Source organism: Camelus dromedarius, chromosome 4 (genome assembly GCF_036321535.1).
Source record: "Camelus dromedarius isolate mCamDro1 chromosome 4, mCamDro1.pat, whole genome shotgun sequence".
Lineage (NCBI taxonomy): Eukaryota > Metazoa > Chordata > Mammalia > Artiodactyla > Camelidae > Camelus > Camelus dromedarius.
In genome coordinates, this window is record NC_087439.1 from 85,876,316 (window position 1) to 85,937,263 (window position 60,948).

At 40.8% G+C, this 60,948-nt stretch overlaps 2 non-coding genes across 2 annotated transcripts; both read right to left on the minus strand.

The window, feature by feature from the left end:
• Window positions 1–36,942: 36,942 nt before the first annotated feature.
• TRNAA-AGC (transfer RNA alanine (anticodon AGC)) lies at window positions 36,943–37,014 on the minus strand. Its single transcript has one exon. It is a non-coding gene; the product is annotated as a tRNA-Ala (tRNA).
• A 3,441-nt stretch (window positions 37,015–40,455) lies between these two features.
• TRNAF-GAA (transfer RNA phenylalanine (anticodon GAA)) lies at window positions 40,456–40,528 on the minus strand. Its single transcript has one exon. It is a non-coding gene; the product is annotated as a tRNA-Phe (tRNA).
• Window positions 40,529–60,948: the final 20,420 nt, after the last annotated feature.

Here is a 60,948-nt window from a genome sequence, read left to right on the forward strand (position 1 = left end):
GAGGGTGACAGACAAATGTCACCCTGGTGAGACAGCATGATTGTTAGTTAGATAAGTGGGGACAGGGGACAGATGAGGTGGAGGAGAAGGAGGATGGCCTGAAAGATGGTGATAAGCCCACCTTCCACAAAAGGGGCTCTAAATGAGTGCCAGCGAGAAATCAGTTGGGAGCAGACAGCCGTGACTGCGCAGTAGCACCAAGGACCTAACCAGACATGACCCAGTGCTCATTGTAGTACAATGAGCATTGCAGTTTAGGCGCCCCCTTCCATGGGTTTTTCTGTGTACATCATGGGTAAGAACATGTGCAAAGGGGACAAGCATGACTAAGCACTCCGGGGGCAAGAGCCATCAATCAATCAAGAGACCGCCCCTAAGCGAGTGTATAAGACAAGAGGGACCAAGAAAGACCAGGGATGCCATCCTCTCTTGGGTCGGCCCACCTTCTGCTCTTGGAGGTATACTTTCAATTTGCTAATAAAATCTCTAAAATCTCTAACTACACAACGCTTTTGTCTCCCTTCTGAATTCTTCCTCTTTGAGCGAGACAAGAACCGAGGCCTTCCCCTTTTGGGGTAACACGTTCAGACCCCACGTCTGTCACCGACTTGCAGACTGATGGTTAGGCTGTCTCATGTCTCTAAGCATCCATGTTCTCGGCTGTATGAAGGGGGTGAGAACAGTAGCTCCTGTAGGAGATATCATGACAATTGTCCAAAGTGATACTGGCACAGAGCTATTACTTACTCAGGAGGTAAGACTCAGTCAGGGTTTTGACTAGAGAATCAGACTTTAAGATGAAGGAAGAGAAACTTCAGATCAGGGAGGGACATGAGAAAAAAACCCAGAGGTAGAAACGATGATGCGGTTTAGAGGTACACACTACTGAAATTGTCGAACCTTATTCCAACTTGCACTGAGAGGAGACAGTCTTACAGAATGAATATTTCATGCATTTAATCACAGGAAGAATGTGGATTCCTTCTCCTGTTTCCCTGGAGATGCTGATTCAGTAGGTCTATGGAGAAATCCAGGAATGTGTACGTTAAAGCATATTACGTGTGTATTTTGATCAGTTTGGGAGTGCACTGTGCCGATAGACGGATGTCATGCCTGGTATTCAGAAGAGTGACACCCTAGCTAGTCTGAGATTCTGTGAAAGCACATTTTAACATAAATTGTGAGATGATAATTTAAAGTTTTGTAATAACTCAAGGCTGTGTATGCTAGAGACTGAGTTTGGGGTAGTTAAGAAGGAGGTGGAAAGCACAGATAGGATCCCAGAATTGTTGGCAGTGACGTGCATAACACCCCTTCACTTTGCAGATGAGAAAGCTGAGACCCAAAGGAATTAATGACTTGCCAGCAGACTCACTCTATAGTGGCTATAATATCAGAGGCCTTGAGTGAGAACACCTAGTCTTCCATTGCACGTATGCAGTTTAAGGAATATAATATTGTTCAGGACCGGAGGGAGGGAGATTGTACAAGAGTAAGAAAGGCCACGAGCCTGCAGGTTTGCCAAAAAGGGACTCGTTTGCAAGTGCAGAGGTCATGTCCTGAAATCTATTAAGGCAAACAGAGATTGATCTTCCTTGTACTTGCTTGTTATAAAAGCAGCTGTGTCTCTGTGGATAAACAAGTGGTTCTGCCACGCACCTTGAGGTACACTGAAATCCGCAGCCTTCGCCCACTGTAGGAAGCTACCTATGAACCCAGTCCCACCCCTGGCAAAGTTGAAACTGAATGGAATCTTGTCTACCAGGCATAATTAAAACTAAATGTAACTGTCTGAACAGCACAACAAAGGACTTCAGCAATTCCATACATCTAAGGAAAACCAAAGTTCCATAATCCTGAACACCCAAGCCTGTAAGTCAGGTTGATTTTAGGCATTTGTTTTTGGTTTGTGATTTTTGCTTGGAACATTTATTCATCTCAGGTCAGAATTTTGTTACAAATGCAAATGTCTAACATAGGTCCTAAAACAACTCTGTCTCTACCCACTTTTGATTTATAACTAACTGAAATTGGAATGTCTTATTAACTGCTTAATTTCTAAAATCTGCACACACTTACTGAAGTCTTCCAAATGTTGTCTTTTTTAAGGTTATGGTGACCTTACTAGATTTGCGTCATAGTCTTACTCAGCTTTGTAATCCTTATGGTGCTTTGGAGAAGCAAAGCCTGACTTAAGTGTCTTTTGGTTTTTTTGGAATTATTTTATTTTTAATTTTTTTTTTCAGGCCGTTTTTGGAGGAGGGAGGCAATTAGGGTTATTTATGTATTTACAGGAGGTATTGGGGGTTGAACCCAGGACCTCCTGCACTCTGCCACTGAGCTGTCCCCTCCCCTCTCCCCGATCTAAGTTTCATTACCTTGCAGTCTTCTCTAAAACTCAACAAAATCATTCCAGATGTGGAAGCCAGAAACCCAGGGGTTATTCTTGACTTGTAATCACCTCTCACACCTTATAACCAGTTTACCACCGATATTCACCTCTTCAATCTTTCTAAAATCTATTTTCCTCTCGCCATCTCTAGAGCAGTGGTCTAGTCCAGGCTGCCGTAATCTCTGTTAAAGTCTACTCGTTGATCTGCCCTCCTTCAGCCCAGTTCCTCTCCAACCCATTTCTGCCCCGCACCCAGTTTTCTTCTCAAAATTAAAATATGATTATGGCACCGCAGCCTCCGTGCTTAAAACCAGCCAGTGGCTCCCCGGCCCGCACCCAGTCCAGGCCAACCTTCCAGACTCATCGCAGCACCTCTGCCCCCGCTCTCTGCTCTCCAGCCCCCTGGCTTCTTCCATTCAGCTCCTCTCATTATAGGGCTTTTGCTCTTGCTGCTCCCTCTGGAATGTTCCCTGCCTGCCTGTCCTCATCTTTATATGGATCACATTTCTCAGAGGGCAGTTCAAACGTCACATCTGGAGGAAGTTTACCCTGTGCTCAAGTAAGCTCACTAATTTTATTAACAAACTTGTATATGTGTGTGTGTTTAAATGATTACATTAGCCTATGATAAATATATAATCAAGATTTTGAAACAGCTTAATTTATCTACATCTAGTAAGATACTAACATTCGGGGGCATTTATTTATCTCTACACCCCTGGTACCTCCTGGCAGGCAAAGAAAAACTGATCGCAAACGTCAAATCAAGGTTCTTACACCTTGTCTGTTATTAGGTCTCAGGGAATACATTCTTCTTTGGGGAGCAGAAGGAAGGGATCATTTTGGAAGGAGGGGACTTTAGGAAAGGCCAGGTTTTAAAGGCAAAGGGTTTTGCAATACCAGAAGGAGTGGGAGTTTCTGAGAAGAACAGCTATGACTTGGTGATACTTTCCAGGACCTGAAACAGATGCTCCGCCACCGGAAGTCTCCCCCGTGGTGCCAGTCTGGGCTGCCCGGGGCCACGCTGGGAGGTCAGGACTCGTCATATACCTGCAATCCTCAGCTTCCCGTCTTAACTGAGTCTCCCCAGCCCTTCCCAACCCTTCTCCTTCAGCCCGATGTTCATTCCACACTTTCTCTCCTTTTAGAAGGAGAAAGGAAGAAAAGAAAGAAAAAAAATCAAAGAGAAAACAATATCAAAGAAAAAGAGACATCTCTGCCGGTTTTTATCAGTGGGGAGAAGACTTTTAATTCTCCCTGTTGCCAGCTTCCAGGTTACCTTTCCTTTATTATTTTTATTAATTTTAATTCTATTTTATCTTATTATTTATTTATTATTTGGTTTGATTATTTAGCTTTAGTAATTTTAATAATTTATTAATTACTTAATATTTAAGCCTCCCTTTTCCAAGGACTACATTCCTCCTGAAGCTACTCCCTGCCCTCAGTAGTTCTCCACTCCTGCTCTGCACCAGAATGGCCTGAGGAGCTTTCTAGAAGTACTTACGTCTAACTCAGCAGGCCTGTGGTGGACGAGGAGAGGGCAGAGCCCTGTATTTTTTAAAGTAGCCTAGAATCTAACCTCATCCAGGGCTGAGAATGAGCTCTTGAGTATTTTATAGCCAAAAAAAGAAAAGGCTGGCAGAATAGAAGGGAGTAGAAAGAAAGGGTAGAAGGGGCAGTGGAGGGAAATAATGAACAGGATGGAGAAGAGCTAAGAGGGTTTCATTTAGACCCATAGAGACAGTCAGCCCCATTGAGGGCCTCCGTGTGGACGAGGCCAGGGGCGGAGCCTTGCTTAGGACATGCAGGTATAGCCAGGCCTGGAGTCCAGCTCTCCTGCACCCTGCCGCTGCTTTTTCACCTAGAGGGCTCTGATGGGTAAAAGCGTGAATCAGATTCCAGCTCCAGTGGGGGTCCGGGGAGGGAGGGATCAAGAGGCAGGTAGTCTTAACTTGGGAGCGTGGGCTCTGGAAGCCCGGACAGTTCTTATCCCTCCTGGTCTGCTCTTGGAGCTGGGGTCACAGCCAGACCACTGGGCCAGGGGGATCTGCTGAGCCTGCAGGGCTGTGAGTCTCAGTTCCTGGGCAGGGAAGCAGACGGGGCCGTGGCAGCTGTGTCCCTAGTGTGAGAGGCCACATAGGGCCAGGCTCAAGGCTGCAGCCGATGGTGATTTCCCTGCAAGTCTCAGCTCATGCAGCCCCCAATGCCTGGACCAGCGTGGAGCAAACCAGCCAAGTCTCCCAGGAGGTCCCTACTGTGGACTGATGAACTTGAAGAACATGAACAGGGATGTGAACCGAACTGAAAAGTCTCAAAAAATTATCTGCTAACAAGTTAACGGAACATTAGAATATGTAATGGCAAGTATGCCGTGCCTTAATTCTGCCGTCTGAAGATAAAATTTGACTGATGAGTTAAAGTTTAAAGACCTTTTTCTTTAAACAGCATTTAAAATCTATAAACATAATAAAAATCTAAATGGTTTTGATTCAAAGAAAACAAATGTCTTAGCTTTCCATTGGCAGACATATGTGTTGAGATGGTTTCCATTAAAGGTACTGGAGTGCTATGAGCCCATTCTCATGATGGTCTTCTGTCCCCTTGTGGCCAAAGGTGGTCACTTGAGAGTCAGTTGCCTGGAGCAGAGCATCATAGCACAAAATAGAGCAGATGGGGATGAAAGTCAGTGCTCCCATCTCATAAGGATGATACCCAATCTAGATAAAACCAAGACCAAGAGAATTCAGTTATTTGATGAACTTACAATTAGCCTATACTTGTCTGCAGAGGCATAAAGCCTTTGAGATGACCTTTAAGGTCCAGGAAAGGAAATTTGAGGGGATGGCACCCCCTGCTGGTAAATTTCATCATCACCAGAATTTACTATCTGAGAGCCACAGGAATGGTTATAGGAGACATTCGTGTAAATGAAGGTATGGTTAATATGAGATATTCATGCAAAATTGCGATTCCTCCCAGCAGGCCCTCTGACAATCCCCAAGCTTCACCTCCCTCTTCTTTAATAACTGGCCTGATAAATTGTTCATCACCTCCTTCCTTTTCTCTAATGTAAGCACCAAGATTACTGAGAGTCAGAGTAAAAAGTACTTAGAGTAAAAATAAAACCAAATGATACCTTTGGATGCCAGTCTCCCACTGTATCTATTCTTCCATTCTTTGAGATAAAGACAAATGTCATCATTTCTTATCCTTCATTTATAGATTATCTTCTTTTTCCAAATTCACTTTTCAGAGAACTCTTCTATTTTCAGAAAAGAACTTCCACCACTACCATGGAACTCTCTAGTCTAGCTCTAGAACAGCAAGGATTTCCTTATTCAATGGGGGAAAAAATCTAAATACAAATACACTTTAATTGGGTTCTTGAAATGCTCCAGTACCCCATTATGTCTTGGCTGTCCAAGTCTTTGGGAAAGCTTCACCATTGTTTGGTTCACAGCAGTGGCCAGCTTCATTCTCAGGGTCTCCCTTCTCTTGGTTGATCTTCCTTCTCCGGGATGAGTGTTTTGTACTTTCCCTTGGCTGCCTACGGACCCCAGTGAAGACACCCACCTTTCCCTGTCCTTTGTGAGCCCACAGTCTGTTTCTCTGATAACCACCTCCACCAGACTTACAAGCGTTCACAGTGGTCCCAGACCCCTTTCATATGATGTAAAAATATGTCACATAATATTCAAGAGGAATCAAACTGTACACATCTTTTCCTCCCAGATACGTAGACTTAACTTAAAGAAGCGACATTAATGGTGTGAAATTCAAGTAAAAACTGGACTATGTCAGCACAGATCCTCTCACACACTAACCAGTCCACTCATGTGAAATTGACTGTAAGCTTTGTAAAGCTTTTTAGATATTTCAGTGTCTCCATTAGGATGTCTGAAACCTCTTTCTCTACTTCTGGGTGTTTGTAGTTACTAATGGCCATAAACCTCCAAACTTCCTCAGTGTACTCTAAGGATGTAAAACAATGATGATAAAAATGATAATAAGCCAGTGCCTTTACTATAGTGTAGTTGCATTCATTTATAGAATGTAATTCTTTTAAGTCTGCAGTTTTCTCATTTTTTTTGGTAAGATGGCAAATCTTTAAAAAAAAAAAAAAAGTAAAACTAAATGATTTTGCCAGGATGCCAAGAAAGCACTAGCAAACAGAGATTTATTGACCATTTTCTGCCAATCCTGATCTATGAATCAACTGGAACATGGCTTTACTCTCTAAAAGAGGCAAGGAGAGAAATGCCTCAACTTTCAGAGCTATTGGACCAGACGTGATTATATCAAAGTTACAGAAACCTGAACTGGAATGGGAGTGAATATTTTGTCTCCTTTGCAAAGTTCAAGTATTTGAGCAAATTTTACCCAAATGTATCTCTGGGCTTGTTTGTTGTTTGGTTTTGGTTGTTCCATTTTGTTTTGTTTGGTGAAAAAAAAAAAAAGTGATCAAGTAGAATTTTTATACCTGACTCATTTTAACAGGAGCATGTATGCAGAGACTCAAACTGTCAATCAGGTATTTATCCACACAGGAAAAGTCTAAAGATATTAATTATAAATGGTTTATCAACAAGTCAGATAGTTGAAAAGAGAATCGAAGGCAACTTTGAAAAGGACATTTTGTTCCTCCATCAATAAGAGGTTTTCCTTTACTTCTTTGGAAATAGCTGAATCGTGGCTTCGTTCACTCTCAAATCAATAGCTGAGATTCCTCTTACCATTTCCCCCCATGAAGAAGCTGTCACTCATCAGATCTGCAAGTACGGATAACAGCTTGGTCCGGATGCTCTAGGGGAATGTATCGTGGGGGATGGGCATAGGTCCAACCCAAGCTACGCTGACCCTGTGAGTTAATGGCTCACTTGTTAAGGTGATTTGGTCACTTCCAGAAACTTTGTTGATTGTTGTCACACCCACTATAAAGATTAACTTTTGCTTGGAGCCATGGGCTGGTGCCCAAGGCTGCAGCAAACAGGGAGGGATATTTTATTCCCAACCACAGCGCGAAGGACCCTGGTAAGAACCACCAAACACCACCCATGTGTCGCTGGCGAGCTTCCTGTCCTCTGGATGGTGACAATGTCATTACTCTTCACCTGCTGCTGAGGCAGAAAAGAAGGGACGTGCTCAGATTTCTACAAATAAAGCACAAATACACTCTGTGTATGAAAGCAAAACAGCCCAATAAGCTGCCTACCGTCAGCCTGATTCTAAACTTTAAAAAGCACATTTTTAAAAGCACAGTGATACCAGGCCCCACTTGAAAATTTAATTAGGATAATCTGGCTGACAGAGAGATGTGAATGCAGGAACTAGCCATAATCACTATCATTTTTTTTGAAGTCTCATTTACATTATGTCATTTCCTCTTGTCACCATTGTGAAGGATTTCAAGTGCCTGGCTCATCCATATGGTGACATTTGCTCATACACTGAGCTGAACCATAGCCATCAAATTACCACCCTAACTCAGACAGTTGCCCATTTTTGAAAGGGCTAAATTATCAGAGTGATTTAACTCTTGAAAACTTTCTCTTCAAGAAAATTTGAAGTTAATGGTACTTGATGCCATTTTTCATTCTTTCCAGTTTGCCTGCCGCAACAGACAAAACCATGTTAGAATCTGTTTCCTCAATCAAAAGAAAACTAAATAAAATGTGCCATTTAGTTACTCTTTAATGATGTTTCTTCCATAAGAAGACTTCCTATAAACCCAGGATTTTTTTTAAAAAATCCCAGTTACTAAGAGGAAAAATCTCCCTCCCTTGATGCTCTCAATTTAAGCCATGTAATGCTGTGTTATGACTATAAATATAGCTGAATACTAATTTAAAAGTATACAAAGAGTTAGGATACTCACAGTAAATACAAATGGCCAGCAAGTATATGAAAATGTTTAGCTTTTTTTTATTATCAAAACAATGCAAATATAAATGAGATATTTTTCCTCCTATCATAATAGGAAAGAAAGTTTGTATTTTGTTACAAGTTAATCACTAACAGGATGTTGCCTGTAACTTAAATTATATATAATGGCTCATCTCTGGGAACTCTGCCTCTCTGGTAATGAGCATTCAGCTAAAATACCTCTGTTTAGCTCACATCCTGAACAGGCCCATGGGTAAATGGCTGCAGGCAGGAAGACATTAAGACATCTTCTCCAGAGTCTGGCTGGAACCAGGACTTTATCCCCTCCCCTTTTAGTATAAAAGAAGCCTGAATCCTAACTGGGGTAAAATGGTTCTTTGGGACACTAGTCCACCATCTTCTCACTATTCCTTGCCCCAACAACTCATCTCTCAATTTATTGACTTTTCTTGCAGCAAGCAGTACAAACTTGGACTCAGGAACACTATCAAATTGGCAAAGATTTTTACTTTGGATGACAGCACTCAGTATTGACATGGATGTGACAAAGAAAGGCTTTCTTTTGTGCCACCTGTGGAACTATTGATTGGCAGAACCTTTCTAAAAGCAATTTGTCCTCTTATAATGAGGGCTCTAAAAGGCAAAAAATAGAGCTTGGCTCAGGAATTCCACTGCTGAGAAGCCACCACAGAATTTGCTAATTTACCCCTAATATCCATTCTCTCTGTCATCTTTAGGTAATAACCCCCCTAAATTTTAGCTGGGGACACAGCTGCCCAGAATAAACATTCCATAGCCTAGTCACCCTTGCAGCCAAACATGGACTTAGTGATTAAGTTCAAGCCAATAGAATATAACTGGAAATACTGTGTGCAATCTTTCAAGAAGTGTCCTTAAAAGACAGCTGGTAGAAGTCCGTTGTCCCTCCTTTCGTGCTGCTTGGAATGCGGATGGCAGGGCTGCATCCCAGACCATGAAGATGAGGTCCTCATCCTACTGGTCACATGAGAAAACTCGAAGTGGCCTGGGTCTCAGACATCTGTAGAGTTGCCATGTAACTCTAGAAGCTCAAAGTCCTTTGTTTTTTTGGTCTTGTCACTTCTTAAAAAAATGTATTGATTTTTGTTAAGATGCTATATCAGCCCAAGTTGTAACCATCGCTTTGAATTCCTCAGCTCTGGGGACTCCCATGTGCATGCACAGTACACATGCTAATAAACTTCTCTCTTTTGCTCTCTGGCTAATCTGTCTTTTGTCAATCTAAAGTTACAGGACCCTGCTGGAGAACTCAGGAGGGCAGAAGGGAAAGGAATATTTTCCTCTCCTACACTGGAACGCTGCCTCAGAACCAAGAGCTAAATGACTTAGAATCCAAAATCACTTTTGTTGAGTCACATCTAGAAAGAGGTTGGTAATTATTGGTCTTTCATGATAAATGATCCCAAGAATTATGCCTTATATAATAAAGATATCACTTCACTGACACTAATCACATTCTCAGGGTTGTAAAAAGCAATCCTTACTTCCTACTTAAATGAGAATAAAAGGCTTTGACATTCCATTAGATTTTTTCATTACCTGCAGAGGCACTTTTTAAACTCCATTCTATTTGCTTGACTTCTTGCAATGAACAGTGTATAATTATAAGCGAGTAAACTGAAGATATATCTTTCAAATGACAAAAACAAAAACACAGGGAGCAAAAATTGGCCTCTTGTTCTTTCTTCTTGCTCTGCCACTGGAGGCTGGATCTCAGTGGGACATCAGTTACCACTGAGTTGTTTTAACTAACAGGTCACCCTTGCTTCCACGGAGACAGTCATTTTCATGGTTTTAAAATTCCATCGGAGCAGGAAAGAAATTAACAGGTATACCATTTTGCTTAGATATGTTCAGGAAAATCTAAAAATTTTATCATGCAATTATAGTACAGGAGGCTTACATTTTATTCAGAAGAAACTTCAGGTGAATCTTTATCAAGAAAATCATCCCATCTCCACTGTCTACCTACAATTTTTTTTAATGATTTGATTTGCAAATATTCAGCTTCCTAAAAGATGAGCACATTAAGAGTTTAAATTGCATAGAAAAGAAGAGAGAGAGAGAATGACAAGAGCAACAAGAACAGTCACAAAAAGAAAGCTCCTAACTCACTCCATTGGTTGGCTGTGTCCAAAAAATCCATGTTCCGGAAGCAAGCAGAGGGCATCCAGCCTTCTGGCAAATGTAACCCAGGTATCAGTCAGTAACATGAATCCATGCTGGCAGCTAGCTCCCCTTAAATCATTAGAAATGCCAGGTTCCACGTCTATAGACGTTACCATGAGTGAAGTAGCTCTGTAAGAAGAAAACGTTCTCTTAGGTCATTTACTCCCCAAGCCCTCTAATTTGTTTGTGGTTTCTGATAAGTGGGTGACCCTGTGCATGTATCCTTAGGACTTAGCCCATAAAATCTATAAAGTCAAACTACTGCACTTTTAATTCAAAAGAGTGATTATGTAATATTCTAAAGCAATTGTTCCCAGTGTCCCTTTAAGATCTATTCAATAAAGGGAACGAGTCAAGCATTTATCCTGTCATTATGATACAAACTATGCCACCATGTAACCAAATAATAAATGATTATAGAAGTATTCCAACTGGTAAATGAAGAAGAAGAAAATTAGAATATTATTTTTCAAGCCCCAGTAAGTTAATAGATCTAAGCATTGGGCATCAACAACTTCTAACATCCTAGAAAGAGACATTCAGATATTACATATCTCTTTATGGAAGCCCACACATGCCACCGTCTGTCAAGTCGTCTTGCCACCACCAATACCCACCCCAAATAAGAATCTGAATATGATCAGTCTTCTAGATGCAACTACCAATATTTTTATTTATAGAACTGTAGATAGCAGAGAAACATGTTGAACTATGACACTAGGAAGCAACTGGCAAAATCCAAACTGTGGAAAACTCTACAGGACAAATAACCCAGGGTCTTCAAAAATCAAAAGAGAAGAACAGAAAGAGAGACAGATGAAGGAGCTGAGAGCCTATAGATTAAGTGACTTAAGACATATAGCAACCTATTGAAATATGTGGACCTTATTTGAATCTAGATTTAAACAAAAATGTTATATCATATATGATAGGAAACGAAAAACTTAACCCTGACTGAACGGCTATCTCACAACCACTATTTAATTCCCCCCTCAGGTGTGGTCACTTCCAGTCTGGCCACAGCACCTGCTCCTGCCTAAATTGTTATTTTAGGCATAACAATAATATTTATTTAAATATTTTAGGTTCTTGTCTTTTAGAAATACATACTAAAATTCTTGAAGGAAAAAAAGATGTGATGAATTGAATTTGCTCTAAGTTAACACAGGAGAGGAGACATGAGTTGGGTATACGTGAAATGAGATTTAATTTGAGATTTAATTATTTCTGGACCTGGGTGATGTGTACATGGGGAAAAACTTTTTCATAATAAAAACTTTTTAAAAAATCTGGTGGTAGAAGGAAGAAGGAAGAGAATGGGAAAAGTGGAATAAACTAATTTTATCATAATGGAAAGTTAGCCACAACAGAAGATTTAAAAGATTAAATATAGTTCACAAAATTATAGTTAAAATATTCCCTAGAAAAACCAAAAGAAAAAATTCCAAATTTCTAGATGTGTGCACGTGAGCGTGCCCCCACCCCAACACACAGCGTTTCACCCAGTGAAATACACTAAAACAAAGGAAGTGTTAAAAAAGAAACAAATGACACGCTATAACTAAGATAAATGCATTGGTCATATCAAAATTGTAACAAGATTAACATCTACTATGAACAGTAAAGCTCTTGGATGGGATTCTAAGCAGAGTCCAACAGAATGATGTATGTAAATCGGGACTCAACTCAGAAAGATGGAAAAGCCAAGAAGGGACAAAGGTCATCCACATAAATGCAGATGAGGAGAAACAGAAGGAGCCGTGGTCGTAACATCGGGCAAGGTGGAATTCAGGCACAAACACCTTCAATGAGCCAAGAAAAGTGCTTTATAGGGATGAGTGATAACAGTCTTCAAGCAGGTCTTACAGTTATGCCTACCTGTGCACCAAATAACATTGAATCAAAAATGCACAGAGAAAAGTCTCTGGGCAACATGAAGGGAAATAAAAGCACATCAGCAAAAGGAGACTAAAACCCCTCTTCCAGATCATGAAACAGTGGGCAAGCAGACAAACAAAGAGAAGCCCTAAACCACCCAATAGCACTGCACATCTAATTAACATGCACCAAACCCTTAAATACTGAAACCTAAGAATGTGCTGTCTTTTCAAAGGCCTGCAGATACCAGGTACCCTATTTATAGGAATTTACCCTTAGGAAATAAAACAATGTATTTTGGCATGTTAATAAATCAAGGTGGGTATAGAAATCAAATTACCATCTTTATAGATGCCAAAAGGCTTTTGATCCAATTCAGTACGTATTTATTTAATGGGATGGGGGATCAATGGGAAATTTCTTATTATCAGAATGAGAATATATATATATCAATGATATATATGTACTTATTTATTATGTATTGCTACAGAATTGCATTCTATGAAAGGACGAAGTGTCTTTTTGCCACTTAATGACATGCCAAATAGCAATTACTTTCAAGACCTGGTCAATTAGAATGTTCTGTTCCCTGGTCAGGAAAGGTCTGAAGTACAGCATAAGCCAATGAGATCTTGGCCCTAGATTTTTTTTTTTTTAATGGGGATACTGGGGATTTAACCCAGGACCTCATACATGCTAAGCACACGCTCTACCACTGAGTTATAACTTCCTCCCATTGGCCCTTGGTTTTTGCTGGAGCTACTAAGAAAGAGGCTTTCCTCATCTCAGATATTGTTAGTAGGACCTTTGAATTGTGACTGCTGAGTCAGATCAAGCCTTGAGAGTAACGAAGAATCGACCTCGAGCCATCAAAGCAAATTGGTGATCAAGATACTATACCTAACCTCTGTGTCAACATATCTGAGTATAGACTGATCACAGTTTAATTAGCCCATTTCTAGGAAGACTAGAAAGGAATTAAGCCAGATTCAGTACTTCTAGAATATGTAAGAAATTCCTATAGGTCAGCAAGAAAGAGATAGGAAACCTAAATTTTTTTAAAGGGCAAAGGATATTAATAGATAATTCACATAAGAACTAACCAGAGTGATGTCTCACCTCACTAATTATCGGGGGAAAGCACATCAAAACAAAACCAGACGCATTTTTATACTCTTCGGGTTATCAATAATTAGATACTGGAGAACACTAGGCCCTGGAGAGGATGCTGGAGAATAAGAGCCTTGGGACATGGCCGGTGGGAGCACCTGTGTGCACAACTGTTGGAGAATAACCTCCAGTATTCTTGAAATTGAGGCTGCAGGTGCCCTGAGAGGCTTGCAAGCAAGCCCCCCACCATCTGCCAACAAAAACTGTCCCACAAGTGCAAAGAGAGGTGTCAGCTGGTGAGCTGGGCAAGGCAGAGCTTTCAGCAGCAAAGAGCTGGACACACAGGTAGTCCATCCAAATATGAACTGTGAATAAAATCGAATTCTATGCAGTGGTTAGAAGGGCTTAACAGGCTTCGTGTTTAGCTGCATAGGTAGATCTCAAAAATACTGTGTTGAGTGACAAAGTAAGGAACCAAAAGAGATTAAAGGAGACAAAATCACAAAGCAAGTTAAGCTTTTCAAAACATGGAACACTGTGCATTTGAGGCCTATGCATACACGTAAATACAATGAAATAATGTGTACGTTAACCACATGAGAAGAGAAAGAAAAAGGAGACTAGGTGTCATAAATGAAGGAAGAAATAAAATTTCTAAAATTTAAATAGCCACACTCAAACTGATGATCTGTCGTAAGCTGAGGAGGCTGACCACCTCAGTTCTGTTCAGATGAGGTCAGGAATGAGTAATCTTTAGGTTATAAAACCCATTCTGTTTTGTATTTAATTAAAACACATTCGAGATGCTGACGGTCATGATTTGGAATTACAAAAGCAAACAAAACAAGAAACAATGAAAAATGTTCCTCCCAAGATAAGTAGGTCAACAAAGGAGGGCATACTAGCTCAATAAAATGTCCTCTGGCCCCTAAAAATGAAGATTATAGAGCATAAGGAAAAGTTGTAAATTAATACATGGAGGACTAGTTTTGGAAACAGAATGCAAAGTATCATATTTCAATGTTAAGCAAAAAATAGAAATGCACCCCTGAAAAAAACAACCCACAGAAAAATTTAAAACTCGTGAGCTTTACGGATGCCTGTGCGATTATGGATGAAATTACCTTTAATGATAAGTTTTTTTAGATTCATTACACAAATATGAGAATGAAGAAGAACAAGAAACATGATGGATATGTATGACTGAAGCATTATGCTGCACACCAGAAGTTGATGCAACATTGTAAACTGACTCCACTTCAATTAAAAAAAAAAAAGAACAAGAAACATGAATTAAAAATAAATCAAGAAAGACATCAGAATTAGTTTTTATAGTAACGACCTCCGGGTTTTAGCTTGCTTGCTTATCTGATTTTTTTTAATTGTGGCAAAATAACAAATTTTACCTTAACCATTTTCAAGTGCACAATTCAGAGGCATTAAGTATATTCACATTGTTGTGCGACTATTGCTATACACCATCCCTAGAATATTTTGCAAAACTGAAACTCTGCACTCATTAAACAACCACGCCCCATTTCCTCCTCCTCCCAGCCCCCGCAAATAGCATCGACTTTCTCTCTCTACGTATCTGACTACGCTCCTGTAAGTGGAATCATGCAATATTTGTCCTTTTGTGACTGGCTTGTTTCACCCAGCATAACTGCCTCAAGTTTCAGATGAAACTTGCTGTAGTATGTGTCAGAATTTCCTCCCTTTCTAAGGCTGAACCGCATTCCATTGTGTATATGTACCATGTTTTGTTTACCCATTCATCCATCAACGGACACATCCTTTCTTTGGATATTGTGAAAAAAGCTGCTCTGAAATGGGTGTAATTACTTGATTTTTAAGTAATAGCATTTGGGCTTTAATCAGATGTCCCCAGGCAACACCCTCAAGGACTTAAAGTACAGATACTGGAAAGACCACAGAAGAGATGTTAACAAGTATGACAAAAAGGATCTAATAGTTAAATCCAAGAGGTACACACATGGTTATCTCTATACCTTAAATGTTCCATAACCAAAATAAAATTTTTTTCAGTTGTTAGAAGCTCAATATGATATAAAATGCCTAGCACAAACCTTGGACATGCAGAAAACATCCCCCGTTCTTTCTGCATCCCGTAGATCTCCAAAGCATGAGACCTCAGGCTCATGTCATCCCCCACCTGTCACCGCCTGTCCTGGTCATTATTACTTGTGACCAGACATGCCCCTTATTGCTAAAAGGGTCAAGCATTGGCTGGAATCAACCATCAGTAAGGTGCTTCCCTGAGGATGGTAGGACTAATTGAATCTGTCTACAAAGAATTTCAGTGGCACCAGAAGAGAACAGCAGTGGCAGGGACCACAGAGAAGCATGGGCCATGGTTGACTCATGGCAGCAGACCCCCAGGCATGGGTCTTTGATCCAGAATCCCTGGGGTTACCTGACAGCATCTCTTAGCAAGAAACCTAGTCACCAACACCCTTCCCCCACCTGGTAGAATGAAGACATCCCAGTAGAAAAGTTAAACAGGGGCTAAAAGGGGGAAAGATGCTTATAAGTGGCTTGTACTGACTCTGCTAGGGTGAAGATGCTGGGCTTGTGGTCCCCAGGGCTGCAGAAGCCCTCAAGGGTGGAAGCCTGAGTGAGAACCGGGGATGCTGAGAAACTCCCGTCTCGCCCTCTGCTGAACAATTCCCTCATCTGTTTCCTCACTTCGGTGGTCTTCTTTTAGGACTCCAAGACCACAGACACAGGACAACAGGACACAAATGAGGGCTTTATTAGCCCAGATTCCAGTTGATGCTACACTTGTATGTAGAAATCTCTGGTCTCTGATTCACCCTCATGGTCCCTCTAATACTCTCATGGCAAAGCTGGGGTTGCTATTGTCCTCTCATCCCAGTTTCCATCACCACCACCATCACCAACTTCTAATCAATGTCACTACCCACCACAAACATATTCTGAGATCCCCAAATCCCACTGGCCTCCTGGAGAGAAAAGGAGCCATCACAGGGTTTCTAGTCTCGGAGGGCTGTTAGCTCAACATGCTCTCCAGGTTCCATGTCAGCGTGGAATTGGAGGGTTTTGCATGGCACCAGCGTTCCTATGGATGTGGAGAGTGGAAGGTAGGGTCTTGAGTGCTTAGTTGGAAGTATTTTTTCAAGTGCCTGGAGCCCAAGACTGATTAACACCACTGGCCCGGCTGCCACACTTGCCTGGGCTGGAAACCTGGCTGGGCAACTGAATGACCTTGGGAAAGTCATTTAATCTCTTTAGGCCTCAGTTTATTCATCAGTAGAATGAAAATAATCATAATATCTACCTACATTGGAAAAACACAGTCTTTCCTCCTGTTTTTCCTTTACTCTCGCATTACAATCACACTCACTATAATTCTGAGCCTTCTGGTTCACCAAATGCATGGGTTTTTTTTTTTCCCCCGCACCAAACAATTCTGTGACACCCACTGGGTAAGCTACAATTTAACTCAATTTTGACACCGTCTGTCTGGAGGTAGTGTCAGATCCCATGGGTGAAGGGCTCAGGCCCATGAGACTGCTCCCGCCCACCTCAGACACCAATCACAGGTGGGAGGTCCCCAGGTTCCCCACAACTTCTGTCTGGCTTGGCTACAAATAGGAGGATCCCATTACCTCCTCCTCCTTGGATTCAATTTTTTGCTAAAGCAGCTCACAGACTCAGGAAGACACTAGCACTTGCCAGTTTATGACAGGGTATGACAAAGGATGCAGATGAACAATGAGATGAAGAGATACACAGGGCGAGGTCTGGGAGGGTTCTGCTCACGGGAGCTTCTGTCCCCCTAGAATTGGGGATGCATCCCCCTCCCGCTACAGGGGCATGTTTTCCAGCTGTGAGGGCTTCCTCACGTGGGTGTCATCAATTATTAACTCCATTTCCAGCCCCTCTCCCCTCTCTAGAGGAGTGGGAAGGAAGGAGGCTGAAAATGTCAAGCTTCTATTCATGGGTTGGTCTTTCTGGTGAACGGTCTCCATCCAGAAGCAATATAGGAACTCACCCAGAGTCGCCTCATTAGAACAAGAGATACTCCTAGTGTTCTTATCACTTAGGAGGTTACAAGGGTTTGGGGAGCTCTATGAGAGCAACTGGGGTCAGAGACCAACATTTTATATATATATTTCCTGTTCTTTCACATTATCTCATAGAGTTGTTTGAAAATTAAATGACTTAATATATTAAAAAGGGTTTAGAACAGTCCTTGGCACACGGTAAGCCTTATATAAATGTTAGCTACTATTTTAATTAAATGGAAGAATAGTGCTTCTACTAGAAGTTTTGGACATGTTCTCTTGACACTGAGTCTATACTTCCTAAAATATACATCCAGATATCAAGCCCTCCCAGCAGAGACAGCTGTCACTTTTAGGATTAATGTGATATTATTCCTGTGAAAGGTGTTTACATGTTTGATTCACTTCTGATGGTTGACTTCATAGGAGCATCACCAAGGAATAGCTGAACTTTGGCATAAATCTCTCTCACAAAAGAATTGCTACGTTGAGTTCTCTGGTTTCCTTGCTCAAGAGAAAGAAGGAAGCTGCAAATAGAATTCTGGTGATTTCCCACAAGGAAATTTGAAAGGTTGATTTATAAATGAATGTCAAAATGAGATTTATTATAATAACTTGAGGGCTTGGCTGTTTGTCCTAAAGATATCAGATTAGAGGCAGCCTGTTGAGAGGGGTGGGGTGATCAGGCACACCACGAACTCTCTTTTCTCTTAATGTCTGGCTCACATTCAAGATTTATTGTCTTATTCTTTGACCCCTTCAGGAAATAAAGTCCTTGAGTTCTTAATCTAAAGGCTTTTAAACTCCCGTAAAGAACTAAAACAGAAAAATGAAGACAAAAGAAAGCTAAATAGAGAGGATAACGTGCACTTTGGCAGGTGTTACTAACAACCTTTCCCCGACTCATGGCGGTGCGGCTCTCCCATAAAACAGATCAGTTCAAAGGGAATTTGCAAAGGTTAAATACTACAAAAATGGATTGAGAGTGCTTATTATCATGGGCATAAATTATTATACATATATGGCATCCTTTTCTTGTTGAAGCTTACATTTTTCGATGTAATCAAATTAGTGAATAAATTTTGACTGGAAGTCTAGGGAGACTCAGGGATGCTTGGCTTAATATATTTGCCCTTGACTTAACCAACACAGGACCACGGCATCTAGAACAAGCTCAAATCTACACAAAGTGTTCCACCGGGGATGGTGAACAGCTAAGTGGCTTAGAGCTCCACAAGAGGCATGACCTGGAGCTTTTTCTAATGAACATAGTCGAGAACTAGCCGTTTTTTTCCCCTGACAAGCTCCCTTTATTGCAAACCACAGTGTGGCTTCTGCAGAGAGAAGTCTGCCCTCGGACCCCAACCGGCTGCTTAAACCCAGCCCCTACTTCCTCAGGCTGCGTGGTGACTATCAAGCACCTGAAATGTGGCTGGTGTGAAATGAAACGTGCTATAAATGCTTTGGATTTGGTAGGAAAAAAAAGAATGTAAAATACATCATATCAGTTGTATGTTGAGATGATCCTATTTCAGCTATAATGCGTTAAATGAAATGCATTATGAAATTTAATGGCCTTTCTTTCTTCTTTCTATTTTTGAATGTGACTATTGGAAAAAATATAGTTGTACATGTGCCTTGTGTTATATTTAGGTTGGACAATGCTGTCCTAAGGGGCTGGCTGCTGCTCCGTCTCTCTGTTTCTGGCTGAGGCTCAGTCAGCCTGCCGTCTCCCGGCAGCACTGAGTTGTGAACTTCAGAGACCCTTCCCTCACCTGCAGGAGATTGTGCCTGCTTAGAATTTTGGCTTGCGGTCACCAGCCCCTTTCCACCCATGGCATCCTTCCGGATCACTGCTCTAAGTCTTAATGGCCTCCAGTTTCTCCCTGAGCTCACTCACAACTTTTTTTTTCCAGCATGTTCTAAACTGGGATGACAGAATAGCAAACCTCAGCTGAATCCAAGCCTTAACACCACTTTCCTTTAAATAATGGATCTAAAGTAAGATAATTAATTGGAGACCAACTGAATCAATACCAGAATAGGAAAAAAGTATCTTTTTTTTTCTAGATGAAAATTTGGGGCTACATATTCTTCCTTTGATTAAATACACTGTTTCATTTTCCTCTCCATAAATAAGATTATCTTTCATATACCTACCCTCTCTACAAATTCATTTTCTCCTGGAACAAAATCTATACCCTTTCCATGACCTGCGAGGTCCTTCATGCTCTGGCACCTGCGTGCTTCTCCAGCCTCGTTCCAGACTACTTTCCTTGCCCATCCAGCTCCCTGCCTTTCCCCTTCTCTGAATGCACGCCTCCAAACTAAGCTCTTCACTCTCCTGGAATACTCAACCTTCCCCCCCGCCCATCCTCCCCTCTTCCTCACCTGTTTTTATTAGCTGAATGCAATGTAGCTGGTACAGCAAGAGAAATCAGAATTTTTCCACAGTAAAATAAACAAATAAAAATCTCACAGGTGTTCTAAAGAATTGATGAGTGAGATTCATGGCTAAAGTCCTTAAAAATGTGTACCTTGCACAGAATGTCATCCTATAGAAAGGGCAGAAGGATGGCACCCTGTGTTGGGAAGTGACATCTATCAACAAAGCAGAGATCTGAGAAAGGAAGCTAAGTATGGGGTGGGGGGCAGGGAAGAGGTTGAGAAAGACCCACTCAAGATATAACGGGAGTATTCTATTAACTGACGGCTGTGGGTGATATTCCAGAAGCATCGTGTTCATTTACATATTTTACTTGTTAAAAGATTTGTGTCATCCTCTGTATCTTGCTTATTTACTTGTTAAAGAGTTCATGTCATGGTCTGAAAATATCTTGTTTATTTACCTATTCAGTTGTTTATTATAAATCAGATTCTATTTTCTTTGCAAAAACAATCCAGTCAGTCATCCAGCAAAGTTGTGAGTAAAAGCCAGTTCCTCACCCTGATTGGCCAACCCTTGAACCTCATTATATCCCACTGGCTCCTTGCCAATCACAAGCAAGTCACAGGACTCTCTTCTGTCCATGGAGCACTCAGAATTTATTCCCTATATTTAGACCCTTTGCATAGGCTGTTCCTTCTGCTCCACAGACTGCTGCTCAAAGGTCACCTCCTCTGGCAAGTCTCCCCTGTGGTAGCCATCCTCTACCACAGCGCTCTCCCAGGGTTTCTGTTCAGCCCCATCTGATACTTTTCTTGCATGTTTCTCTCTTGTTTCACCATCTAGAGTGGAAGCTCCCACAGGTGCAGGAACACGGCTGCCTTTTTAGAACCTGAAAAAGTACCGAGGGGAATCCTTATATCCACTCATGGGGAACAGAAATTAGAAAAGGAGAGACTGGCATAAGTAACAGATGGTAGGACTGTGTGCATAGAAAACCCAAAGCTATTGATAAGAGAATTTAGCAAACTTGCTGGATGCAAAAGTCAGTTTACAAATATTAATGATAATCCAAGCTCATGCAACACACAACTTAGCAATGATATTTCAGAAGGTCTTATCCACAGTAGTATAAAAAATAAGTTGTACAAGGTATGTGCTTCATGATTAATAACACAAGACAGAATCTTGTGAATAATTTATGTTTGCTATTAATTAGGTAAAATTCAAAGTCATCTGTATGACGTGACTTTAATGAGCTTCCAAGCTGGTGCTTAAAGGGAGAGAGTAGTCCTTGTTTACTGGGGTGTGATATTACATTTATATCTGCTTTTTTTTTTTTCTAATCCTCCTCACCATGAATAAATTTACACGGAGGAAGAAAGCCAAAGATAGAAGAATAAACTATGGGTAGTACTTATTCTTCTATATTTTAAGGGTGTGAAAATTATGCTATGAAAATTCCTTGTGGGATGACTCTAATTAAAAATAGCTAAATGAGAGACAAAGAAATGAGGCCAATAAGATTTGCAATACTGTTACTGTTCACATGAAATTATTCTTGAAATTATAATGACCATATATCATACTCTAATAAATAAGGCCTATTTAAGTTTATTTTAAGAAAATATTTTTGTTAGTCTTATTAATAAAAACCATTGAGTCAAGATAATATGACTCATTAAAGCACTAGCCAAATTGAAAATAGAGTGAAAAAATTTCTGTAACACCTTAAATGGAGTCCCACATGTGTAAAATGCAGGCTACACAATCGTCAGCTATATTCCTGACACGAGCATCACCTGTCTTGTGTGCCCTATGAGCAAATCCTGGCTTTGCCCCTTAGCAGCTGGGTGATCTCATGCAAACTATTTAACCTCTCTGGGCCTCAGCGCCCCATCGGTAAAATGGAAGTTGTAACCTGCCTCCTAGGGTTGCTGTGTGTGAAGACTAAACACGTGAAAACATGTAAGGCCCAGAACACAGCCGGGCACAAATATTAGCTATTACTGTCACACCACTGGAAATTTGCGCAGCCCTAAGGAACCAGGTCTAGCCGTCCAAGATGTCAAGCGATGCTTTCCACTGAATTCAAGGAACGTAGGTTAACTACTTTCCCCACATGTGGGAGAGACAGCTAACCGCGGTCATGGGCCACTTCAAGGGCAGGTCTGGCTAGGTGCTTCTTTCCTCCGCAACTGTTCTTCCAGAGAAAGGATCGCTCCTCTTCCCTCTGTGCATCCCTCATCCACCTAAGAAAATTGCTGGGCCAGAAACTAGCTGCTACATCTTTCCCGTGAGGGAGAAATGAACCAAATGGCCCCACGGCCAGCTTCTCAGTCATTCACCCCGGGACGGTTGACCTTGCTGGACCTTCTCGGACTGTAATTTAGCAGAAGCTGGCTCACTTTAATGGGTAGAAACTGAGAGGTTGCACATATTTCTTAATGCCTTATCCAACTCTCCGTGATCCCTGGGCCCCTTCGCTTCTCAGGTAGCAGCGAATTTATTATCACAGCCACACATGGCAGTTGAGAAGCAAACATTCATTTATTAAATATGTCTTGCTGGTGCTCCCTAAAAAAACATGCATACACACAAACACACAGACACAGAGACACGCAGACACAGGCATTACCTAAAATCTAAGATGTTTATGGTCTTAATTTTAGGGCACAGAGGACTAGAATTATGCAGGTTTTAGGCTAACTGAATTGTGCCCTTTCTGTGTAGATCAAAAAGTGGTAGATGGAGAATTTTTAAGATTAATAAAGTCAAGAGACATCCCTACTTATGTTTCTTTCCTAAATGATGGGATCCTAATTCAAAGAAATTGTGTCTTCAAAAGCAAACTTCATCTCCCACATTGGAATGTCTCCTTTCCATTTGCAAACTGCAAATATTCATATAGCTAAATTATGGGTTAAATTACTTCTGCTCCAAATGCACCAAGGTCTTCTCCGGTGTAACTGAAAACCAAATCTGACTCATCATAACTGACAAGCATCAGTGAGGCGGTGGTTTGCTCACTAATTGTACACCCTTCCTCAGAGATCTGATTCCAGGCTGCTCTCCATTCCTTAAGAGTGCGGTGTTAGGACTTGTCAAGGGACAACTACAGGAAAATATTTATGTTTTTACACTGGGGGCTGCTTCCAAGGTGTCTGTGAGCCTTTTCAGCCTTGTTGCTTTGCATGGTTAGAATTCAAGTATTTGTTGACGGGTTAGTGGGAAATGATACACTGGACACGGACAGACACACACAAGCCTCAAAGCTGCCGGGGGCATAGCTTTTGTGATGTCATTGTCTTTGCAGCTGCAAGTCTCAGTGGATCTACCCCCTTAATATTAACTCCAAGTAAGTATTCTGCACGGAGGATGGAATTGCACTGGGTGCAGATTCCTAGCTGTGATAAATTTTTTTTTCCCTTTAGATTTAAGGCAATCAAAAACAAATGTTAGCACTCTATTTTTCTGTTTAATTAGAATCAGTTTACTATTTGCCTGGGATTTCTTTTCTATGCCTCACCTGTTCAGGACCAAATTAAGAAAATAAAAGTGAATTCACGGTGATGCTCAGCTTCAAGGGAGTGAGCAAATTAACACTTTCTCAGCTAATGATCTCACATCCAACTTTACTGAGAAAATTTAAAGAATCAAAAGAAAACTTCTACCAACTCCAACAGACCATCTCTACCCGCATCCCCACATCCTTCCATCCCACATGTTAGTGATGAATATTCAAGATCAGGGGATAAAAGACATTGTTGCTTATACTTAATGTGATGGCTGGTGTGATTGCATTTAAAGCTACATCTTGTTTCTTTTCCATTTGTTCCATCTGTTCTTTGTTCTCTTTTTCCTCTTTTCAGTCTGCTTTTGAACCTCTTGCTGGCAAACTACCTATAACTCTCTGTACCGGTATTTAATGGTTTCTCTAGGGTTCAGAGTGTCTGCTTTAATTTATCACAGTCTACCTGGAAGTGACTTTCATGTATCAAATAAGGACTTTAAAAAAGCTTTCATGTCTCCCCTCCCAGTCTTCATGCTATGGTTGTCATAAATTTAGTTCTACTTATATTTTAAACACCATACTACACTGTTATTGTCTATGCTTTTAAATAAGAAATTAAGATAATAAAAGTCCTTTTACTCACATAGTTACTATTTCCAGGGCTCTTTGTTTCCCGTGTAGAACTTCAATCCATGTCTTGCATTACCTGCAAAACTAAATTCAAAATGGATCATGGACATAAATGCAAAACCTAATGTCATAAAACTTCTAGAAGAGGGGTGGGAGGGGATAAATTTAGGAGTAGAACACTTACAAATGTTAGCCACAATATACAAAAATAGATTTTAAAAAAAGTTTCTTTTATATAACACAGGGAACTGTGTTCAATATCTTATAATAACCTCTAATGGAAAAATATGAAAACAAATATATGTATGTATATGCATGACTGGGACACTGTGCTGTACACCAGAAATTGACACATTGTAACTGACTGTACTTCAATTAAATAAATAAATAGATAGGTAGATAGATAGATAGATGGATAGATAATTAGATAGATAAATAAAAAAAAGAATGTTTGATGTGAAAAAAAATCCTAAAAAAAAAAAATAATAAAACTTCTAGAAGAAACATAGGAGAAAATCTTTATGACCTAGGGTTAGGCAAAGATTTCTTAGAACTCTAATAAACTTTAATAAGAAGAAAAACCCAATGAAGCAAATGGGCAGAAGATTTGAACAGATACTTACTAAAGAAGATGTATGGATGGTGAAAGGACACATTAAAAGACGCTTAGTACCCCCAGTCATTAGGGATATGCAAATTAGAACCACAATGAGATACTACTCCATGCACATTAGAAACACCACTACTTTCAAAATAGACTGACCATATCAAGCGTTGGCAAAGATGTGGAGCAACCCTGGAACACTCACTCACCGCTAGTGAGAAGATAAAATGGTTCAACCATGTTGGAGAACGGCTTGGCAATTTCTTAAAAAGTAAAACATATACTTACCATGTGATCCAGCTAGCCCACTTCTTGGGTACTTTCCCAAGACAAATGAAAGCATATATCTATACACAGACTGTTCCATGAATATTCATAGCGGCTTTATTGGCAACAGCAGAAAACTGGAAGCAACGAAAGGATGGATAAACAAATTCATACACTGGAACACTACTGCTGCAGTACCTGAATAAAATGCTTAGTAAACTTATCTTTGGTTGAAGTCCCTGAGAGCATCCACAGGGCCTAGCCTCCACTCAGGCTCATCCCGCCTCCTGGTTCCTCCAGGGGCCAGGTGCTGGGTCCTTCTTCCCTATTCCCTCGCTCTGCGGGGTCCTGAGCTTGGGTACCAGCGTGATGGGATTGGGCACTCACTCTAGGCTCTCGGGAGATACGCACTCACTCCGTGAGTATCCTAGTACAGAAGGGTCACGTTAAATAGAGAACAAAAAAACACAGTGACTGATCGAGAAGGACCATCAGGGAAAAAGAAATGCTGTTTTCCTGATTTCTGAACCAGGAGCTCCACGTTTTCACTTGAATGGAGAGGGAGCAGAAGGAGAGAGCATGGTGAGGAGATCAGAGGGAGCTCCAGCACCCACACCATTGTAAAAATGGTTCTCAGCTTGCCTTTGGCATCCAGGGTGTGGAAGACTTCTTTGTCCCATGCTTGGCTGTGTGCATTAATTAAACAAAACATTAAAAAGCGATTATCACGTGCCACATACTGGAACTGCTCTACGTGGGGCAGTGAGCGTGTCTCTTAAAAAGTGATATTCGATCTGAATGCAAATTGGCATCTGACCTGAAGCCAGTCTGAAAGATTTGGGGGAGGAGTATTCCAGAGAAGGAACAAAGCCTCCAGGTGGGAAAACGCTTAACAGTGGTTTAACAGTGATGTGTGCGCAGAAGAAATTCCCCGGGACATTTAACCTATAAGGGCTTCCTCTCTTTGACCTTAAAGTGGTGAACTATTTAATTTACTAAATTATAGGCTGGACCAACCCCTAATGGTATTATCATTCACTTTGTCCACTGGAGAGCACTGATCAGCTGTTGAACATTAGCTGTGACCTCTATTTACTACCGTGGGTTGAGATTAAGTGACTCTTGGTTACCTCCAGCTTTCCCTAAAATACTATTTAGAATAAATATGTTCATTCAATAAATCTTGTCAAGCACCTCTTAATGTTCAAAGGTTCTGTAAGAGAAACATCAAGGAATAAAATCTTCAGGTTTTTTGAAATCTAGTGGTGGGCAGAAGGCACTTAACCTTGAGAATCTGATGAATACTTTAAGAGGTGCAAAATCGGTGCCACCCTTGGGAGCCTAGCTGTGGTAAAGTCAGTCCCTTTAATCTAAGGCTTAGTCGAGGGAGGGTCTGTGAGCTGAGCCAAGACTCTGTATTTGTCAAAGAACCAGCTGATTTCAGGCTGAAAAAAAAAAAAAAAGATCTTAGAGATACTAAAAAACTCAGTATCTTGTGTTTCATGGGTTTTCCAAAGTCTTACAAAGATTAGAAGCTTATATAAGCATTAAAAAAAATTAGATTCCAAGTATGCTCACTTAATTTACCAAACCTCTCTATGAATCAGTCTGCAACAAGAGCGAGGCAAAAATCGAAAGTCATGGAGACAGTTAACATTTTTTAAGTTTCCAGTTGTCAAAAACAATGAAATTTAAAACTCTCAAGATGACTAAATCATAAATCTTATAAAAATCTTATTTTTACACTGTTTGAATCTTCCTAAGATCTAGACCTCAACACACCTTATAGAATATTTCATTCCATCCTTACATTTCAGAAATAGTAAAATTGAGTTCCAAAAACATCAACTGGCTCATGTAAAATTACATCTTTCTCTTTCACTGTCTGTCTAAGATTTTTTTCCCTAGAACACATATTGGCACATAATAAATTAGAGAGGCGTGTAAGTAGTCCTGTTACCCAGCCTGGCAATAAAGTGAAAGACTGAGAAGTAGAAATGGGGATGATGTATCTCTAGGCGTGGATAAGACCCTTTCTTGCTTAAGTTACCTCTGTGGGCAGGACCCCACACACACCAGGAACCCGTGTTAGGCAAGCAAAATAATGTCCCTAAAGATACCACATCGTAATCTCCGGAACCTATTAGTGTATTAGATTATCTGGTAAAAGAGAATAAGGTTGTAGGTGGACTTAAGGATTCTGGATTATCTGAGTGGGGATTGTATCTAGTAAGGTTGGTCATGTAAGGCTTCCCTGAGCAAGACGTGTTTGAGTTAAGATCTCAGAGGGGTCACAAAGGCCAGCGGGAAACCATCCAGGCAATAATAATAGCAAAGACACAAGTTCTGAGGCCGGAAAAGTTTGGAAGGCACGAGGGACTGAAAAAGACAGTGTGGCTGGAAGGTGGAAATCGAGAAGAACTGGTATGGAACGAGGGGAAAGAGGCCCATGATGATGACCCCAGGCGGAGTCTGTAAACCAGACACCCAAGCCCGCCTCCCTCCTGGGAGCAATGGCAAGCCACCGAACAGCTGCCTCAGCTCGGAAGGTCAAGTAAAGATGACTTATTTTTAGGATACAACTTGACAAATGTGAGTGGACAAAATCCATCTTTAAGGAGTGCTGCAAAATAATCCAATAATGTGTTTACATGTATGTTTTTAAAAGATTTCTCTTAAATCTTGAATTTTGAATAAGTGTGGTTTAACAAACAGTATTGCTCTCTGTAAAAGAAGATGTGCTATAAAAATGTAACTTTTCTAAAAATAGAAAAATTCATAGCATCTTGATTAATTGAGTGTATTTTCAGAAGAACTGAAAATAAACGGGTCTGGACAGAATTTTAATGAAATGTCCCCAGTGGTATCATTGTCAGTATATAAGAGACATGTACCATTCTCCAAACCCCAAGGAGATAGTGACCCAGTGTTTCCCAGGGATTCTAGTATGTTTCAAGAATTCTTTCCTGATTAGCTGATGTGGTCACAGGATGTCTGTGGCAAAATGTCCTGGTACAAGGAATGTATAAGGGAGCACCTGGGGCCAAATTGTTTTCCTAACCAAATACACACACACACAGAGATGGCTAACAAAATGATTTAATCAAAACACGCATGTACATTTCATGAATGGACTTTATTAAAAATAATAAACATTACATGAAATTGACATTGTCCTAGGAAATCCAGTCTATATTCTGTCTGTTTCTATGGCAACCAAGAAATACGACATAGTTAGGCTGTGCACCTGATTCTCTCGTATAAATTTCTTATGTATTGGGGTGGTTAATGCTTCTAAACATCACAAAAAAAGAACCTGATGAACTCTCTTAAAATATAAAACACATACACACACACACACACACACACACACACACACACACAATCTAAATCTATAACCACTGTCTTTCCATTTTCTCTAACTTCATCCTTGCAGTGGTTTTGTGTTTTGGTGAGAAAATGGAGGGCAGATCGCCCATGCAGTTGAGTTTTCTTTCTCAAAGATCTCTCATTTTAGCCATCCACTTGCAGATACTCAGAGACTGCTCTCTCGTGCATGCGTTAGTTCGGCTGAATCATTATTTTGGTCTGGATACCTACCTGCACAGTGGACCTCGCCTAGAACGTGAAGAGGAAAGACCAGAATACCTATACGGTAAGTGTTCTTAACCCTGACTGCCATGAATGTATCTGGGGAGCTTTTAAAAATACCTGTGCCCAGGCCAATTCCTAGAAATTCTCATTTAACTCTCTGATACTTATTAAAAATGCTTATTGTTTGTTATTAATCACCCAGTGGTACAAATAAATGAAAGCTATAGGAAAATGCGTAAGCTTGTCAATTTAGAGATTAATGTTTTTAATTAATCTCATTTTTTAACTCAGGAGTGTGATGTAATTCAAGTTCCCAGGCTGTGAGTTTATTCCTTGAAAGTTACAATCAGAAAGTTCTCAGTGACTGGGAAGAGTAAAAGGATGATTTATAGATAGAATTTTAAGATATTTTATTTTAATTAAATAAGGTATGTTTATTCCTTTATTTTATAAATTAAAAAGAAAAACTGAAGCTCAGATAGTTTAATTGTTGATGAAGCCAGGATGAGAACCCGGTTCATCAGGCCTCGTGTCTTATCTGTCTTGGCTTGACAGTGACTTGTAGATATATGGGCCTCTCCCCTGTGCAGATTGAATGCCTGACTTCTCTTTGATTGATTTGCAAGGGTCTGGGGAGTCTTTGGGCTTGAAATCATGGTATTAGCTTTGCAAATACCACATTAACATAATAAGCAGCAGATTTTGATTTTGCAAGGGGATAAAACTTGAACATCTCATCAAATACTAAAATGGATTGCTTAGATTATTTTAAAGTGCCCTTTCATAGTTTCCAACAAGTAAAAGTGAACTTTTGGTCAGTGAATTCTTGCATCCCCCTTAAATTTTTTGCACTAAGGACTCAGTGGACACATCATTGATAAGTGATCCCTGGGCACGTCATTTACCTGGCAGTCAAACCCATCTAGACAAAACAGCTCATTTTAATAAGTGATAAGAGACCTGAAAAAAATGTGACCTCTGGTCACTTGATCACTACACTTGTAGGAAAGCCTTTAAACCCAATAGTTAACAAAATGGTTTATTCTATTCTCACTTTGGATATTCGTGACTGTGTTACTGTCTATATAAACCGCAGGCACACCTGCACTGACATCTTCCATGACTCCCAGAGTGTTCCAGGGATCAACAGAATCATTGGGAAGGATAATTTTGCTTTGTGTCATAATTGGGCCACAGGAGAACTCACCTGTGGCCTGAACAGCCCGAGTCATTGAAACACGCTCAACTCAGGTCCAAAGCTATCTGGAGGTTGCTAAGGGAAAAAACTACCAGAAAAGGTGGGAGGAGGAAGGAGATTAAATTTTGGATCCTGGGGAGCAGGAATGAGGAGGTATAAGGAGAAAGATTCTAGAGATTGATTTTTTTTTTTTTTTTGCTTTGTTTTCTCCTGAGAATCTTGATTTATTGAAATGGCTAAAGGAATCTCTGCACTTTAAGAAACGGATTATTGAAAACCCAATAATCTCAGTGTGGTTATTTCTGGTGGAGAAATCTCTTAAATATGCTAAATTATGAGTTCCTTGCCACAAACCTGAAGAGTGTGATGCAGCAAAGTAGCTTTTCATTTGACCTGTGCACAGATTTACACAAGAATGTTTAGTTAAAAGCATGCAGGGCAACTGTGTTCTCTAGACCCTCAACTTCCTATGTGCATAAAAGACCTCAGATTTAGACTAAGTAGAGAAAATAAAACATCTCGTAATCAAAGATACCACGGTCATGCTAAGATATGTCCCTAATGTTGAACAAGTTAGCAGACCCCCTAAATTAAGTTGCATTAGTGACCTTGTAGGATCAAGCCCAGACTCTTTAGTAGGATATAAAGGCTCTTTATGATCTGGCCCCGCCCACCTGTCCAACCTTGTGTCCTGCCTCTGTGACACCACCCCCACCTGCCCTCGTCTCTCAAACAATTTTTCACTTCTGTGGTCTAGTCTCAGTGTGGTTCCATGGCTCGACGGCTTTTCCACTTCTATTTTATTTACATGAAACAATACCCTCTCCTTGTCTGATTTGCAAACTTTCACTCATCCTTCGGCCAGAATGCAGAAGCTGCTTCTTCAGAATTGTTCCCTGACCTTTCCGTTATTGTCACCTGCTTCATTTTCAGAGACGCCTCTATACCTCCCTGCCCACGTTGCTAGTGAAGCCCTCATCCCAGCATCTATCACAGTGCTGGCTTTAAAGTGAACCAAAGAATCTGAATTATGGATAACAGCTTAGAAATGCGATTCATCTTAGTCTTGAAGCTATATCAAGAATCTATGCATCATAAAAACAGACATATGGATCAATGGAACAGAATAGAGAGCCCAGAAATAAATCTACAGACCTATGGTCAATTAATCTTCGACACAGGAGGCAAGAATATCCAATGGAGAAAAGACAGTCTTTTAAGCAACTGGTGTTGGGAAAACTGGATACCAGCATGTAAATCAATGAAGTTAGAACTCTCTCTCACTCCATACACAAAAATAAACTCAAAATGGCTTAAAGACTTAAATATAAGACAAGACATGATAAATCTCCTAGAAGAAAACATAAGCAAAACAAAACAAAAAAAGAATAAAATAATGTCATTTGCAGCAACATGGATGGACCTAGAGGTTATTATTCTAAGTGAAGTAAACCAGAAAGAGGAAAAAAAAATACCATATGATATCACTCATATGTGGAATCTTAAAAAAAAAAAAAAAGACACTATGAACTCATCTACAAAACAGAAACAGAAACAGACTCAGACTTAGTAAACAATCTTATGGTTACCAGGGAAAGGGGGTGGGAAGGATAAATTTGGGAGTTTGAGATTTACAAATGTCAGCCACTCTATATAAAAATAGATTTTTTAAAAAGTTTCTTTTGTGTAGCACACGGAACTGTATTCAATATCTTGTAATAACCTTTAATGGAAAAAAATGAGAACGAATATATGTATGTATATGTATGACTGGGACACTGTGCTGTTCACCAGAGATTGATACACTGTAATTGACTGTACTTCAATAAAAAGTAAATAAAAATAAAAATGAACCATGAGCTCCCCCCCCCCCAAAAATCTATGCATCATCTAAGAGTTTAGAGCTCTCAGAAGGGAGGGTATAGCTCAGTCCTGGGTTCAATCCCCAGTACCTCCATTAAGAAATTAATAAATAAATAAACCTAATTACTTGCCCCCCTCCAAAAAAAGAAAGTTTACAGTTCTCAGCAAGTAGGGAAAAAATACAGTAAAAGTGGCTAGAACTCCTGGAATGGGAGTAAGGAAAAGTTAAAATTTTAGATGTGGTGGACAGAGTGGACATCATTGAAGAGGTGGCTTAAGCAAAGATTTGAAGGAGGTGAGGGAATAATGTCCTGGAACATCACAGAGTCAGTGTCCTGCCCCAGAGTGAGTGGAGTGAGGTCAGTCTGGGTGGGACCCTGAGGGCCACTGTAAGGACAATGGCTTGTCCTCCAAGGGAAATGGCCATCAGCGCATGGTTTGAGCAGAGGAATGAGAGATCTGCTTTGTTCACTGGGGATCGCTACCGCTGCTGGGTTAGAATAAATGTAGGACCCAGGGCAGAGACACAGAGACAGGGAAAGGGGTCATTCTAAACACCCCGCTGAGAGCAGGAGGCAGAGCAGAGAAGGGGTGGGAATCTGGGAAACTGTGGCTCCAAATGATTAAAGACAGTCTTGGAAATAGATCTGGGATTTTCCAAGTACCTACCTCCTTGGGATATGGTCTTGAGACATTTCCCGGCTCCGACCTAGGCAAGGTATTTGGAAACTTCGATGTGTGGCAAGTATACTGTAAACACTAAAGTATCTCTTATTTTCCTGTCAACGTCCTTCTTCATATTTATCTTTTTGTGTTTATTTCTGTACATTTGATAGGGATGTGTCATCAAATTACAGTAATGCAGGATAAAAAAAAAAGAGTATTCCCATTGCAAGGGCACCCAGGGAGGGATTAATGCTCCACGTGGTGGCCTCTGCTCACACGTCTCAGCCCCCAAATATAAATCCCAAATGTCACCAGGCAACACGTCACCTCCTCCTGCACCTCGGTCAGCCGGTGCCTCCACATATTTCTCGTAGCCGAGGTCCCGGTATGGAAGGCGGTACTTGTCAGACATTAGACATGCAGGGCTGCATGCCTGTCACGGGCAGGGTGAGCCGAGGGAGGCATCGGTCACTGTCACACACAGGGTGGTAATAGTGACCTCAGATCCCCACACTCCCTGTAAAACCCGGAATCCAATAGTCCACAAAGGAATATGCACACTTAGCAGTAAAAAGGAATAAACTACTGGTACACACAACCACATGGATGAAGCGCAAACGCATTATGCCAAGTGAAGGAAGACCATCGTGAAAGGGTCCATGGTGCCATTTGCTGGCTCCTCAGGGCTGCGGTGCATAACAGGAGTGTTGGGCAGCATGCACGTCCCAGGGGAAGTCAGTCGAGATAAAATGATGGGACATAAAACAAAAAATACATGGAAATTAATGGCTGACAGCAGTTTGCGGATGGGAGATCCACATGGAGTTGAGTAATTCAGGAGACTCTGGAGGAGACAGGAAGTGAGGTAAACATGGGAGGTTGCAGAGACCACAAGAAAGTGTATGTCTGGTGGCGTCTGAGGACAATCCAAAAGAGGGATCTGAGGAAGTGACCTGGCTCCAAAATTGCCCCTTATCTGGGAAGTTGGGTAGTGTCTTTTCAACTCAGCAGTGCATCTAGGCTCTGATGGCCTGGAAAGTCCTGAAGCCCGAAGCTCAGCTTCCCTACATCCAGGAGGGTTCAGCTGCCAAACCCAACTTCAGTCAGGTCAACCCGCCATATTGTTTCCACACTGAGGCCTCTTCAGGGAGTTGGGTGACAAAGTAAGGCTGAAGCCTTGTTATTACAAGGTGTGGATTTGATGTGTTTGATTGAGGGGGAAGAAGTCTGCACCAACGTATGTGCTGAGTGCAGAACGTGTGAATGGCACTATATTAGATGTCCAGGAGTAAGTGTTTTTCCTTTGGTTCTCTGAGAGTCTCCAGGCACAAATGTCAATTTTCACAGTAGAAATATACATTCAGGTCAAGATAAAGAAAACCACAAGATTTTCAAACTAATTTCCACCCCTTAAGGCAAGTTAAACCTCTGTATTTAATTTTAGTGTATTCTTATAGGAAAGATTAACTTTTATTTTTTTAAATGGCAGGCCCAAAAGTTTAAAATTTGCACTTACTGACCCACATATGTGCAAGACTCTTCTGAGATTCCCTGTACTGAAGCAAAAGGTAGAGCTCCTTAAAAAATAGAAATACAAAAATCTACTTGGCCATGAAAAAAAAAAAATTAAAAGACTCAAAAGTCTAGCCCTTCAAAATATTTCCTGTAAAGCTCTGCCCAGATTTATTGGGTGTGGTGTGTTAGAAAGTCAAGTCAACATGTGATGAAAGAAAGAATCTGGTTGGTCGGTCAAGGGCAAAGTGTGAATGTGAGTTAGAACATTGACTGTCATCAAACAGCACCATCAGCTCCAGGAAAACTTCACTGTGCATCAGTAGCAGGGATGGGCTGAATCCTGGCCCTGTCCTGAGTTTGCTGTGTGACCAAAGACGATTACCAACCTGGGTGTCAATGCCTTACCTGGAGTCCTGGAGAGAACAATGCTCACTTGCAGAGCTGTCATTACAAATAGGTGGAAGTACATGGAACTGTCCAGCCAAGTGTCTGGACCATAATCAGTACTTAGGAAACAGATGTTGTCCCCATGATGGTGTGAACATTTAACTTAAGAAAGGATGACATTATTGGATTAACATAGAGTCTTCGATTGATTCTGATGACTTGTGGAACTGATCAGTAGTGGTAAGAACATGGAAGGTCATGTAAGCCAGGGTTTGAAGGTCAGACAAGTTCAAAGGTTGACTTGGTCCATTGTTCATGTGACTTTGGTCAAGCACTAAAACTCCTTTGTGTAAAATGGGCCTAATGTGGGAATGTTGTGAGGATTATAGAAGAGAAAGAACAGAGATGACTTAGTATAGAGCTGGGGCAAGAAAACCCTTGGCTTCTGGAAGCTATTATCAATGTTGTTTACTAACCACCTGGAACTATTCAGGGGGCTTAAATGTTCATTTCTGGGCAAATTTACTTTTTTACAAGTTCAATAAAGGTAGAAGATCTCAGTGTGTGCTCTTGGTCTGGTGGAACAATTTTATCAGCACCGGAAAGTAATCTCTCAGTGTTTTTCCAGATCATTGGAAGCCAAACCAGTAAGTCCCTGAATGACTGCCATCTTTACAGCAAAGTCCTGCAGGTGGAATGGGAGATGTAATGACTGAAAGATAAGTAGGAAACGCCCTTCCTTTTCCTCAGAAGGTAGGATTAATGGGTATAAAATTAGTGATATGTGGATAAAAGAAGCTAAGAATCCTTCACTGTATAAATGACAGGGGAGGCATTGGTAGTAAATGTGTATCTTATGTGTCCATAAACATCAAAATGCATGTTCTCTCAACTCAGTTATTCAAAGTGATGTGAAAACTGGGGCCAAACATGTAAACTAAGTGGGGAATATGCAATTTATACAGCATTTGCCAAATCTACCCTTAATTAGCCTGAAGGAAAAATATCAAGGCTACTTCCAAAAGGAAAAAGGGGATAACAGTGACCTTCATCAGTGACACAAACTTACCCAGGTGTGTTTCATTGGGAATGAAAATAGACGTATGATGGTTCATGTATTTTAAATGTTTTGAAATTGTATTTTTGGAGTAAAGCTGTTGACAGAGTTAGGTCCACAGCACCAGAAATGGTTTATATGACAATTCTTTTCCATCAGCTGTACCAAAGTACTCCCATGAACATTCTTCTGAAAGGAACCCAAACACGGAAATTATTTAAAATAATGGAATGAGATTTGCAGGGTATTGCTAAGTGAAATAAGTCAGACAGAGAAAGGCAAATGCTGTATGATATCCCTTGCATGTGGAATTTAAAAAATAAAACAAACTAAAGAATATTAAAAAAGAAGCAGACTCACAGATACGGAGAACGAACTAGTGGTGACCAGTGGGGGGGGGGGAGGGGCAGGAGAGAGGTAGGGAGTTCACAGGTACAAACTACTACACATACAATAAATAAGCTATGAGGGTATATTGTATGACAGAGGGAATACAGCCATTTTTATAATAACTATGAATGAAACAGAACCTTTAAAAATTATTAACCACTATGTCGTACACCTGAAAATTCTATAATATTATACATCAACTATACCTCAATAAAAAATAAATAAAATAAAATACCAAATAAGAGAGGATTGTGGGGTTTTAAAAATGTAGACTAAATTTGTGGTGTCACATTCAATCAGGACCACTTTCTAAAGGGTTTTAAGTCAAAGATTACAAGAAATAGCTGTATTTTGGCATACAGTAGTTATTATTTTATATTTCAAAATAGTTTTTAAATATTCTGATGTAGAAGATGAGTAAAATGTGAAAATGTAGAATTTTAAAATAATGTGGTAAAAGATGTGCACATCATGGAACTCGTGCTAATTCCACACTAACCAATGAGTGGTTCTCAAGACTGGAGAGGAGTGTTTATGAGTTTTATTTCTAAGGAGAAGCCCCACTCCCTGGAAAAGTAAAGTCTTCAGACTGATTTCTCTAATCTACTCCTAATTTCTGACAGCTCTGAGTACGAGAATATCCCCTTTTCTTTTTCTCAGCCCTTCACTAACTTACTTAATTTTGCTTACCGCAAGAGCTCTGTTGTCTCTATTATTCTGAACTCTTCCATAAAATTTCCCACCAGACTTTCCAGGAAACAGGCAAAATCTCTTTCTGAGTTAATTTGCAGAGTTTTACAGACTCTGAGGGGAAGAAAAACATGAACGCAATTTTCATTTCCATTCCGCTGAAATTACAGATCCCAGATGTAGAAACAAGATGCTCCAATGCTGGAAGAGATACTAAACTTTAAAGAGTTTATACTGTTTCTAACAGGTTTATATTGGCCAAGTTATCACTTTTAGACAGCATTTTAAATTTTCAAAGATTGTGATTTATAAATATAATTCCAGCTTTATGCACCACTGAAGTTTTTAAGTGATTTCATATAAATTATTATGATGATGATGATGATTGTAAAGGGTTTCTGTGTCATTGTGAATTAAATACTATATTAAGGATGAGAAATTAAAATAACAAAATTGGCATTTTTATGATCAATGTGAATTAAATGATAGACATACAAGCTACCACCACTTATTTAGTTATATATTTGTTATTGAACAGATTATATTTGTACAGACAATTTATAACACCTGCTCTTAAAAAGATAATGACAGCATCTTCCCTAAATGCTCTGCATTCTTTTTTTTTTTAAATGTTTAAAAAATTTTAGTACTTTTTTAATGGAGGTACTGGGGATTGAACCCAGGACCTTGTGCATGCTAAGCACACGCTCTACCACTGAGCTATACCCCCATTCCCTGCTAGGTGCTCTGCATACTACCAGATGTCACTGGCTCTGTCTAGGACCTGGTAACATTGTTAACTTCCTACTCATCACACAAGGTTCCTTCCGCATTCATCTCAAGTTGTTATAACTGCCTATTTGCTCCTTGCTTTTTAGATTTCCTCCTCACTGGTTAAATGAACTAATTCCTGTAAATTGCTCAAAATGGGGTTTGACAGAATAAAAATTCAATAAATGTTACCTCTTACTATTATCATCTTTGCTACTAATCATAACATTTGTACCCTCACTTAAGATTTTGTAGAAATGCGATTTTTAAAAATTCAGATTATGCTATAATTAGGTCTTTAGTTTTCATGTCTTAGCCTCCTTTAATATTTTATTATGCATGAAAAGAAATATGAAAAGAAACCAAAGAAAATAAACTTCTATTATTATTTTAGGCACTCATTCCTGCAGTTTGAAAATTATGGAACAATATTATGACCTGGTCTAATTCCTATATAAACTATAAGTGCACTTTTGTGTATATATATTCATTTTATATTAGTGAGGCATAGGAGAAAAAAATCTAGAAAAAGGATAGACACCAGATGGTTAACAATGATTATCTCTAAGGTTGGGATTAGATCTAACTTAACTTTTTAAGCAATAGTTCTTCAAAACTTTTAATGTTCAGTAGTTTGTGCTTTTTTATAATAATAACAATCATGAAAAATTTAAAAGATACTTCTCTTTCCAATTATATTGGTTAAAAAAATCCAAATTCCCTTTAGACACCACATTTCTCTGTGTGTGTGTGTGTGCGCGCGTGTGTGTGTGTGTACATGTGTACAAATATTGGAGAGCCCAAATCCTGTGTAATAATGATGCAGAGATTAATGGGAAGAATGAAAAGTGCTGTCCATCTTGCCCATAGCCCTTTATACCTTCATGACCCTATGGCCTCTTAAGACTTGTCCCCAGTCCGCTTCTGTAAGACTCCCACCTGGCTTGCACTGTAACACCTGGACCCATCATTCTGATTCAAATCCTGCCTCTATTCCAGCAGACTTGGTGTTTGGAAGTGGACTGTAGGCAGGACCCTTGATGCTTCTCCGTGCACCTGGCTGACTCCTTTAGCTCTCAGACTTCTGGGGAACTCTTCCCAGCTCCAGCCTCATGGCAGGAACTCATTATCTGAAACAATTCATTCTGCTGGAAACAGCTTATCTGGAAGTGTGGGAAAATTCTCAGGGAAAAAGAGGGATCAAAACAGGGTAACCGGCTGCATTTGTACTTCATGTGAATACCTTGTGATGTGATTTATAATAAGAGCTTTATCTTTGGCCTCTATCCCCATTTCTGACACAGAGCTGCTAAGATCTTTGGAATTTCCTAAGTGATGAGAGCAACAAATTGTTATGCTAATGAGGTAACTTTTGGACTGAACCCAAGGGTGGGGGCTGATTGTCAAGAGAACCAATCATGGGGTTAGAGGGTAGAAACTTTCAGTCCCACCCCCTGACCTCTGGGGTATAAAGTGGGGAGGGGCTGGAGGTTGAATCAATCACCAATGGCCAAGAGTTACCTAATCTTGCCTATGTAATTAGGCCTCCATCGAAACGTAAAAAGACAGGATTTGGAGAGCTTCCAGATTGGTGGAGTATAGAGAACTAGGGAAAATGGTGCACTCAGAAGGGGCATGGAGTCTGCGAGCCCTCCCTATACCTTGCCCTGAGCATATCGTCCACCTGGCTGATCCTGAGTTACATCCTTTTATAACAAACTGATGACCCAGTAACTAGACTGTTTCCCTGAGTTCTGTGAGCCGAATTAGCAAATTAATCAAACCCAAGGAGGGAGTCATCGGCACCTCCAATCTATAGCTAGTGAGTCAGAAGCAAAGTGGACAACCTGAGTTTGGCATCTGAAGGGGAACAGGGGGAATGTTGCAGGACTGAGCCCTTAACCTGTGGAATCTGGTGCTATCTCCAGGCACATGGTGTCAGAATTGAGCTGAACTGTAGGACACCCAGCTGGTGTCAGAGAATATCTTGGTGGTTATGGAAAAAATTCTTCCATGGTGGAATTTGTCCCAGAGTTTTATACCTAGAGACTGATGAATGCCTGGCATGAACTGAAAATGCTATCTCTTGGCCAAAGCACAGACACGGCATGGAGATATCATTTAGGTGACAGGTATGGAACCATGTAAAGATGGAAGACCAGGCCGCCATTGCTCAGTATCGCTTCTGGACATTCAAGCTATTTACAAGTCCTATTAACAAGAATGGCAGCTAGAGGAAATGAGTAAATAATAAAGGTAATATGGGACTTCATCATTAATCTCCCCCAAAAAGAGACAATCAGAAGAAGTGGGAGCCACCTCTTCAGAGTAAACAAAGTGATGGAGGATAGGTCATGGAGAAGCTGCCCCGAGTAGCAGGGGGCCTCCGAAATGACCAAATCTGCTTTCCTATGGAAAATCTGTCCCCAGGAGCCACCCTAAGACAGGAGGAAAGTGTGTTGACATCTTGGGCTCCCTCCTGAAATCCACTTCATGGGAGATACAGCATTGAGCATGGGGCAAGACACAACCATCAAAAAAAGTCTTATCACTCAGCATCTCGGAAAAATGCAAAGGTTGGATCACGAACTATCAGTAAACATTTGTGGCGAGGAGATCCATCACATCTAACTTTTCTAAGCCTTTTCTAGGTCACAAACCTAGAATTTGATGATGCCACTTGACATTCTCCCCAGGGAGACGTGCACATGAACACTCAAATTTCCATTCCGTTTCAGAGACTTCAAAGATGTCCTGCTGCCTATAAAGTCCAGGTAAGAATCTTTGGAATAGAAGCTAAATTTAAAATTTAAATTTACATTTGCAGAAATTTAAAGCATGGTGGGGAAAATAGCCTTTTACATTTACCACGTAAAACAAGGAATTATTAATACAGAGGGTAGAGGGAAATGATGGTGACCTTTAACGCTGCTTTATTACATTAAGGAGTGAAAGCTGCTTAGAAACCACTCTCATCACATAGCTCTAGCTTGCAAAGTCCGTAACCAATAGAAATAATAATGACAGTCAAAGCAAAAATCACTGTGTTCCTACCACACACCAGGCCTCTGGCACAAAGCCCTTCATTTATTTAACAAGTAGTTATCCAAAATTTTAATGGTCATTTAAAATAAGTTAATGCACAGAGATCTTAGAGGATAGCTTGACACATAGCGAGTAGTCAAGATAAGTTAGCTATTGTTCTTACAGTCAGGAAGTTCTAAGATGCTGGTGGGTTTACATAGAAAGGCCCACCAGGACAACTGACACCACACCTCCCTGAAAAGTCCTTGATCTACCCAAAGCAGAAGAACCAAATATTTCCCTGAAAGCTTATATTTTGGTTAAGACTGCCAGGAAACTATGCCAGGAAACTACACTCAGTGTAAACAAAAACCACTGCTGAAACCCGGGATTGAACCAGGGACCTTTAGATCTTCAGTCTAACGCTCTCCCAACTGAGCTATTTCAGCTTGCTCTGCTGACTTCTACATAACTATAAGAGAATATCTGTTTTATAATAATAAAAGAAGATTAATATTCAGGGTCAGCAGGAGGTAGGCATTTAACAAATCTTACAGAGGTGATGAGGCAAGATCCCTGCTTATAAGCCAGATGTAATAAATAATTTCACTTTTCTCAGTTCTGTGTTTAACTGCCCTGCAATCTCTTTTTCCCATTTGAAAATAAGTCATGGACTTTTTTCATGTCATAAAAAAACCATGTCTTTATTTGGCATTTCCATCCTAATATATGCTTAATTTCTAGAAAAATGGCAGCATGGCCATGTAAAAATTTAATTAAATATTACTTTTCTATAAAAGCAATATTCCCATAGGCCCATTAACATAGCCAGATTGGAAACCAGCTGAAGGCTAACGCTCCAAGGAGATCACCAAAGTGAAATGCAGACATAAAAGAATATGAACAGGAAAGATGAAATCAACTGAAAAGCTCCATGGTAACAGGATAACGGGCCTCCAAAGATGCCCATGTCTTAATCGCCAGGCAATGCAATGTGCTGGGTTACCTGGCAAAGGAGAATTAAGTTTGCAGATGGAATTGTTTATAATCAGTTCACTTTGAGATGAGGAGGCATCCTGGACTATGCAGGTGGGCTCAATGTAATTACAAGAGTCCTTATAGGTAGAAGGGGGAGGCAGAAAACAGGGAACCAGAGAGGTAGCAGTACCCATAGCCTGACATTGCTGGATTTGGAGATGGAAGGGGGCCAGCTTGTGAAAGCTGGAAAAGGCAAGAAAACAGATTTTCCCCTGGAAACTCTGCAAAAAAAATGCAGCTCTGCAGACATCTTGAGGCAGGCTGATTTTGGTCCTCTCACCTCCAGAACTGTTAGATAATATATTTGTGTTGTTTCAAGTCATGATGCTTGTGGCAGTTTATTACAGCAGCAACTGGAAATTAACATAGGCTTGTGGAAAATGTATTTATTAGTAAGTTAACTTAATATTAGAATTTTAGAATTTTTAATACCAAGTGTGAATATTTAATACCAAATATCTTTAATTAACTCTGTAGTTTGAAGATAAGCTATCTTTGATGATGTAAAGTCTCAGATTCTTCTATCCTAAATAGTTTTCAAAACTATAAAAATAAATATGAACGTTAGGGTTGTGGCTAAATTCTGGTACTGGCTTTAGATAGATTCTATATGATTTAAAGGAGACTGAATCTAACACTATGTTTATTTGTCACAAATATTTCTCTGTTTCCTAGATAGTTAGATAAAAGTGGTGTAGCAAAAGAACCAGGCAACTGAATTCCCTGGACCTTAGTTTCCTCAACTGCCTCTATAAAATAAAGATATAATGTCTGTTATGGGATGAACTGTGTTTCTGCCAAATTCAGTTGTTGAGGTCTCAGCTCCCAGTACCTCAGATTGTTATCATATTTGGAGATAATCTCGTTAAAGTGATTGTTAAAATGAGGCCCTCAGAGTAGGATCCTAATCCAGTCTGACTGGTGTCCTTATAAGAGGAAGAGACACAGGGGACACTCCTGCACAGAAGGCCAACCCTCTGCACTAGAACTTTCCACCATGGCCCTCCAAGGAAGGCAACCGTGCCTGCCCCTTGATCCAGGACTGCCCCCCTCCAGAACTGTGAGAAAATAAATTCCTCTTGTTAAGGTGCCCATTCTGTGCCATTTTGTTACAGCACCCTAGCAAACTAATACAATGCCCATTCACAGAGGAAATAAGTAAATAACTCACGGAGTAAGTAAGTAAATAACTCACGGAGTAAGTAAGTAAATAACTCACGGAGTAAGTAAGGAGATTAAACAAGACCATGTATGTCGAAAGCACTAGATAAGTATCCAGGGGTAACAATATTGAGAGTAATACAGAGACGTTGAACCAACAACAACATTCTAATTTTTTTCAGATCATTTTTAAATCTCAAGGACCAACTCTTTGAGAATCCCTTTGTTCTGCCCAGTAAATTTTCAGAGAAGAAAAGAAGAACACTCCTGCCCAAAAGTAAACCTCCAAATTGATATTGCAAGTACTTTGTGGATATACAACATATTTCAAGAAACTGAAGTCATTTGTCTGAAATCATCCAGAAAACCAGAGTCTGGTAGTTGGATAATCATTGCAGGCACAATTTCTTTCCCCAGCAGCTTGATGGAAAAACATATTTTTTAATAATAGAACATTGCTTCCGCTGCTTATTAAGCACATTAAATCAGTTATTTCAATCATTTCTAAATGTTTCTTTGGAAGACAACACCTATGTCAGGATACCTTCAAGACATGGATTTCAGACATCAGAATTTGAGAGTCTTAAAGCTTTGAATGAAAAATAAAATAATGACAGAAATATTTCTAGCAAACCTCTGAGTATTGGGGAAAAAAATAGCTTTTACCAAAATGAAACAAACAAAAAAAGTCAGAACTAAAGGCCACGGATCTTTAAATCAAATCTTATCCTTAAGTCTGTGACATTTCCTTGAACAGCTTTGCTTGTATGGATCTGTTTCCTAGAAGTGATTTCCCTCTGGATCAGCGATGGTGCGGTTACCCTCTCCTCAGGATAAGCCTTTGAGGGGTCAACTTCTCCGCAGATAAGCCATGGTGATGTGACACTTATAATAACCCTGTGTCTCGAATTGGTTTTCAAATTAGGTTTCTTTTCGTATGCATCCACAGAGGGTCCCCACTCCTCTGTGGCTCTCCACTCCTTTTATCCCAAAGCCAAGTGAAACACTGGCTCTAGGATCAAGGAATCTGAGACTTAGACATCATTCGTGACACATTTTCAGTCTGTAGAATTAACTCACAGCACGTCGGGGATTAGAAGTGCTGATATTAACCCATTAATAAATACGCTTCTCAAAACCTGCCTCCATCTGCTTCACATCCTTGTTTATCTTCAAGTTCACCAGTCCGCAGTAGGGACCTCCTGGGAGACTTGGCAGGTTTGCTCCAGGCTGGTCCAGGCAATGGGGGCTGCTTGAGCCGAGACTTGCAGGGAAGTCACCATTGGCTGCAGCCTTGAGCCTGGCCCGATGTGACTGCTCAGGCTAGGGACACAGCTGCCACGGCTCCATCTGCTTCCCTGCCCAGGAACGGAGACTCATAACCCTGCAGGGTCAGCAGATCCCCCTGGCCCAGTGGTCGGGCTGTGACCCCAGCTCCAAGAGGAGAACAGCAGGACGGACCAGAACTCTCTGGGCTTCTGGGACCAAAGCATCAAAGCCTGAGCCATGTGATGCTGCCGTGTCCCCTGACCCGCTCTGGAATCTGACTCAGGGTTCAGATCTCCTTCACACTACAGATTCCAGATTTCCCAGAATATAATTGACTCCAAGAAAGCAGAAGTGCCTTTTAAAAGCTGCTTTTATTATTATGGGTTTCTAAATCCACCATGGATTTGTCGTACTAAACACAGTGCGGGTCACGGCGAACCTGTCATAGTGATAGCTTTGATACCGTGTTTGATTTGTTCACATAGTGAAATCAGCTGTCCCTTGGACTCAGAATACATTCTTCACCCCAATTAGCTGTAGTGAAACCTTATCATCAAACAGCCCTGGGCTTCAGTTTCCTGACAAAATGTTCTCTCACCCCTGCCAGGACCACCTTCTAGAATTCCATGGGGCCCGAGCCACCTGCAAGGCCAGGAGGGACAGGGTGGCCGATGGGTTGTTGTAACTTTTGAGGATCAACCTGCAAAAGTCAGGAAAGTGCCCCCAGCCCTGAAAGGCTTGGTGCGGCTTCTGCGGGAGGCCTCCATCCCCAGCAGCTCTGACTCCCGGTGTGCGTCTCTGTTGTTGCGGACTCTCCACGGGCCGGCTGGGTGCTTTCAGCTAATTTCCCATTAGGCGTGCTAGATTTACATCAACGCATTCCCAGGTGATGGGACTAGAAGTTCTTTCACGGCATGAAACAGAGCATCGCTCATGCTCTGCATCTCATTAGAATGAGCCTCTACAAGGCTTCATAGGACCGCGGTTCCCAAAATTTCAAGTGTCAAGGAATTCCCCCCGAAAAAGTGCCTAGAAATTATGGTTTTCCAATGTAAGTTAAAAACTGCTTTCACCTAGGGGGTTTCCATTGGTCATGACAGTGTTTTACAAATATTGCAACATTTCAAAGCAGAATAAGAAGCAACATCATCTGATTAATGGAAAAGGCTGCCCATCACGAGTCTGTCGTGTTAGGTGTCAGAGTGGGGTTAGGACAACTGTGAGGTACTTTGACAATGATCTTCTAATGCACTGGGTTTGGTTTGGTTTTTCCTGTTGTAAACTTCCTTTACCTCGATTTTTGTGAGTCTTTAAGCCACTGCTAATGTGTACCTGCTACCTCTGACGCACTGATCCAGCTGATCACAGCAGCCAGGTTACTTCATGAGCCTCTCCCCAAAGACAGCAACTCACTTTTCTGCCAAGATACAGAACCTTCGATGGGACCTTTGGTAACTGTCAGGTGATATTTGCCCTGAGAGCAATATTTTAGAAAAGGCCTCCCCTGATTCCTTTTCCCCACCTCTCCCACCACACTGGTGAATTTTATTGCTGATTATCAAAAAACCAAAGGAGGGACAAAACTGTGAGTAGTGGTTGACGAAGTCTTAATACGAACTTTCTAGTCTATGTCTCAGGTCCCTTCACAGCTAGCAAAATTCTCATTTTCCAAAGTAGATGCTCGGACGGCTCCTGAAGTGCCCCTCGACCTCTCTTTAGCATTTGAAATAAGAAACAGCTTCTTAAGCCCTCCCTTTGTTTCTTGATCCTACAACCCTTGAAAGTGTACAACTACACGTAATCTGGAAGAGCTAACCCTCCAGGACAGATTTGGGACCACGCTTCAAGGAAACGATGAAAGCCATTACTTTCCATCCTTTAATTATATCTTATTTTTTTCTTCCATGTTTTCTTAATAAAAGTGCCTCTATTTTCTGATAAGAACCTCTTTTCCTCCCTTTTAAAGCCAAACTCAAAGCAACCAACCATACATAAGACTTTCATGTTCAAGAGGAAAAATTATTTCAAGTTTAAAAGACACTTGTGCTCAGCTCCATCATGGGTAGGTTCAGATGCCTGAAGTCTTAACACCCCATAGCGAAGAGGGATACTGTGCGGGCTGGTGTCCAAGGTCATCCCCTCCCGCCTTGGTGCCTGCCCCTTCTCTGGAGGACCTTCAGATACCTGGATTATATGTACTCCCACTGCCTCCTTGAGCTTCCTGCAGTGGAATCCAGCATCTCTCTCTGAGCCCTGCTCCCACCCAACTGAAAAGTGTCGGTTAAGGGTGGGACCTAGCATGATGGCGATGAACCATCAGAATTACTTGGTAGTGCTAAACCTCAGTAAGTTGTCTCAGAGAAGGGGGCCTTAACTTAAGGAAGCATTAGTGATGGTGGAAAATTCAGGTTCACGTCAAGTTTTCAGGCTGACATGTCAGAAGACCCTTCCACGTGCCCATGCATACACCTTCACTTACTTGAAATCATTTGTCAGTTTATCATTGTCTTCAGGGTTTTTTGGCATCTCCACCATGACCTTGGAAACTTGTCTCACCGTTTTGGGGGTATTTACCATGATATGCAGCCAGAGAATTTGAATGACTTCAAGATGTTTTAGGCTAGGAAGAAAATTACACAAGGTCGTTTAATATGATTTAATTTTGGTAATTCAAAAACCAGAATACCAGAACAGTGTAATTCTTTTAAGTTCTCTGTGACCTCCTTTTTATTACAGAGATCTAGAAATTGAAAAATTAAATGATTTTGTCAGGACAAAAAGTCAGTATTAGAGCAGGGAAGGACAGTCATATTCTGCAAGTCTTGATCTATCAATCAACTGAAATATGGCTCTGCTGTCTAAAAGAGGCAAAAAAATAAAGATTCAGTTTGGGGGCTTTATAAACTTAGACAAGAATTAGCATAAAGCAAGATTACAGAAACTGGGACCAGTGTGCTATTTAACACTTGTTCACCATTGAAAGATTTAAACATTATAGCAAATTCTACCTAAAGTACAATCTGAGATTACTTGTTTCAGAAGTACCTACCCATAGGTTAGAAGTTTTTTGCCTTTTCCAGTTTAATGTGAACATGTTTTGTCACATACAGCCAAAAATCCCAAGACAATCATTATATATAATTCACCAGAAAATAGTTAAGTATTGCAGGTTATAGAAGAGAGAAGAATTAAAAGGCAACTCTGAAATTCAGAAGATATACCTATCAGAAGTATGAGCTTTTCTTTCATTTCTTTGAAAATTCTAGATCATGATTTCCTTTACTATTCAAATTGCAGTTGAGATCATCCATTTTAAAGCCAATCCCATCAGTTCCCTTTAGAAATTGATGAATAACTAGCAACTGTGTGTGGCCCGGGTATTTCTCATGGGGCTGTATCACATGGTGGGGCCGGGGGTGGACACAGCTCAAGGTGGACGTCCCTGGGGGTGGTCGACCAATGTATCAAGTGATTAGCCCACTTAAAAAGTGTTTTTCTATATTAAATGTTTACCGCCATAGAAGTCCAGTTTTGCTTGGGTTGGTTCACTGCTGCAGCAGCAGATCCAGATAGTTTCTTCTCACTACAAGAGATTGTTAGTAAGAACCACCAAACGCAACCCACGTCCTGTCGGTGAGCCCCATTTTCTCGGCCAGGATAAAACTTGGCAAGGTCAGCCAAGGTCTGTGTGCCCACTGCTAAGGGAGTAGGGGCTGTTACGTCTCTACAGCTAAAGCACAAACACACTGTGCTTGTGACAACAGTTAGAGCAGCCATGCTACTTAGTACCCACTTGACTCCGAAGGCCAAAATGCAAATGTTGAGAGCATATTGAGATCCACCCCCTCGCCTTTCCACTGTAAACATTTTAATGAAGATGAGCAAAAGGACATTCTGACGAAGAGTGACACAGAAATGCAGGCGGCAGAAAGCAGGAGGAGCTAGCATCCCTCAAGTCTCATTTTGAGTTACGCCCTTCACATCCTGGGCACTGGAAGTGAACGCTAGCTATTCGCCCATCCTGAGACGGTCTTTCCTCCCACGCTGTGCCCACAGCGCCAGGGCAACTGGCTTATCAGTCTGACTCCAAGGGTAGCTCTTAATTGAAAGGGATAAGCTGGCCGTGCTTTGCTGTTTTCCAAGAAATTAGAGAACCCATGGCTAATTGTGTGGAGGGCATTTTCTAGTCTTTCTGGTTTGCGTGTGACATCCAGATAAAGCCAATGTGAGCTTGAATTTCTTAAATTATAAAGGAGCCAAAGAGCAATTATCATTGAGCTGTTTCTCAACAGGGTTTTCTACAGGCTTAAGGAAATCTGCTGTGTGTATTAAAATTGTTTTTCATCCTCATCATCAGAAGAAAACAAATCCATCCTCCCTCCCTTGCTAGACATGCTAATTCAAGCAGCATAACGCCTCAAGTGGCTGAATGCAGATTCAAAAAAAAGGGGGGGGGGGGCTAAAGACATAGAGAGATCATTCACAAAGAAGAAATACAGCCAATAAACATATGAAAAAAATTTAGTCCTAACAATGGACGTGAAAATGCAAATACAGTGATGATTTTTTCTCCTCTCAAACTGTTAAATATTTGCTTCAGTGATAATACTGAATGTTAGAGCTAAATGAAGCAGACACTCTTACAGAGTGTCTGGAGAGGGTAAAGTAGAAAAATGCTTCTGGGGAGCATACTGACCCCCTAAATCAAGGGCCTTACAGAAGGTAAAAGAGCTTTTGACTCAGTTATTTCACGACTAGGAGGCTGTAACAGGGAGTGATGGGTGGACCCAAGTATCTATTCTCCCCTTCTCTTAGGAAAAAAAAGTTCAGCTAGCTCATAGAATTAAGGCTACATTTCCAGCACCAGCAATGCTATTGAAGGAAAATTACTATATAAAACCTAAAATACAGTTTGACTCTGTTTGGAGGAAAAGAAAAAAAAACCTATATACTGTTGACCAAAAATAAACAGACTGCTAGTAATTTTCCAGCAAAAATGAGTTTATTTGAGATGAGCAAAGAATCACAGTTCAGGGTCTGCAACCATGGTGAGCCATGTGCAAGTCCATAGCAAAAACAGAGAGAATTCTTTCACAGAATTGAAAAGGAAGTTGGGAGAGGGGGAGGCAACAGTAAACGGAGAGTCTAGGGTCTTTCAATGGACGGGTTGTGACTGTCTTTCATTGGCTGAGCTCTCGCCAGGCATAAGAGCGCCCCCTTCTGGTTTCTCAACTCTATTGGAATTGAGGTTTCTGTGTGTGTGTATATATATATATGAACAGTATTTAGCTATAGCAAAAGAATAAACAAATATAAATCAAGACTTTAGCAACTATTATCTCTCAAAAGTCAGTTAACTTCAGCACTCAAATTCCATCATGTGCATGGAACAGAGCTATTTTCCACTCACCAGCAAGCAACGGTTCAACACCAGCTGGCTGTCCTACAGTTCGATTCAATTCTGACACTATCTGCCCAGAGATAACTTCAGATTTCATCAGTTAAGGGCTCGGATCCACAAGACGGGCTTTTATTTCAGATGCCAGTTGCAAGCCCAGGTTGTCACCTGTACTTCTGAGCAATTGACTGTAAACCAGAGATTCCCACATCCCCTCCTCCAGTTTCATTAATTTGCTAGAAGGGCTCACAGAACTCAGACAAACATGCTGCTTACTAGATTACCGGTTTTACTGCAAAAGAGTATAACTCAGGACTAGCCAGATGGAAGACAGGCACAGGGCAGGGTCTGGGGTGAGGGCAGGGGGCTTCATATCCTTTCCAGGAGTGCAACTCACCCCAAATCTCCACGTGTTCACCAATCCCGAAGCTCTCCAAACCCGTCTTTTTGGCTTTTTATGGAGGCTTCATTATATAGTCATATTGATGAAATCATTAGTCATTGGTGACTGATTAATTCTCCAGCCCCTCACCCTTTCCTGGAAGTCAGGAAGGTGGGGTTGAAAATTCCAACCCTATAATCACAGGGTTGGTTCTCCCGGCAACCAGCCCCCTTCCTTAGGTGCATCCAGGAGTCGCCTTAATAACATAACAAAGGACACCTTTCTTGCTCTCTTCACTGAGGAGATTCCAAGGGTTTTAGGGGAACTGTGCCAAAAACGAGGGTGAAGGCCAAATATATATTTCTTATTATAAATCACAATATCCCAGATTATGAGCTAACATTTCTCTCTTTATAATCTTCTATACTTTCCCCCCAAAACAGGAAAAAAAATGTTTAACACATCACTAAAAATCAAAGGATCATATTACATGATTCACAAATGTTATACAAGAAATAATATAGTAAGAATCTCTGTATTATACAGTAATCATTTACCATAACAGCATGACAAAGAGTAATCTAGGGTAGAGTAACATGTGCTAAAAAGTTTGCTTGTTTCAAAATTGTTTGAAAAATATTACGTCAAAAATAAATGATGGTTTCCTAATCATTGTCAGCCTCCAGTTCCCATTCTAGACAGAGTGATGAATAAGTGATGAGGGAGGTGTCTTGCTGCTCAGGGTTCATTCTATGAAGTCATATTTAAAGAAGCACAGTTGAACAACTCACAGTAATTAAAACTCACAGTAATTAAAAGAGAAGCCTATTCTTAGCAGGTGCGCCTCGAAGCACATTAAAGAGGATAAAAGTCAGAACCCACGTCCAAAAATGTTGTTTATGTAGCTCAATCTAATCTCTTTCCCAGCTAACACGGTGCTTTCTTCCTAGGTGATTAGTGGGTAGAGTTAGAAGAGACCTGGCAAATAAAGGATTTTTGGTAGCAAATTGGAAAGGAAGGAAAGCTGCAAACATTGAAGGCTTATAAGTTGTGTCCAGCAAATAAAGAGCAACTCCACCCCCAAAAACAATTGATTGGATCCCTTGGATGTGTTAAATTAAGAGTCAATGATTGGTTCTGCCCTCTTTAATACAAGCTGTGAATTGGGTCAATACAAGTACTTCCATTTTTGCAAAGTGTTTCAGGTCCATCCAGAAAACCTAGTCTTGAAAATTTTTATAAAATGTCAATATTCCCACAGCACCCACACGCAAATCACAGCTCCTGATTAAGAAAGGTAGAGTTCGGGAAATGACTAGCTTGTCTCCACATCGTTAAAAAAAAAAAAAAATCAGTGACTTAGAATTCCAAAATCATATTTTTCTGAAGCGCAAAAGAGATCTACTCTATAAACTTAAAATTATTCACAGTTAAAAGGCACCAGGAATTGTGACTCATATAATAAAGATACCGTTTTGCTGACATGAGTCACATTCTCGGGGTGGTAAGAAGGAATTCAAAATGAGGAGGAAAGGCTTGGTACCCAATTTTTGATATTTAAAAAACTTTATAAAAATTCCTTCTGTTTGATGGGTTTCATGTCATGATATTTATTATAAATTTTTAAAAATCACACTTTTCCACTACACAATACACAACAATACTAGGTAGGAAGAATAAAATATTGAAGAACAACCAGGTCTCCTTCCTCTGCCCCTGTTTTGCCACCGTAAGCCAGAACTTGACATTACACTTAACAATGACACACTGTTTTCAATAGAATGGTCACTACTGCCTCCGAGTGGTGATTTTCAGAGTTTAAATTTCATTCGTATCAGGTCCTCTCAGCCTAATAGGAGAGAATTTTGAGAATGACAGGATATATATTATTTCAAGTTTAAATTTTAAGCATGAGATTATAGCTTAAAAACAGGAAGGATATATTTTATTTAGAGAAAGAGAGTAGAAGAAACTTACAAGGGAATGCAGCTGACTGGCTTTGTCCATAAAAATCTGTGTTCCACGAGGAAGCAGAGGGCTCCCAATTCTGTGTTTTTCATCCAGGAAATGGTCCTTGACATCCATGTTTTGCTGTCACCTCCAATCACTAGAGACACTGGGCCACCAGGTTTCCAGAACTCATCATCCATAAAGTGCTTCTGTGGTGAGAAAAGCATTATTTTAAATTATCAATGCATCATATTTGGGATTTGCCTGTTTGCCATTGCTAGTAACAAAGTGGTAGCACAATTTTGTTTGTCAAAAGTAAAGATTTGGAGGACAATTCTGAGAATAGGTCTAAGCAGGTGACGTTGCACGTCTCTGTTCCTACAAACTGCACCTACTAGTTGACAATTACCAGCAAACAATATAGTTTGCTCAAAGAAGACCCAACATTAAGTCTATTGGATTTTGAATATGTGATGTTGAAAGGAGCCTCTACCATCTTTTCTACTCTGAAATGAACCGAATGCACAAAAGAAGATAAAAAGAAACAACAACTCAGTTATTTGAGGCACATAGAAAATACTAAAAATCCAAACCATGGAAAGAAGTAGAAGCTTTGGGAAAAGTTGGCAACGCACAAATTTCTCCAAAATGATGAAACGTCCATGGGACAAGCCGATGACCCATAGTGCGGTACGAAAAGATCTGAGAGCGTGCGCTGGGCTGGGGGAGGCAGAAGCCACCTTGGATCCCACTTGACGCCACAGAGTGACCATGGACAGGGAAGAGTGGTAATAAATGCATGAGGCAGTCAACCCAGGTATTCAGACAAATGTAAACAAAGTGGATCTAAAGAAGGCCCCAAAGACATAACAATAAAAGCAAAAATCAATAAATCAGGAGGTTAAAAATAATAGAATGAAGAGAATACATCCAACTGTTAAAGCAGGCAGACAGCTAGATATGAGCAGAGAAAGGGGAATGTGGATCAAATGGCAGGAAGCCATGAATCACAGGGACAACAGGGTCCTTGGGCAGACAGAGGAAAGCAGGAACCTCAGGACTGATAAGAAATCAAATGTTTCGGGGTGACAAGTGGACTGGAGGCCGACAAAGAAAGGTAGGAAAAGGCAGGAATCATCAGTGTAGAAATGTAACCTTTTGCTCATTATGCTCTCATTACAATAAAACTAGCCTTGCAAATCAGAAGTACCCATCACGCACAGACGCCATGACACTTCCAATCCAGGCTAAATATGGACAAAAATCCCTCCTCCCCTCTGGAAGGTGGAGCTGGGATGAAAATCAGAGAATATGATCCCAAATTCCTACCTCCCCAATGACTATTCCTCCCATTCATTTTACACCCTGTGTAAAACCAACCTGCCAAAAAAACTCAGGGCAGCTGCTCACATGAGTCTGCCTGCTCTCCCCTTGAGAGTGTACCATCCATCCCTTAATAAATCCCTACTTTACTTTCTTGACCTCTGAATTCTTTGTGTGATGAGACAAGAACCTAACTGCCAGCAACACAACAGCTTGGTCTTTAAAAACAAAATGAAAAATGTGTAACCCCAGATGAACTCTTCTCTAACCCCGGAGTCCTCACATAGGCGATGTGGCCCCACCTTCACCCCTAAGGGACATTTGGCGATGTCTGGAGGTATTTCTGTTTGTCACATCTGGGGTGAAGGGGGTTGCCACTGGTATCTGGTGGGGGGAGGTCAGGCACGCTGCTCAACACACTATAATATCGGGACTGCCCCACAGCAGAGGGTCGTCAGGCCCACAGTGTCAGTAGTGCCAAAGCTGAGAAACCTTAATCTGATCTAATTAAGAAAAAAGGATAGAAAGTACATAAAAATAAAATAAGAATGAGGATGGAGACAATCTAACTCAAAGGCATTTGAAAACTTATGGGGCACTTTACTCAAATCTAAGCAAATATTTTTGAGAATTTGAATGTAATTAATGATGGTCTCAGAAAATATGCATCGGCTAAAAGATACAGTTGAAAAGATAGGGCTCCTAAACAAATGGTCATAGAAGAAATGGAGAAAATGGAAACAAAGAGAGAGTGAAAGAGAGAGAAATACAGTTGGCCCTTGAAAAACACAGGTTTGAACTGTGCGGATCCACTTCTATGAGGATTTTTTAATAAAAAATTGAAAGAGAAAATTACAGGAAAATTTCAATGATAAATACAACTGTAATAAAACAAAATATTAGCCAGAAGTTTTAAAGCAGTAATACATGATCCCAGGTGGGATTCATATTTCAACATTAGGGAAGTGATGGAAGTTTCAACATTAGGAAATTAATATAATTTACCATGATATAATTTACTACTTTAGTAAATTGCAGAAAAAGTATGTGATCATTTTTATTATTTCCAAAAGATATTTAATAAAATACAACATATTTCCTTTAAAAAAGGAATACATAGGTATGTTTATCTCATGATTTTATGTACCATATAATAACTACAAGATATACATACACACATTAATATGTAGTTATGTTTAGTTAATTATAAATGTGTATATTAAATATTTGTTTTTTCCTAATATCACCATGAAGAAGAGAAAGTCTCTTTCTCAAGATAAGCCATTCCAAATATTCCAGAGTCCAGGATACAGAGATTATTCTAGAAATGAGAGACACCATGAACAGAGCCAGATGAGTCCTCTCAGTGAGCACTGTGGTTTATTCTTGGAAAGAGTCTTTTTCTGCTGTGGAGTGTCATTAGTATGAATTTGGATTTGTGACCACAGAGCCTGACCAGTCCTTCGGAGGCACGCAGAAGTCAGTCAGGTGTATTTACAAAATTATAAGCGTTTTGGTCCTACTAGATAATAGGGCTCTGAAAAGAATTTAGAATAAAATCAAAGAATTAATAGATAGTTGAATCCAATCCAATATTGAAAGTGTCTGGACAGGGACTTTCAGTCTCAAATCTGATTTCAGAATTAACTTCTGTGTGCAGTCATTTGAGAAGGGCTGTAAGTCCACCCCATTTGACAGGCATGGACTCAAAGTTTCTGTTGGCTCAACGGCCCTTAAACAGGGCTGTTGTCCCCCTTTGAGAAAAGCACCCTCCCCAGCATGTGATGTCCCGACCAAGACTTCAGGTTTTATGCAACCTCATTAAATAAGGAAATAAAATTAATCTGTGCACATTGGATATTTTAAGCACTGGTAATGCTTAAAAGAATTTGAGTACTTAGCTTAATCTAGTTGCTCCAATGAAAAAGGACATTTGGGTAACTGATTTAGACCTGAGTTTGTAAAGTGAAAGGCATGAGAAGTTAACTCAGGTTGTAAATGACATGAGAACATTTAAGAGAATTGATGATTCTCTGTATTTACGGTTTTAATGTATTTGATTTATCAGATTATCTAAGTACTTGGGAAGGTTTGTTTGTTAAACTGACTTTGAAGGACTTCAAAGAAAACTGAATCTATTAAATTTACAAATAAAGTTTCAACATTTAAGAGAATTTTATTAGATGATAAAAGCCCCCTTAAAAGTGACTGTTAAAGTTTGCTAGGTTTGTAAGATCTGTAATTTAATTTTTAAAGTCTGAGGGAGAATTAGGCTTCTAAATTTGTCACTTACTGAAGACTAACAGAAAGGACTTTATAACTTATGAAAGTTATACAAGTTTCAGTAAAGTCAAATTTTGACTTATTAAAGTCAAATATGAATTTTGTGTATGCCAATTAGACTCTGAGTAATCTTGAGTACAGACTTCTCCCTCAATGACACCAAAACACTGTCTTTGACCTGGAGCTCACAAGCACCCATTATCTTGGGGAGCCTGGGGCCATCCTTGTTACAGAGGAAGCCTGCTGTGCAGCAAGGCCAGTTTGGAAGCCGGAAGCAAGAGATGAAAAGGTGACCTCTGTAAACCTCTATCCCGCCCTGCCTGAAGGCTGACCTTCCTAAACTTCTCTGAGCCACTATGGTCCTCCTTGATGCTTAAATTAAGTTGAGTTGAGCTTCTCCTGCTTGCAAATAAAAGCATCCTTACTCTGGTGTTTGCAGCTCCTTTTGTGACCTTTTCTTTTCCCCCAGCTTTGAAATGGACGGGTCATGTCAGGGCAACAAATATTTAACCTTCTGTGTCAGTTTATTTAGACCCAGATAAATTGTTTGTAGTCCACTTTTATTGTGACTAGAAAAGAATCAGGTAAGTTATAGCACATTTAGTGTATTGATGAAGTCCTATAAATGAGAGGGGGGAAAAACACAGGACACCCAAGAGGAGAGTGGACAGAGGATAGCAAAGCAATTCATAAAGAAAACTAACTCCTCGCTAGCATCAGAGAAATGCAAAATAAAAAAAAACCTTGAGAAACTATTTTTACCCATCAGATTGTCAAAAATTCAGAATTTTGATCAAATCATGTGGAAAAACAAGAAACCTATGCACTGCTGGTGGAACCATAGCTTGTGTGTTCATTAGGAGAAAAATCTGGCAGGATTTTGTGACATCAGGAAACCTATTTCCTCAGACACAACTCTCTATTTCTAAGTTTATTTCCCTGAAAAAATTCTCTCACAGATGCTCAAGAGACCAAGTGTTAGTGGGTAGAGTACAGCGCTGGGGCTTCCAGGAGTTAGAGACCATGAAGTTGCCCAACAGCGTGGGGACAGATCAGTAAAATGTGCTCCACATGTATGCATAGATTGTTGCATAGAGGGAAGGGGGTGGAAAGGAAGGAGCGAGCAGTACATAGAGCAACACAAGCACATCGCCAAACCCTATGTTGATTGAAAAAAGAAAAGAAGAATCAGAACCGACTGAGGGCACAATGCCGCTTAAGTACGTTTTCTAAAACAGAAAGCAATGCTCTCTGCTTCTCATGAACACACACACAAAGAAAGTTACAAAGGCATTTGGAAAGACATATAGTAAATACACCAGACACAGGAGGGGGATAAGGCCGGGGACCAGGAGCAAAGAGAGAATAGAATAGAATAGAATTAAAATAAAATAAAATAAAGTAGTAACAGAGAGGTTGAAACAGAGAACTATAGTGTTTGTATGCTATGTAATTAGGCGTACGATCAGCTCAGTTCTATGCATCTAAAAAATCATCATGATCACAACTTGAAATTGAAAGAGTTACAACTTCTAGAAAGATGACTTTGGGAACTTTTCCACCAGCAAGAGTCAACTCTTCCTAACAGTGTCTTCTCCCTGGTTCTGTTGGGGCAGGCAGACCTCAGGCTGCAGGAGCTCCTGAGGGCGGGAACCAGGGTGAGAACAGGAGATGGAGAGAAGTGCCTCTATTCCCTTCTACTGGCCAGTTTCCTTGACATTTCCCCTCACCTGTGAACAACCTGCCTCACTCTTTGTTGTCTCCTGCTGGATAACCCGAGACTCCAAGCATAAAATAACAAGATGCCAACCAAGCCATCGTCCCCCCGGGACTGCACTAGGTGTGACCGTCCTGCTTGAATACAGGCTTTTGAACCTTGGGTCTTCATGTCATCCTTTGGATTCCCTTGGATATGTTGATATCTGTCGATTGCCCGCTTCTCCTCCTGCTCTTCCTCCCCCTCATTCTTTATTATCTATCTGACTATCAACAGGAAACACTGCAAGTTCCTACAAATTTCCAGGGCTTCCTTGACAGCTAAAGGCAGGTGATAGGTTCCCTGCCCCTGCAAGAGCTTCTAACTTTTTTAGGAGAATAAGAACTACATGAAAAGCTGCAAAGCAGCGCATGCACCTGTGCAGAGTATGAAATGGGAGCAATGATGCCTACGTCTTAGGGCAGCTAGAGCCTCCTTGGATAGTCCTGGAGAGATCTGTCCGCTCACCACCTCCTAACCATGCAGGCACTCAGTCCAGAGCTCCAGGAAGGTTCAATAGTCAGTAAGAAATGTCACAGGTCCAGGTGGTAATGGATCCTTTCAATGGTACCAGAATCCTGCCCCCTTGAGCACTCAGTTGCTAGCATTTTTGCAGAGCTGGAAGCTAAAAGGAATGCTGTAATTATCAGGTCTAAGAGGGGGTGAGTTTAGGAAGGGCTTCAGACATGATGTCTTGGCACTGGCCCAGAACTCAATACTTATCCCCAAGAAATCAAACTCGCTCTGACGGAAAGGTATGCGGGATGAACAGGACCGTGGATGTCAAGTTCTCAGGAAACCCTGATGCATCTGTTACCCAAGTATTACCCCAGCACAGCTAAGGGGTCCCGTCTTCCCAGGCCTAGCTCCATGCAGGGGCCAAGGAGCCACAGTGAAACAGGGAGGTGGTTTTAACTTTAGTCTCAGACCGTCATTCTTGACTTGATACAGGAGCACGTCGGGGTGAGAGAATGGCCGTGTCCCAGGTCTCAGCTGAGCCCCTGGGACATGCCCCACCGAGTGTGGGTCCTTGGCTTCGAGCTGGAAAGAACTCAAGAGTGAGCCACAGGTAAGTAAAAGCAGATTTATTCGGAGAGATACATACTTCACAGACAGAGCGCAGGCGGTTTCAGCAGACGAGAGAAAGGCCGCCAGGTGAGGGGCTGTTCATTTTTATGGGCTCAGTAACTTCATATGCTAACAAGTGGGAGAATTATTCCAACTACTTTGGGGAAGGGATGGGGATTCCCAGGAACTGGGCTCCATCCACTTTTTGACCTTTTGTGGTCAGCCTCGGAACCGCCTTGGTGCCTGTGGGAGTGCCATTTACCATGTTAATGTGTTACAGTGAGTGTGCAATGAAGCTCAAGGTCTACTGGAAGTCCATCTTGGGCCTCAAGGTCCGTTGGGAGTTGCATTTTCTGCCATTTTGGTGTGAATTGCTTGTCATTCCTTGAATGGCTGTGCCCTGTCCCCTGTCCCCTGTCCCCTTCCTTCCTGTCTCAGATTGAATCCTCTCTTGTTTTTCCTGGAAGACTAGAACCGTATTGCTATTCAGGAGGTGTTTCGAACTAACAATTCAGGCATCCTTATTTGATCAGGCAATGCCTGGCTTTCAGTACCAGGTAGCTTATATATTTTAGGACCCTGATTTGTTCCTTACTTATCTGAGCTGTTGCTGAACATATCTGAGTAAGGCCTAGATTCTTATTTTAAACCAATAAAAACAAAAAAGACCTGCATTTGCCCCCTGCAAACACATACTCCTATCATGCTCGGCAAAGAACTTCCTGCTCAGTATTAGATGACAACAACAAAAAAGGTGGGTCCTGGGATGGAGGGGTCAGGGAGTGATGAGAGGGGTCCAGTTAGAAATAATGAAAGGTCAGGAAGAAGTATTGTAAGGACAACTTCTCATGACAATAGTGTCGTAGCCAAACCACGGGTGGCCTTGGAGAAGCGGGCAAATTACAAAGGCAACTGATGAGAAAGAAATGGGTGAAAAGCTGCATTTTCAGGAGGCAGATGACATTTAAAATCCAGGATCTTCCCATACCAGGGGTGGGGGAGCCAGTTTGTGAATTAAAAAACAAAAGGTTTACATTAGTTCAGAATCAACGTGAAGTTTTTCCTGCCGGTCATATTTTGCTTATTTTAATTTTCAGTGGTAAGGAATACTCTCTCTGGATAAGGTTTAGCCGGATTTTGTAATAATTCTCTCACCACCACCCCACAAAAATTGTGCTAAATGAAACTTGGAGGCAGCTCCAATCATCTTTGACAATTAAACGCGGAGAGCTTTTTAATATTTACCTAAAGGGATGTCTAAAACAGTTTAGAGTACCTAGGATTTAATCTAACAGGTATCTTGCTATTTGGTCCCAAAGCTACCAGATTCAGCTCTACTGAGAACAGGGGTCAGCAAGAGACACAGTGACATTGGCCCCTTCCTTGCTTCTAATGGCTTGGGGTGGGGTTTTCCCCCCATTTTAATGAAGAGTTTTGTTTTGTTTTTTTTTTAGTACAAATTCTTGTAAATATATGTAAAACAACAAAACAAGAAGAAAGAAAGAGCTGATCAGAAGCAGATGAGGGAAGTTAATTCATATTGAAATGAAGTATTACACAATCAACTCCCAGAATAAAAACACTTCTATCTCTGATCACAAGGTGGCAACAGTGCCCTACTCATGTAATACAGATGCCATCAATGCTCTGAGAATTTGTGCATACTCATTAAAACAGCGAGAGTGTACACTGCAGACGTGTGACACCTTTTCCCTGTTCAGATCTTTTTTTTCAGTGCAATTGAATTGTATGACTATTTACTGAGTGCTCCTCTGAGAGAAGTCCAAAGATTCCTGGTTTCAATACAGACCTTCCAGGATGACTTCAACACATAGTCTAGGCTTCCAGAGCAAGATGGAAACTTGAGTGCATCCTTGGCATCGTCTGGGGTCATACCGGCTTGGAGAGCTCCAGTAAGGCATGGTTTTGGAAGCTTTCCGGATGAGAAGTCTAAAATTGGCTCTTTGCACTACATTACCCCAAGTAGCAGGGGTTCTTCAAAGCCAGCTTTATTCTCTCCCGTTCTCACAGGGGGTCTGGCTTGAACCTGACCTCCCACCATCACACCACCCCCTACCCTGACCCTTCGGCAGTGGTGACTTCCCAGACTTGCACGTCTCTGTGACACTTTGAGACCTGGTTTGGGACTGCCAGTCCCTACCCATGTCCCTTACCACCAGCCGTGCTCTGTCCCTGGGCTGGCTCTTTCTGCTCCCAGCCTACTCACTGGATGGGGACACTGGCAATGCCAGCCTACTAGAAGCCCACCCACTGGCTGAAGCCAAGCCTTAATGCCATTTTTCTTTAAGAAGTGCATCCTAATATAAGGCAAGGAACTCGAGTCCATTTGAACAAATGCCAGACTAGAGTACCACGAAGAGTATGTATTTCTTTTAGTTTGATGAAAATTTGCATGTAGGTATTTTTTATTCATTCAAAACGTAATCCTTCATTCTTCTTCCCACTGAGAAGAAACAGTCCATTCTGCAGCCACCTTCCCACCAAGTTCATTCTCTGTCGCTGCTGTGTTCTTTGAACTGCTCCATGTCACCTCCATCAGAAAGTACTAGGTCCCCTTGTGATTTTCAGGGGCCAAACTGTCTCGGCTGGTAATCCAAATTTAGAAATTTACCAGCAGAATGCCCTCAGGCCAGTTACCTATCCTAGCCAACACAGCACCAACTCAGAAGGTTCTGAGTTCACGTGTGCAAAGCACGTGGCACAAGTCCAAGGGCAAAACAAGTGCTCAGTGAACCTTTACCTTTTCATTGTCAAGGTGGAGATTGTTAAAGACTTAAAAGTCACTTTAAAAAAAAAAAAAACTAGTACTCTCTTGATTAATTCAAGTAGACCATTGCCACCTGACTAGAGTTTATGCTCCTATAAAGCACGTTATGAATCTTTACTACCCACAATTACTTCAGAGACAGAAATGAAGTGGCAGAAGTTGTCCGCGCTTGGAAACCTCACTTATCTAGGTGGACAACTTGTATTTGGTGTCCAACTAACCTGGCCTAGTGACGACCTAGTAGGTTCACTTGGCAGACGGTTTACTGAGCAATGAAAATAAGCAAAAAGTATTTTGAGATTTTTTTTAACCCTTCTATTATATAATTTGACTGCCTCTGTGAATCATCATTTTTTTACCTAAGGTTAATTTTTATGATGAATAAAAAATAATACGAATATAAAGATCTCTTTAACATGAATATTAACTAAGCATCGTACTTCTTACATAAAA